Source organism: Glycine soja, chromosome 2 (genome assembly GCF_004193775.1).
Source record: "Glycine soja cultivar W05 chromosome 2, ASM419377v2, whole genome shotgun sequence".
Classification (NCBI taxonomy): domain Eukaryota; kingdom Viridiplantae; phylum Streptophyta; class Magnoliopsida; order Fabales; family Fabaceae; genus Glycine; species Glycine soja.
The window spans coordinates 25,289,213-25,361,301 of NC_041003.1; the positions used below are offsets into that span (position 1 = coordinate 25,289,213).

At 36.8% G+C, this 72,089-nt stretch overlaps 3 protein-coding genes across 10 annotated transcripts; all 3 read left to right on the top strand.

Moving 5' to 3' along the window:
• Window positions 1-22,806: 22,806 nt before the first annotated feature.
• LOC114391548 (transcriptional corepressor LEUNIG_HOMOLOG-like) lies at window positions 22,807-48,266 on the top strand. 8 transcript variants are annotated; one of them, XM_028352543.1, is made up of 19 exons: window positions 22,807-23,154; window positions 23,284-23,339; window positions 23,483-23,580; window positions 23,765-23,874; window positions 24,024-24,304; window positions 24,394-24,469; window positions 24,570-24,684; window positions 28,860-28,909; window positions 29,001-29,273; window positions 29,812-29,886; window positions 30,027-30,254; window positions 38,428-38,575; window positions 38,655-38,764; window positions 41,593-41,598; window positions 42,121-42,270; window positions 45,813-45,968; window positions 46,049-46,165; window positions 46,268-46,465; window positions 47,919-48,266. In XM_028352543.1, exons 2-19 carry the CDS (start codon window positions 23,308-23,310, stop codon window positions 48,063-48,065), a joined length of 2,370 nt encoding a protein of 789 aa, XP_028208344.1. In that variant the 5' UTR covers window positions 22,807-23,154; window positions 23,284-23,307; the 3' UTR covers window positions 48,066-48,266. The 8 variants fall into 8 exon arrangements, with proteins under 8 accessions (XP_028208344.1, XP_028208351.1, XP_028208346.1 ...); XM_028352550.1 differs by having other exon boundaries at window positions 38,434-38,575; XM_028352545.1 differs by having other exon boundaries at window positions 24,573-24,684.
• Window positions 48,267-48,388: 122 nt separating this feature from the next.
• LOC114391593 lies at window positions 48,389-50,531 on the top strand. Its single transcript, XM_028352585.1, has 3 exons — window positions 48,389-49,216; window positions 49,674-49,802; window positions 49,883-50,531. Exons 1-3 carry the CDS (start codon window positions 49,172-49,174, stop codon window positions 50,162-50,164), a joined length of 456 nt encoding a protein of 151 aa, XP_028208386.1. The 5' UTR covers window positions 48,389-49,171; the 3' UTR covers window positions 50,165-50,531.
• On the top strand, window positions 50,529-52,703 carry LOC114391584. The gene is made up of 4 exons (XM_028352576.1): window positions 50,529-51,056; window positions 51,152-52,096; window positions 52,172-52,363; window positions 52,450-52,703. The coding sequence occupies exons 2-4, from the start codon at window positions 51,773-51,775 to the stop codon at window positions 52,495-52,497; spliced, it is 564 nt and encodes a 187-aa protein (XP_028208377.1). The 5' UTR covers window positions 50,529-51,056; window positions 51,152-51,772; the 3' UTR covers window positions 52,498-52,703.
• The last annotated feature ends 19,386 nt before the right edge of the window (window positions 52,704-72,089 follow it).

Below are 72,089 nucleotides of genomic sequence, written 5' to 3' on the forward strand. Positions count from 1 at the left end.
GTTAGCACTGCCACACTTCTTGGGCTTGAGGTTATTCCTTAAGTAAAGGAGTTATTGGATGAGGGTTTTGTTCCTAAGAGCTTAAATCCTTCTGCTTTGTTAGTGCCCAAAATAGGTATTAATAGGCACCAAATCCCTAAAATAAGTGATATGATGAATGTGTTGAGTGTTACAACCCTATTTTGTAAAATCAGTCATGCACCCAACAGCTTCATGATTCATGTACATAGGGACTCATTAGGTAGGTTTGTTCTTATTTTTGGTTTTAATACAAACTTAGGTGCTCATATGGGACATCTTAGGTCTGTCGTACTTTTTTGTAGGAATAATCAACATGAAAATACGGAAAAAAGGTACTTTTTGTTGCATTACTTTCCTTAATTTTTTAAATAGTGATCAAGAGGTTCCCATGGATCCTAAGAGAATAAAGGTCATTCCTGATTGGCCCACTCCACCAAGTATAAGGAAAATCTAGGGCTATCATGACTAAATAAACTTTTACAAAAGGTTTGTCCCATATTTTTCTATACTTGTAGCACCACTCATTGAGTTGGTGAGGAACCATGTTCCCTCATGGGAAGATGTCCATGAAAAGGGTTTTCAAACCTTACCCTACTCTAACATACCCAACACCACTAATACATATGTTTTTATTCTTTTTACAGGTGTCGAGGGAAGGAGCCCAGAGAATGAAGAACCTCGGGATTTGAGGTCAAATCCATTCCAAGGTGGAGGGGATGATGCAATCCTACCCCCCAAGGGTATTGGATAGAAGACTCCAAGAGGATTGGGCTAGAGCTGCTAAAGAAGGCCCTAGGGTTCTCATAAACCTCAGGGTAGATTTCTGAGCCCATTGGCCGAGGTTGGGTTCACTCTTCTTTGTAAATATTAGAACAGGTTTTTCCTTCTTTTAGGCCTTGCATTTTGGCCATTCTAGTAGTATAGGGTTTTAGCCTTGTATTTCAGGGCATTTTGAGTAGTCTTTGTAGTAGAGACTTTTTTTATATTTTCATGTATTTTGGCATGGGGTGAACTTAGCTATCATAGGGGGTGTCTAGCTAAGCTCTAGCTTCTCATCTCAAGCAGGTGAGCTTAGCTATTAGAGAGGTGTGTGTAGCTAAGCTCTAGCTTCTTTAGGAATCTTCTCAAGGAAGCTTCTCAAGGAGGTGAGCTTAGTTATTAGAGGGGTCTGTGTAGCTAAGCTCTAGCTTCTCAAGGAAGTTTTCTCAAAGAAGCTTCTCAAGGAAGTTTTCTCAAGAAAGCTTCTCAAGGAAGCTACCTAGTCTGTAAATAGAAGCATGTGTAACACTTGTTGTAACTTTGATGAATGAAAGTCTTATGAGACATATTTCCAAGTTCCACTTCTCTCCCTCTTCTATTCCTTCAATTTCGTGCTCCCCCCTTCTCTCTTTCTTTTCCTCCATTAAAGCATCCTCTTTAAGCTTCTTATCCAAGGCACATTCTTGGTGGTGAAGCTCCTTCTTCCATGGCTTATTCCCTAGTGGATGGTGCCTCCCCTCTCCACTTCTCCTTTGCCTTCCGCTGCATCTCCATGGTGGAAAATTACCATTGAAGGACCTCATTGAAGCTCAAAGATCCAGCCTCCATAGAAGCTCCACAAGCAAGCTTCCATCACGCTTTTTTACTTAACTGCAAGTAAACCAGAAATTATGCTTAGTGTTTGCTTGTGTGTAAGGTATCAAGCTAATCCTAAAGAATCTCACTTAACAAATGTTAAAAGGATCATTAAGTACTTTCAGGGCACAACCAATGTTAGTTTGTCGTATCCCAAAGGTACCTCCTTAAATCCAATTGGCTTTTCAGATTTTGATTTTACAGGATGCAAGCTAGATAGGAAAAGCACAAGTGGGACGTACCATCTCTTTGGAAGCTCACTTGTATCTTGGAACTGCAAGAAAGAAGCGTATGTAGCATTATCCACTACAAAAGCAGAATATATTGCAGCTAGAAGTTGTTCTACTCAAAGTCTCTAGATGAAACAACAACTAGAAGACTTTAGAGTAATCCTTGATCACATTCCCTTGAAATGTGAAAACACACGTGGTATTAATTTGTCTAAAAATTATGTCATGCATTCTAGAACCAAACATATTGGGATTAGACATCATTTTCTTAGAGATCATGTATCAAAGGGTGATTGATGCATTGAGTTTGTTGATAATGAGCATCAATTAGCTAACATCTTTACTAAACCTCTTGCTAGAGATAGGTTGCTCTTTATTAGGAATGAACTAGGTATCTAGTTGGATCTAGTATTGAATGATTTTATGCTCCAGCACGTGTAGCTTGATATATATGCTCTCTATGTCTGTCATTTTTTTTCTTGAATGTCTTTGTATGTTGATATGTGATTGCGTATCTTTTTCTAGAAATACATGTTTACCCTGTCATTTTGTGTTTTTCATTGGTTTTATTGATTACTCTCTTGTGTTAATCGATTACATAGTGTTGATGTATGTGTCTCAATTTTTGAAACTTTATGTTTTAATCGATTACCCCATGTATTAATCAATTATTGTACATGTTTTTGTGCTTCTATAGTTTAAGGTTTTCTATTATGATCGATTACTGCATCATATTAACTGATTACATGTTTTGGCTTTCAACTTTTTTTTGGTTTTGTGTTCTGTGGTAATCGATTACGACTTTGTTTTAATTTATTACAAGCTATGGTTTGTGGCTTCTTTTGTCTATGTTCTATTTTAATTGATTATCTTACATCTTAATCGATTACAAAGGCCTCAGGGGGAGTTTTTCTATCATATTTAATCTATTACACCTGCATTTTAATCGATTACTTATAAAAGCTTTTGGTTTTTGGTGAAAACAATTAATCGATTACCATGTAACTTTAATCGATTACTTGGGTGTTTTTGTGTGTTGTAATATGTTACATCTCTTTGTCTTCACCTCGTCAACCACTATTATTACTACATTTACTTCCGCCACCCACCTCAGCCAACTAAAATGCCTCAGCCTCTCTTTATAAGCCAACCTTACCCTATCCACAAATCACACCAACACCTCTTCTAAACCTCCTGTTACCACCCTTCTCTGAATCCAAATATCTTATGCTCTCAAACCCTCTATCTCCTCTTCAAGATGACAAACAATCCTTTAAGAGCAAATAATATGGAAAAAAATTCCAAGAAGAAGCAAGGAGAATGTTCATAGGATGTTATCAACCGTTTGGACTTGGAATGGTTCTCTCAACAATGGTTCAACTTCCCCAATCTACTGGAAGTACAAGGACTGTCAAAGTTTGTGTAGGTAAAATGAACATTTTATACAAAGCCAGTCAAGGTTTTCTACACTTGCGCACATGCTAACCTTGAAGGTAACCTCTTCTCTACTGTTAATGGAGTAGATATGATCATTAATGTTGTTGTGTGGAAGGAAGTAGTCAATCTAGACATGGGTGGAGTCCGCAAGTTTGATGAAATGCCTGATGGGTACAACAAAATGTAGAACTATAAGGGAATGCTTCTTGACCCTATTAGGAACTTGAGGAATCACTTAGGAGTTAGTGGATTGACTGCAAAGGATAGAATGTTAGTATACCTCATCACCTACATTCTCACACCTAGGTCAAGCAATCATGCTCAAGTAACGGATGATGATCTACGGATAGTTTATGGTATGGAATCAGGCATCAAGATGAACTAGGTACTGCTGATTAAAGACATTATGATGAAGTGTCATCACCTGGTGGATTATAAATTCCTTTATGGTGTGCTTGCCTCAAGATTCATTAACAACTTCAATGTTGATGTCTCTATTAAGATTGTTGACTTTACCAAAGCCTCTAGTGAGATTACCAAAAGGCATCTCAAGAAGCTTGGAATGAGGTTTGTTGATCATGAATGGATAATGGGTGGAGTGCCTTGATAAGTGTCATATTTTAGTTATTTTTTGGATTAAAATGTTAGCACTTATCTCTTAACTGTAATAGTTTTCTTATAAAACTTCCTTTAAATCTAGTTGTTTTATTTATTGTACATTTATTAATGTTTTTGTTTAAATATTGAAGCTTCATCCATGCATTCCTTATATTTTGATGGTTGTTTGTTAGATCCAGAACCATGCTAAGATTGAAGGGCAAAAGGGTCATGTTTGCAATATTTTAGAGTACCATTTGCCCAGTCTAGCAACTAACTCGCATGGACTAGTGAAGTTTCTTCAAACTTATGTAAGCAACTCACCTGGATGAGTACAACTCGTCTGGGCGAGTGAATGCCTTCAGCCTTAAGCAACCAACTTGCCTGGGCGAGTTGGTCTGGCACCTCTTGGTTCAATTTCTATAAAATCCATGCAAACCAAAGGAGAAAGAGAGCAAAGGCACTGCAGAAATAGAGGAAGAAGCTCAAATCTAGGAGAGAGAAAGGAGAAAGGAAGTGGCGTTGGGCTATAGATTTGTGACCGTGGATCGCATCCTTCATCATTTCTCCTTTTGATCTTGTGCTCTATACAATGATCAGCTAGTTTCTCTAAAGGATTGGATGTAATCTTCATACCCTTATGTATCTCTTTTGATATTTTATATATGTATGAATCTTTTCTGCTCATTACTAGTGATTTCATTTTGTTTGTAATGCTTGATTGTATTTGATCACTAGTTTTAAGAAATTGAATTTTAAGTTTGACTGGAAAGTACTCTTAGAATTTGAGTTGAATGAATTTACTCTTTATGTTACGTTGCTAAGAATAAAGCATAACATTTTGATTGCAAATAGTATGAGATTATGATTGTAATGTTGGAATATTTATTTCATATGTGAGGAATCGATATACGGTTAACATTCTTAGGATTCTTGAGTACAAGGGATTGATTCGGGGTAATTTAATGTGTGCATTATTGATGCTAAAAAATGATTCATATATGTTAATCTTATTAGGATACTGGGGTATGAACAATGAAATCCAATCCTTCATCTTTCTTGAATTAATTTAATTTGTTTTAATTTTTTCCATAATTTTACGTATTTCTGACGCACTAATTTTGTTATTTTCATTATTTATGCTATTTGATTACTTTTTATTTTCGTTATTTCCGTTAAACCCATGATATTTCAATTAATTTTGTACATAACTATTGAACTGCTTACTTTTATCTGGAGAAATTGAGTAACTCAAGTCCTTGTGGAGACTATCTCTTTTATAAAATATGTAATCTATGACGACATTGGTACGCTTGCCAATAGTCTAACAAGCCTGTAGCTAGAAACATTGAAGGGATGGAAGAAGATGCTAAAGATGAAGCTCCACAAGGCCTGCACATCAATGGAGTCCTTTTGAGTCCCTTATGATTCAGAAGATGGATGCTATGTTTCACCTCCATCAAGAGCACTCAGCTGAAGTTCATAGTTCTTTGGAGAATATAACTACCCGACTAGAAAACATTGAGACTAGGTTGACCCTTAGAAACCTCCTAAATTTTGATGAGGATGAAGCTTAATTGTGTTTTTAGTGTTTGTTTCTATTGTTTGATTGTCCTTTCTTTTTGTTTTTAATCTTGTTTTTATTTCTCTAGTCAAATATTATGATGTTTGATTAAGTATTTATGTTTTCTTATAATGGTTGTATTGATTAAGTTGTAATGGTTATTCTATGAATGAAATGATATGATATTTTCCCTGTTCACATCATACTTTGTCTGTTTTTTTTTTTAGCTATGACTTTTTGGCCTTGTTGTTCCAAAAGGGGGAGAAATATTGCATTAGGAAGTAGTAGTACATTGGTAACTTACTCTACTCTATGATGATGATGAGATATGACTTGACACTTCTCTTAGTGTTCAGAAACTTTCAGGTTGCTTTTTCAAGAGAAGTCTCTACTCTCAAGACTCTCCAAATGCACTCAAATAACAACTCAAGTTTGGCATCATCAAAGCCAAAAAGGGGGAGATTGTTAGAGATAGGGGAGCAACATTAAGATTAAGCTTTTGAGCTTGAAGAAGTCTTGTCTTTTTACATGCCCAACTCTTTGAGTGGTATTTGTATTGATTGTTGAGATCTTAGTCTTTATCTTTCCATATGTACATCATGCATCATCATGTAGAGGTAGGAAGATTGTTTCTAAAGTTAGAAACTGATGGAAGCTTGCTTGAGAAGCTTCTATGGAGGCTGGATCTTTGAGCTTCAATAAGGTCCTTCAATGATGATTTTCAGCCATGGAGTTGCAGCGAAAGATAAAGGAGAAGAGGTGAGAGGAGGTGTCATCAACTAGAGAATAAGCCATGGAAGGAGAAGCTTCACTACCAAGAGAGTGTCTTGGATAAGAAGCTTAGAGAGGAAGCTTCAATGGAGGAAGAGAATGAGAGAGATGGGGGTGTAGGAATTCAAGGAAATTAGGGAGAGAAATTAAACTTTGAAGTGTGTCTCACAAGTTTCTCATTCATCAAAGTTATGGCAAGTGTTACACATGTTTCTATTTATAGACTAGCATATGGGAAGCTTCCTTGAGAAGCAAGGAAGGTAGCTTCTTGGGAAGCTAGAGGAAGAAAGCTTCCTTCAGAAGCTAGGGTAGGGCTACTCACACTCCTTCAATAGCTAAGTTCACCCCATGCCAAAATACATGAACATACAATGGGAAGCTTTCTTGAGAAGAAGCAAGAAAGGTAGCTTCCTTGCGAAGCAAGGAAAAAAGCTTCCTTAAGAAGCTAGAGGGGGGCTACTCAGACCCCTCCAATAGCTAAGCTCACCCCCATGCCAAAATACATGAAAATACAATGGGAAGCTTCCTTAAGAAGCAAGGAAGGTAGCTTCCATGGGAAACAAGGAAGAAAGCTTCCTTGAGAAGCTAGAGGGGGGTTACTCACACCCCTCCAATAGTTAAGCTCACCACATGCCAAAATACATGAAAATACAAAAAAAATCCCTACCTCAAAGACTACTCAAAATGTTGTGAAATACAAGGCTAAAACCCTATACTACTAGGGTACTCTTAACTTGTAGGGTAGGGTGTCCTTAATTTGTAGGGTACCCTACAAACCTAAAATGGCCAAAATACAAGGCCCAAAACAAGGAAAACATATTCTAATATTTACAAAGAAAAGTGGACCCAACCTTGGCCCATGGGCTCAGAAATCTATCCTAAGGTTCATGAGAACCCTAGGGCCTTCTTCAGCAGCTCTAGCCCAATCCTCTTGGAGTCTCTTGCTCATGGCTCTGGTGAATGGTCCCTTCCTAGGGAGGATTGCATCATTCCCTCCCCCTTGAAGAAGATTTGACCTCAAATCTGTTGGTTCCTCCTCCTTAGTATCAGCTTCACCTGTAAAAGGAATTAAATCATAAATGTTAAAAGTGTTGTTGACTCCATACTCTTCTGGGAGGTCCAACCTATATGCATTGTTATTGACCCTCTCCAAGACCTGAAAAGGTCCATTACCTCTAGGACTAAGCTTGGATTTCCTCTTAGTAGGGAATCTATCCTTCCTAAGATAGAGCCAAACCCAGTGCCCTTCATTAAGAACTAGCTCCTTTCTCCCTCTATTGCCTTTACTTCCATACACAATTGTTTGGTTCCTAACCCTCTCATGCAACTTCTTTACAAACTCTGACCTAGATTGTCATTCTTTATGTATAAAACAAGTGTCAAGTGGGAGGGGAATTAGGTCTAAGGGAGCTAGATGATTGAACCCATAGACAACCTCAAAAGGGGATTGCTTGGTGGTTCTATGAACCCCCACTGTTGTAGGAAAATTCTACATGAGGAAGATACTCATCCCAAGACTTTCATAAGGGCCCTTAAAAGGGTGGATGGAGACCTATTCACTACCTCTGTTTGCCCATCAGTTTATGGATGGCAAGTAGTAGTGAAAAGAAGCTTAGTTCCTAGCTTAGCCCATAAGGTTTTCCAGAAGTAGCTAAGGAACTTAGTATCTCTACCAACTACAAATCCTAAGAAAACTATATTATCTATACAAAAGGTACACTTCTCTATATTGGCATAGAGTGTTTTTCCTAAGAACTGAAAGAACTTGCCTTAGATATCCTAAGTAATCATCTAGGCTCCTACTGTAAACTAAAATATCATCAAAATAAACAACTACAAATCTACCTATGAAATCCCTTAAGACATGTAAGAGTACAAATATCATCATACTTTATCTTGTTATTGCATAATACTTTCGCTTATCTTAAGTTCTTTGGAACCCTAGCTTTTACCTTTTGCGAACCCCCAACAAGAAAGAACCACAGCTTAGGAACCGACATGAGTCATTTTCATCTAGTGTTAATAGTGAGGGTACTAGTCATAAGGACCCTTTATCTAGAATATTAGATGAGTTGAGTTCCCTCAAGTTATGGAAAGAAAAACTAGAAAGAAAAGAAAAAAGAAAAGGGAGGGTAGAAATAAGTCAAAATGAGAGGGAACAAATAAGGGAAGAAGAGAGAAGGAAAATACTAAGAGTTAAGAAAAGAAAAACATGCCTCCTATAGTAGTCATGACTCCTGCAAGAGCCTAAGTGAAGAACTTAGTGACTATTATGGAGGAAGGCATATATCACATCCTAGACCTCACTCCCATAGGAGAAAAAAGGAATGAAAGTCTCAAGAGGCTAACATTAACCTCTCATACTTCCATGGGAAGGACAATGTAGAGGCTTATTTAGATGGAAAATGAAGGTTGAGCAACTTTTTGCTTGCCATCATACAAGTGAAGAAAGAAAGGTTCCTTTGGCTACCCTTAGCTTCCAAGGGTATGCCCTCTATTGGTGGACTTCCCTTGTTAGGGAAAGAAGGATTCATGGGGATCCTCCAATAGAGTATCGGAAAGACTTGAAAAGTGCCCTTAGAAATAGGCACATCTTCTCCTATTATGAAAGGGAGCTTATGGACAAGCTCCAAAGGCTTAGACAAGGTAGTATGAGTGTTGAAGAGTATAGGAAACAAATGGAACTACTCCTTTTGAGAGCTGGGCTTAGGGAGGAGGAAAGAAAAAGTATTGCTAGGTTCCCTAGTGGACTTAATATGGAAGTGAGGGACAAGGTTGAGCTCCTTCCATATAGGGACCTAGATGACCTAGTCCAACTTTGCATAAGGGTAGAGCAATAACTTAAAAGGAAGCCTACTTCAAAATCTTATGGCTCTCACTCTTATCCAGAGAAAGACCAAGGTCAAGGCATCTTATGGGTTGCACCTCCTAAGCCCAAAGATGATAAGGGAAAGAATAGAAAAAGAAAAAAAGAACAACCTTTAATGGTTAAGGAGGAGTGTAATGAGGTAAGTGTCTCCTCCAAGAGATTAGCTAAGAAGGAAAGTCATTTTGCAATAAAGACAAACATTAAAGAAACTTCCCTTCCTAAACAACCTCCACATCTTCTCCTTTGTAAAAGGACACTTGTTAGCACCACCATACCTCTTGAGCTTGAGGTTATTCCTCAGGTAAAGATGTTGTTGGATGAGGGTTTGGTTCGTAAGATCTTAAATCCTTGTGCTTTGTTGGTGCCCAAAATAGGTATTATGAGGCACCAAATCCCTATGATAGGTGGTATGGTGAATGTGTTGAGTGGTGCAACCCTCTTTTGTAAAATCACCCACGCATCCAACATCTTCATGATTCGTATACATAGGGACTCATTAGGTAGGTTTGCTATTATTTTTGGTTTCAATACAAACCTAGGTGCTCATATGGGACACCTTAAGTTTGTTGTACTTTTTGGTAGGAGTAATCAACATGAAAATACAGAAAAATGTATGTTTTATTGCATTATTTTCCTTAATTTTTTAAATAGTGATCAAGGGGTTCCCACGGATCCTAAGAGAATAGAGGTCATTCCTGAGTAGCCCACTCCACCAAGTATAAGGACAATTTGGGGCTTCCATGACTAAACAAAATTTTACAAAAGTTTTGTCCCATATTTTTCTATACTTGTAGCACCACTCTTTGAGTTGGTGAGAAACCATGTTCTCTCATGGGAAAATGCCTAGGAAAGGGGATTTTAGACCTCACCCTACTCTAAAATACCCAACACCACTAATATATATGTTTTTATTCTTTTTACAAGTGTTGAGGGAAGAAGCCTAGAGTTTCAAGAACTTCTAGATTTGAGGTCAAATCCTTTTCAAGGGGGAGGGGATGATGCAATCCTACCCCCCAAGGGCATTGGATAGAAGACTCCAAGAAAATTGGACCAGAGATGCAGGAGAAGGCCCTAGGGTTCTCATGATCCTTAGGGTAGATTTTGAGCCCATGGGCTAAGTATAAGCCCACTTATCTTTGTAAATATTAGAATAAGTTTTCCTTCTTTTGGGCCATGTATTTTGGTCATTTTAGGTTTGTAGGGTACCCTACAAATTAAGGGTACAAGTTAAGGGTACCCTAGTAGTATAAGGTTTTAGCCTTGTATTTCAGGGCATTTTAAGTTGGGACTTTTTTTTTATTTCCATGTATTTTGGGGGGTGAACTTAGCTATTGGAGGGGTGTGTGTTCCCATGGGGGTGAGCTATTGGACGGGTGTAACACTTGCTCCCCAAGGAAGCTTCTTAGGGAAGCTTCTCAAGGAAGCTTTGTTCCTTCATGTATTTTGGCATGCGGGTGAGCTTAGCTATTGGATGGGTGTAACACTAGCTTCTCAAGGAAGCTATCTAGGCTATAAATAGAAGCATGTGTAAGACTTGTGGTAACTTTGATGAATGAGAGTCTTGTGAGACACACTTCAAAGTTTAACTTCTCTCCCTATCTTTCTTTCATTCCCATGCTGCTTTTTCTCTCTCTCTCTCATTTTCTTTCTCCACTGAAGCTTCCTCTATAAGCTTATTATCCAAGACACTCTCTTGGTGGTGAAGCTTCTTCTTCCATGGCTTATTCCCTAGCGAATGGCGCCTCGTCTCACCTCTTCTCCTTTATCTTCCACTGCAACTCCATGGTTGAAAATCACCATTGAAGGACCTCATTGAAGCTCAAAGATCCAACCTCAATAGAAGCTTCTCAAGCAAACTTCCATCACACTTGGTTATTTTTTTTCTAATTTTTTTCCAGATGTCTAGAAAATTCAGTAAAAATTTCAGCTCAAAATTTGCAGTGACTAATTCCTAGTAATTTTTACAAGTTCGTATGTTCAGGTTACCAGCACCAGCGATTTCAAACTTCGAATTTTTTAAGCATGATATATTGATTGCCTTAGGTTTACTTTCAACTTCCCTATGTATGTTTAACTCACTAGGCCTGTTTACCACAACTTTAGGAGTTCAACATTCACTTAGGATTAAAATATCAGCCAGCAATTCAATCACCAAAACTCAAATTCACAATAGATACAATCATAAGGAAACCTAAAAGTTCAAGGAAAGGCTCACAATCAAAGACTCTCTAAGAATTATGCATGAACATGTAAAGGACTAATTAACATGTAAGATTTGACTTAAATCAAATAATAGGCTAAAAAATTTTCATACACTCATGAACAAATGAGTTAGACAAAGAAACAAGAAAAATAAAATTCAGCACAACATAAGGAATCTTATGTGACAAGTTTAATGACTAGACATGACTTCTATGAAAAAACTACAATAGGTGAACATGTTACTCTAGATTTTTGAGGTTTTTTTTGTTTACTTTAATGTTTTTGTAAGAATTTTATGGTTTGCGTTTCATCCATAAAAGAATACCAATACAAAACTCAAAGGAACCTAAACTCAACATACTTCATGGTTCAAGAACAAGAACAAGAAATTTGAACCAGAGAAAAATCAAATCTAACTTCTATAGCAAGTTTAATTGGTGGAAATTCTAAAAAATCATGTTAACAACATTCATCACAAGACATGTGAGGAGATACATGGAGAAAAATGAAGAAACAACAATGGAGGAGAAGGTAAAGCTGAAAATTAATGGAGGTTTAAGGAGAGCCTACTTGAAGCTCTTGTGCTCTTATACCACTTGATGGAAGCTTGCTTGAGAAGCGTCATCCACTAGAGAATAAGCCATGGAAGGAGAAGCTTCACCACCAAGAGAGTGCCTTGGATAAGAAGCTTATAGAGGAAGCTTCAATGGAGAAAGAGAATGAGAGAGAGGGGGCATGGGAATTGAAGGAAATTAGGGAGAGAAGTTGAACTTTGAAGTGTGTCTCACAAGTTTCTCATTCATCAAAGTTATGACAAGTGTTACACATGTTTCTATTTATAGCCTAGCACATGGGAAGCTTCCTTGAGAAGCAAGGAAGGTAGCTTCTTGGGAAGCTAGAGGGAGAAAGCTTCCTTGATAAGCTAGAGGGGGGCTACTCACACCCTTCCAATAGCTAAGCTCACCCCATGCCAAAATACATGAAAATACAATGGAAAGTTTCCTTGAGACGCAAGAAAGGTAGCTTCCTTGAGAAGCTAGAGGGGGGCTACTCACACCTCTCCAATAGCTAAGCTTACCCACATGCCAAAATACATGAAAATACAATGGGAAGCTTCCTTGGGAAGCAAGGAAGAAAGTTTCCTTGAGAAGCGTTAGAAAGTATTGAAAAAAAAACTTTTAGAAAGATGAAGAGAAATGAGTTAGAAAGTTCTGTAGAAAAGCGTTAAAAGATTGTTGAAGGATGATGATTTAAGATAGATTGAAAGATTCATGTCATGGTCACATATTTATAATCTCTTGATGACTCAAGTTAAAGTTTGTGACTCTTGGCAATTTCTTTAAAACTAGTCACCTTTTAAAAAGTGTGACTCTTTTGAAAACTAGTCACTTAAAAAGTTGTGACTTTTGAAAAAATCTTCAGAAATAAGTCACTTGAAGAATTGTGACTTTTGGAAATTTATCATTAAGGTGTAATCGATTACCATTAAGGTGTAATCGATTACACATCAATAGATGTGACTCCTCAGTTTAAATTTTGAAAATCAAAATGTTTAGAAGCTCTGGTAATCGATTACATGTATTGTGTAATCGATTACACAAGTTTAAAATGATTTAAAAATGTTTAAACACAAGTTGTGACTCTTGAAATTTGAAATCTAACATTTTACAACACTGGTAATCGATTACTACCTTCTGGTAATCAATTACCAGAGAGTAAAACTCTTTGGTAATGATTTTGTGAAAACTTCTTGTGCTACTCAATATTTTGGAAAACTTTTTTAGTACTTATCTTGATTGAGTCTTCTCTTGATTCTTGAATCTTGGGTCTTGAATCTTGATCTTGATTATTCATGAATCTTGATTCTTGAAACTTGATTCTTGAATTCTTGAATCTTGATTCTTGAAACTTGATTCTTGAATCTTTAGAATTTGCTTAGCTCTCTTGATTCTTTGGCATCATCAAAATAACCTTGGAAGGCATTGCTTCCACAATCTCTCCCTTTTTTATGATGACAATCCTGAAATCAAGAGAATGCATACAAGTTTTGTTCTACCATTCACTCATCCCTTTCTCCCCCTTTCTTTTTGAATTTATGCTTAATTTTAAAGCTTTAAAAAACATATTATCTTGATTTCTAAAATACCCATTTTCTCTCCCCATTTGGCAACATCAAAAAGGCCAAAGTGCGTAAAACATACATAATTTAAAACATACACAAAGCATACTTTGTAAAACAAACATAAAAGATTCTAAAACATACATGAAGCAAGACATGAATAAACCAAATTAAAATGCAAACCACATAGTCATATATCACAATCCATAAATATTTAGTCATACTAAGCAAATATTAAAAATACTAAGTGTTCAAATGTCATAAGCATATAGCCAAATACAAGGCTTTAGAAACAAAATATAATAATAATAATAAAATCTAAACTGATGGTGGTGGTGGAGGTAAATCAAGGCAGTCGCGAATGATGGTGACATCTTCTTTAACCTTTGTGATCCTTGAGTCCATTGCATCGAATCACATGTCCACTTGTTGTTCCAAAGCATCAAACCTTTCAGCAACATAGGTTTGGAGTCCATCGAACCTGTCCAAAATACTTTGAAGGAGAGAAGAGTCCCCTTCAACTGGTAATTGTCCTTCATCATCATTTGGTTGAGCACCCTTTTTTACCCAAGAGCCATCACGCTCTTTGCGGTAACCAAAGGACGCAACCATAGCAGCACCGATCAAGAAAGATATCTTGATTGGAATATATGGTTCAGAATCAAGAGGGATGTTAAAATGTTGAAGGAAAAGAGTGACTAAATGTGGATATGATAAAGGAGCATTTAATCACAATGACTTATGCATGCGATACTGGACTAAATGTGCCCAATCAATTTGTCGGCCGGTATGAAAGGCCCACATGACTATAAGATCTTCTTCAGAAACCTGTGCAAGGTTTAAAGATCTTGGGAGTAAGATATGAACAATAAGATAGTGAAGGATGCGGCTTTCAAGAGCCAATGAACTGGCAAGCAGTCTTCCGGTCATATCCGCTTGGTTAGTGCAAACCAACCGGCAAGCATCATGCATGGAAAAATCAAATTTCCAATCATCATCTAGTGTACCTTCAAATGGTACACCTTCGCTAGTCAAATGAGTCAAATCATAGAAAAAGGATTGGTCAATGACCATCTTTATCCCATAAACTTCTGAAATCAATGTACTTTCTTGAATTTCAAGATTAGAATAAAAAGCTTTTACCAATTCAGAATACACAGGCAATTTTAGAGACATAAAGGGAATGAGATTGGAGTTTTGAAATGCTTGAATGCATTCGAAACTCTCATCAGAAAAGAAATCCATATCTATGAACTTAGGGTCTATGATAGAATGAGAGGAGAAGAGGTTTGTGTACCGTATACGTTGTTCTTCCGATGAGAACAATGAGGAGGAGGAAATGGAGGAAGGAATTGGAGTATTCTGAACCTCGGAATGTCGTTGGCTTCTACTCAAAGAACTTTTGTGCTTTTTTTATGGTTCCGCCATTTGAGAGACTTATTTGAAATTTCAATCGGTTGAAATAAAAGAGAATGAAAAAAGATGAATTTTGGGCTTTGTGGGAAGTGATTTGGATAAGAAATGAGTGAGTTATGGTAGAAATACGAATTGGGAACGAGGGTTTCGCAAGAGAAATGGAGGTTTCTGATTTCTGATTTTGAAATCTGAATTTGTAGGAGCAGGGACGCATTGTAATCGATTACAACATTTGGTAATCGATTACACTCTTCTTGACTTGCTGTAATCGATTACAATATTGTAGTAATCGATTACCAGAGAGCTTTCTAGAAAAACTAAGTGCTGAATGAATTCTTAGAGTGAAAGGATTTGAAAAAGGGTCAAAATATTTTATATCTAAAAACTCTTACATGAAAATAAATATATATAACATAATAGATTTAAAAAAAACTTTATGAATGACTTTTAAGCAAGTAATTCACATATCATACAAAAAATCATGCAAGAATCATATGTACTATCAACTATTTGTTTTAATAATAAACTTCATGCTTCAAGAAAGAAAATAACTCAATCAAGACAAAAAAAAATTGTTAGTCATCATATAAACAAGTTAATTGAAAGAAAAATTTCAATCAACTAAATTTAAAAGAGAATGGTTTTGATGTTACCTTTTTCATGATTCAAGTGCTTAGATCTTTGAAGATGGAAGTCAGCCTTTTGTTTTTCTTACTTAAACTTCTTGAGAGATGTTTTCATCACTTTCATAGTCCTTAGATAGAAGGTTGATCTCCTTCTCCGAACCATCGGATGAGTCATTGTCATCCCAAGCAATATATGCCTTCTTGGATCTTCTTTCTTTATAGCTTTTCTTCTCATTCTTTTCGGGCCATGACTCATTTGAGGGACAATTTGCTTTTATGTGACCGGGTTGATTACACGTATAGCATTTAAGTGTAGGAGAAACTTCTTGGGATCTCTTCCCATTGTTGAAGTTATGGCTTCTCTCCATTCTTCTATTTTTGACAAATTTATGAAACTTCTTCACAAAGAGTGAGAAGTCCTCTTCATCATCAGATTCTTCTTCTTCTTCTTCTTCTTCTTGCATTGAGGAGGAGGCTTTGAGTGTTATGCTTCTTTTCCTTTTGTCGATCTCTTCATTTTGGTTGAGACGTTGGAGTTCCATTTCATGTTCCTGCAATTTGCCAAACAAAGTGGCAAGAGACATAGAGGAAAGATTTTTACTTTCAGAAATTGCAGTTACCTTGGGTTGTCATTCCCTACTTAAACATCTTAAAACTTTATTAATTAAATCTTCATTAGGGAAGATTTTTCCTAAGGAGGCAAGATGATTGACTATGTGTGTGAATCTTTTCTGCATACTTTGGATGTTCTCATTAGGGTTCATCCTAAATAATTCATATTCATGTGTAAGGGTATTGACTCTAGATCTTTTCACATCAGTGGTGCCTTCATGTGTAAGTTGGAGAGTATCCCACATCTCTTTTGCATTTGAACAGTTTGACACTCTAAAATATTCATCTATTCCTAGGGCAGAAGTGATGATGTTTTTGGCTTTAAGATTATATTGGATTCTTCTTCTATCCTCTTTAGTCCATTTATCTCTAGGTTTTTGTGTTGTTGTGCTAGTGCTTGCATCTACTATGGTGGGTATGTAAGGTCCTATTTCTATTGCTTCCCAAATGTTTAAATCTATGGCTTCAATAAAGATTTGCATTCGGGTTTTCCAACAGTGGTAACCCTCGCCATTAAAGATAGGTGGCCTATGGATGGAGTTTCCTTCAGGAAATAGAGAATTTGAGGAGGCCATGAATCTTGAAGTTGTGAAACTTTTCTCAAGATACCTGCTCTGATACCACTTGTTGGATCAACTGGCCTCAGAATAATTAAGAAGGGGGGTTGAATTAATTATGAACGTGTCTTGACTAATTAAAAATCTATCCTTCTTAATGTTACTAGATTCAATTAGGCTATTACTACTAAGTTAAGAAAGTAAAGAACAGAAATAGAAACTTAACCAAAAGTAAAAGCGATAATTAAAAGTACACAGCGGAAATTAAAGAGTGTAGGAAAAAAGAAGACAAACACAAGATTTATACTGGTTCGGCCACAAACCGTGCCTACATCCAGTCCCCAAGCAACCTGTGGTTCTTGAGATTTCTTTCAACCTTGTAAAATCCTTTACAAGCCAAAGAGCCACAAGGGATGTACCCTCACCTTGTAAAATCCTTTTACAAACTAATTTCTTGCAACCAGATTTGCTACAACCACGTTTGTTTAAACAAATGAACAAAATATGATCCATTAATATTATAAACATGATAGAAAAAATAAATATGAAAAAAATGTGAAACAAATAACTATGTACATGAAATTAATATTTTAAGAAGTTCTAACACTAGTAGTCCTAACACTTGGAGTCCCAATACTCACATTATTTAAAGTCAAACCAAATAATTCTAAAAATTTAAGCACAACCCTATTAGCACAAAAATTAATTGATATTTTATACAAATATAAAAAATGGAATAAGATATTACACACCTGATTCAATCTTTTTCCATTTCATTTATTTCAACTTGCAAGTCATTAACATTTTACTTAGTAGATCTAAGCCAATTTTGGGGACAAATGAGAGCTTCAACAGTAGTAGAACTCATGGAACTATGAAATGAATATAGAATTCTACCCCTTGTACTAAATGCAACTCAGATGATACAGTAGATACAGGAATAACCAATATATCTCTAGCCATATAGGAAAGAATATAATATTTGCATGCTTTCAATTTCCACCAATTCAAAATGTCAAACTCAGCATGGTCGTCTTCAACATCATCCTCCAAATACCTATCTAACTCATTTTTTTGCACTTTGCCCTGTTTTTTATTCATTTTCATTCTAAATTCATCATCCTAATCATCACCTTTATCACCTTTGTCATCATTATGTTGTGAGGCCATGTTTGAAGTCAATATGCTAGAATTGGATGAATTGCTACTAGAATGAGAAATAAGATGCTCTAGTACATATTGTTGAATCAATTTGTGAATGAGGTTTTTCAATTTTTTTCATCATGTCCATGCTCTTCTCAACACCATACATACAATTAAAACAAAATTGAATGTACTCACATTTATAACGAGGATCATGAAAAATAGCAACAAGCAAAAGGTAGTTAATTCCACCACTTTCCCAATATTTGTTAAACTTTAACTGCATATTTGATGTCATCCTTTGTATCACTAAGTCATCACTATGCCTCCACTTATTTAGTGATTTTTGAATACTAATAAGCTTCTTATAAAAAGTGTTAGTACTAACATGCAATGACCCAAAAAAAGAAAGAGTTGCACCATAGAAAGTCTTCAAAAAGCTAATAAAAATACAAGGATGTTGCCAATCAATCTCTTTGGGACATCCTTCCCCTTCACTAGATATAAGATTTAACACATATGCAGCCTCAACATACTCATAGCGATACAATGCATGGTCATACTTTTCAGCAACATCTAACATCAAATAAGTAGAGTTCCACCTAGTTGGTACATAAAGTATTTACATGGCCTTAGTGGATACACTTACTTCTTCAACACACCTCTTAAAACTTGCAAATCTACTTGGAGAAGCCTTCACAAACTTACATGCAACTCTTATTTTTCTAATGGATAGGTCAATTTCTTTCAATCCATCACAAACAATTAAATTCAAAATATGAGCAAAACATCGCATATGCATGAACTCTCCATTCATCAAAGTATGCTCATTCCAAACACTTAATGCTCTAACTAAATATGAAATAGTCAAGTTATTAGCGCACTTGCATTATCCACTGTTACACAACAAACTTTTGAAATCTCCCATTCTTTTAAACAATTTTCTAGGGTTATCCTTATGGTTTCATCTTTGTGGTAAAAAATCAAACAAAATTTCAATATTTTTTATTCAGCTCCCACCCTTCATCAATGTAATGAGCTGTCATACACATGTAATCATATTTTGAATTGGCGTCCAAATATTCGTAGTAAGTGAAACCATTTGTTTATTTGCAGACAACACATGCTTCAACTTCTCCTTTTCATTATTAATCACATGAATGCAATATCTACCAATAGTGACACGAGAAGGAATTTTAGATTTAGGTTGAGCATCTTCCATGAATTTCCTAAACCCTTCATTTTCAAAAAACTTAAAGGCAAGTTCATCAATGATTATCATCTTTGCAAGTGCTATTAGAGTCTACTCTTGATTAAAATCAACAAGTTTCATACTAACTTTATTAGGATCATTCTCACTATCACTTCCAAAAACAATTGTCTTTTACTTTTTATCAACATGCCCGTGTGGATTTTTCTTACATTGTTGGAACACACATTGTCATACCCTAATTTCGTCTGGGGACCATTGTTTGTCGGCATGCAACCTTCATTTGACCACTTCAAAATGTTTAATACCCATTGTCGTGGAATCCGTAAAGTTTCGGGACGTTTCGGAAAGAAAACAACAAAAAAAACAAAATAGGGGTGAACTTATCAAACACGAGGGGTGTGCTCAAGAAACTTCATCTAGAACACTCTCGAAGGTGGGGTGAACTAATCAATTGGGGGGGCGTGCTCAGGAAACTTAATCAGTGAGCAACCCTGGAGGAGGGGTGAACTTATCAATTAAAGGGTGCGCTAAAGAAACTAAAGCAACCCCAGGGCGGGGTGCACTTATCATACATGGGGGGGGTGCACTCAGAAGACTTCATCTAGAACACTTTGGAAGGTAGGGGTGAACTAACCAGTTGGGGGTGTGCTCAAGAAACTTAATCAGTAAGTAACCTTGGAGGGGAGTGAACTTATCAATTGGGGGTGCACTTAGGAATCTTCCTCAAGAAACCTCCTTTCTCCTATAAATAGGGGAAGGGGGCTGAGTTTAAGGGTCCAACATTTTTTGCAATAAGCTTTCACTTGAAATTAGTGAGGGGAAGAAGAAAGAAGGAGAAAATCCAAGCTGAGGTGCTTTCGTAACGCTTTTGAGACATTTTTGTGATCGATTCCGTGGACGTTCTTCGCCGTTCTTCACCATTCTTCGTTCGTTCTTCCTTCGTTCTTCAATCAGTAAGTTTTCAAATTTGAATCTTTCAATTAATTCTATGCACCTTTAGCGGTCCATTCTTGTTTTGTATGCTTTCATTTTTATTTCGCTTACTTTCGGTATTCTTTTCTTCCGCTTTTAACGAGCTTTCTACCGTTTATTTAAGTTGTTATCTCGCCAAATAATTGATAAAATGAATTTCAACCGATCATTTGTGTTGTAATCTTTTTAATCACTGTTAAAATCAAATCCAACCGATCGTTCATGTTTTAACCTCGGTTAAATCAAAAAAGGCAAAAATAATAATAAAATAATCAAAATATCTTTGAAAAAATATAATAAAATAATTAAAATATCTTTGAATAAAATAATAAAAAAAAATCAATCGGACATTTTTCTTTGAAAGTTTCCTTGAATGAATTGATTAATAACCAAAGAGAAATTAAAGCTAAAATCAACTAACAAACCAAGCTTTGTCCGTAAAAGTCACTTAAAATCGTTTTAAGGTCCAACGCCTTAAATGGTCCTCTTTGCTTTTATCGGTTAACATGGACCGTTCAAAAGCATAAAATCAACACATAACTTTACCGCTTTTGGTAAGAACTACGTAGATCCGAGTTCTTCACCACAAATCGAGGATACGTAGGAGCAAAAACCCCGCTTTTGTCGACCACCCCTTTTCAAACAAACCAAGAGATCGTTAATGGTCCAATGCCTTAATGTTTCTCTTCTTTCACAACCAAGAGATCGCTAATGGTCCAATGCCTTAACGTTTCTCTCCTTTCAAAAAACCAAGAGATTGTTAATGGTCCAACACCTTAACGTTTCTCTCCTTTCAAAAACAAGAGATCGTTAATGGTCCAACGCCTTAACATTTCTCTCCTTTCAAAATCAAAAGATCGTTTAATGGTCCAACGCCTTAAATGATCTTTGTTCAATTAAAATCTATCTTTCAAAAAAAGATAAAAACAACTTAACCAACATTGAGTTCTGAAAGAACTACGTAGGTCTGATTTCCTCATCGCAATTGAGGATACGTAGGAGCGAGGGAAACACCCTTGTCGACCACAAAAAGATAAAAAATACAAAAGGCCCATAAAAAAATAAAACATAAAAAGGGAAAATAAAACAAATTGAAGACATGATATTGCACATTTGATTAAAGGTTGTTGTCCTTTGTGATGGACGTGTGGGGTGCTAATAGTTTTCCCATGCGTAAAAATAACTCCCGAACCTCGCACACTTAAAGTTCGTAGACCACACGTTTCGGTTTTTTCGACGTTTTCCTCGAATAAACGTTGGTGACGACTCCACGCATTTTCCTCCCATGAAAGACGCACCTGTGAGCCTCACGTCGCCCTCCCGTCGAAGGGTAGGTCGCGACACACATGTCTTCTCAAGTTAAAGGTTCCATAAATAGAACTAGTTGCTGCATATGATGCATTACTTATTCTTCTCTATTCCATCCCTTTTCAACCATGAAGCTTGGAGGGGTTTCTCATTTTGCCATTAACTGAACTCTATTAAAACTCGCTCAAATAATTATATGACGAAGCATGAAAAATGGTTTGTTGTGAAGTGAAGGGATTGTTACCTGTTGGTTGAGAAACAAAGCGACACAACACAACAGAACACAGGTTCTCCCTTCAATTCGGGTTTGGATGATTTTTATAACTATTCAAAAATTAGGTTAAATTCAAATTTTAGCCCTATATAAGAAAAAAGAGTTTTTGATTTTATCCAAACTAGAAAATATTTTAAAACTAGTTCTTGTTATATATACAAAAATAGGATAATAATTAGACCAATTGTATGAGTTATTTTTTAACGAAAGTATTTTTATTTAAAAAAAATCTTCAACTAAAGTTTTTAATGGATTTTTCTTATCTCTTTTAAGTTATTCTTTCCATTTTTTAAAATTTTGATTATTTTTTAAAATTTTTAATCAATTGTTAAAATTAATCTTATATCACAATATAAATTATTTATCATAAATTTTAATTATATAAAAAAATATTTTCACAACTTGTTCTTGCCTTTGTGTAGTGACGATGTTGATTTATCCTCCTACTTATTAAATTGTCACTATTTTATTTTTTTATGAAGAAATAATGCATTTTCTTTGATTGTCTAGTTATTTTTTTAGTTTTTAATATATATATATATATATAATATTATAAAATTTATATTTTAATTACGGATTCACGGATCGGTTCAACGGGTCATCACATCTATAAATCTAAACTCGTAATCTAATTTGTATATGTATAAACAATCTTGATTGGTTCAATTTAATTTTAACCCAAATACATAAATGATTTAATTGAATCAGTTCAGGTTTATAGAGAATCCATGAGCACTCCCACTTGAGTGCTAATCTAATTTATTCAATTTTTCTTAATGATCTATTGTTTTTCAGATGCGATCACAAAAAATTCATTGACTATAGAAGAGTTTAAAATATTGTTTAGATTTTCTCCAATTTAATTTTCAAATGACATATCATGGATAAATTTTAATCTTTCCCGTTTTTTCCTGTTATTAATTATCTTTTTTCTCTTTGTTAACTGTCACTATCTAATGAGAGATAAATGAAAACGTTGGAGTCGCATCTCATGAGATCATGCATCATACATGTTAATACTTCACACTTCAAAGTGAATGGGAACCACCACCTTTCAATATCATCCGTCCACGTGTCATATAAGTTATCAACGGTCGATACGAAATATCAGAAGTCGCTCGCTCTAGATTTGCTAAGCTGTGTATTAATCAATACTCCAGTACGGAAAAGCTAGGTACGCCCGAACCTCCATCCCAGCTTCGGTTTTTATTACCGAGCCTCAGCTTCGAAGCTTCATTCATTATTCAAACTTTCATCTTTCACCATAACTAACAACACAATTGAAAAGCTTGTTGGAACCAGTTCATAATAATAATAATAATAATACTTCAGAAAACTCAACTAGTCCTCATTGTCACTGCGTCACGAACCCTAATTCCTTTTCTTCTTCTTCTCTTCCCTTACTCTCATCCTCGATTCAGTGGCAGAGGTGACGGAATTCACGTGATTTCCATGAGTGGCTCCGTTTTCCTTGAATCGAACACCACGTCTGTTCACGGTTCGCGGTTTCCGAAATTGAGCTCGATTCCTCGTCAGTGGTGATCGTCAGTGCATGCATCCTCGGATTGGTAATGTGCGAGCTTGATCCATCTATTTGCGGCGTTTTGAGGTCGGTTTCTTCACGATTCACGTGCATTCTGTTACTTTTCAGTTTTTGTGATTCGGTTAATTTTGTCTTTGCTTGTTGTTTGGAGGCTTTGTTGAATTTGTTTGTTTGATGTATTATGAAATTTGACAGTTAATTTTGCCTGACTGGGAAATCATGGCGCAGAGTAATTGGGAAGCAGATAAGATGTGAGTGAAGTAGTTTATGTTTGATGGAGCCAATGGAGTTGATTTATCCGTGCAACTAATTGCATTTAATGGTTATTGTTTTTTTATTTTGAGTTCTTACTATTTATATCGTGTTTTTTTTTTCCTTTCTGTTTTTCTGCTAGGCTTGATGTTTATATTTATGATTATTTGGTGAAGAAAAAGTTGCATAACACTGCTAAAGCATTCATGACAGAAGGGAAGGTTTCTCCTGATCCAGTAGGTGAGAGATAATTAATGTGGCAGTTTAATGCTCTAGGTTACTTTTTTTTTTCTTCCTTATTTTGTTGTTTTTGGAATACCCTGATTCTAACGGTTTTGTAAATGTTTGTGTTCATCTCCTGGGTGGGGAGATTTTTGAGGTAGTTATACTGCAACTGATTAAAGTTAACACTCTACAATTGCAGCAATTGATGCTCCTGGAGGTTTTCTTTTTGAGTGGTGGTCTGTTTTCTGGGATATTTTTATTGCGAGGACAAATGAGAAACATTCTGAGACTGCTGCTGCATATTTAGAGGTACCTACCTTTTCTTCCTTTGGTTTTGGTACCAGATAATCATCCATGAGCCTTCACTTATAGCTTAAGTTTTCACCTAATTTAGAGTTTATTGATAATATTTATTAACAGTAAGAGTAATTGTCTTCCCTTTTTTTGATGACTTGCAGGCACAACAGATTAAAGCAAAAGAACAACAGCAACTGCAAATGCAGCAGTTGCAATTAATGCGTCAAGCTCAAATGCAAAGGAGGGATTCTAATCATCCTCCCCTTGGAGGTCCTGTAAATGCTATCACTGCAGAAGGAGTGCTTGGGCAATCTACTGCCAGTGCTTTGGCTGCAAAAATGTATGAGGAGAGGATGAAGCACTCCAACCCCATGGATACAGAGACATCCCAACCACTTTTAGATGCTAGAATGGCTCTTTTGAAATCAACAAATCATCCTGGGTAATATCATTGGTAACTTTTATTTAATTTAACTTGAAATATAGTAATCTTATTCATGTTTATAAATTTTGTGCCTTTTTCCCAAACAGTCAGATGGTTCAAGGAAATTCAGGAAGTGTGACGGCAACTTTGCAGCAAATCCAGGCTCGAACTCAGCAAACACCTGTATGTGCTACTGCTCAGTCTTCATCTGAATTTGCTTCTTTCTTTCCTTCGTTTCTTCTCTATATAGATTATGATGCCGATTTCTATTTTTTTTCCTCAGCAGGATATCAAACCTGAAGTCAACATGGGTACCATGCAGAGATCCTTGCCTATGGATCCTTCATCAATTTACGGGCAGGGAGGAATGCAGTCAAAGCCTGGAATTGCAAATGCAGGTGTAAAATCAGTACAGGGGAAAAATCAATTTAAAGATGAGATGAATTTAAAATAAATTTGAATTCCACCATTTTATATCATGTAAAACAGGCAACAAAACATGGTACTTCTTGAAAATAATTGTATTTCACTAGGAATGATTGATTACAAGGAAAATGTATTAATAGGGATTTAGGTCAATAGTTGTAAACTAATTTAGGTCTAACAATCAGGGGAGATATTCTCCTTTAATTGGTAGCTCTTAGAATATGGGTTTGGGCCTAACTCAACCCCAAAAGTTAGCTCATAGGGTGAGGGTTGCCCCCACTTATATACTTTATCTTGGCATTTTCTCTAGCCGATGTCAGACTTGGGTTTTTCCCAATAGCAGCGAACTTAAAAAGGAAAGAATATAGATGAAATCCTAAAAAGGATATTCTCCTAGCTGTATTAAGCAGACTCAATTGATATCAGATGTATCTTTTTAATGCCGGAAATTTGGAATAAATCTCCCGAAATCTGGAATAAGTCTCCTTAAATAAAGATCTTGTTTCAAACACTTCCCCTCGAGCTGGGTGATAGATGTCTATCATACCTAGATTGGATCTGATGTTTTCATGAGTGGGCCTTGGAAGTGCTTTGGTAAAAATGTTTGCAGTTTTGATGCAAGAGGGTACATGATCAAAACTGATGACTCCATTGTCAATCTCCTTTTTTATTTTTAATGAAATGTCAGTCAATTTTCACATGTTTAGTTATGTCCTGATGAACTGCGTTCTTGATGATTCTTATGGAAGCTTTATCACATAGAACTCTCATAGTGTAGTTTGTAGAAATATTGAGTTCTTCAAGCATCCTTTTTAGCTACATTCCTTCGTAAATATAATGTGTCTTTGCCCTAAATTCGGCTTCAGCACCACTCTGTGCTACCACGTATTGTTTCTTCTCCGTGTGACCATATTTTCCCACACAAATGAACAATAACTCGTAGTTGGCTTTCGGATTGATAGCCTTCATATGAAATTCACTAGTGTCTGTCATGTAAGAAGTTGTACTGCCATGTGGTTAAATTGGGATTTGATCCCCCTGCTTTTGCCTCTACCTTCTCTATTCATGATTTCTTCTGCCACCTCACATTTGTTTCCCAATCATCCCCTATAATGACTATATCATCAACATAAACTATAAACAAGGTGAACTCGCATCTGAAGAGTGTTTACATAGGGTGGTCCATTTGACATTGTATGAACCCGTCCTTTTTTGACAACTCAAGTCAATCTATCAAACAATGCTCAAGGGGATTGCTTGAGACATGTAAAGGACTTACAAATCTTGCACACCTTGCCTAAAGTTTTGGATGATTCAAGCCCTGGTGAATTTTCAACCCATCCTCTAATTCACCACGAAAGGAGGTCTTAATGTTTAGTTGGTAAAGCAGCAAATCCAGATTTGCAGCCAAAGATAGTATGACTGTACTGAGTTAAGTTTGGTTACTTGTGCCTCTTGAATATCTCTATGCATTTGGATGCAGTTAAGAGAGGTAACAAAGGTTTTGTAGCCCTATGAATTGTGATAGTTTTCCATAAGACACATTTTTCAATAGGGTGCTGAGTGCAATATCTCAACCCCTTCCTCAAGGCAATGGGCATATCAACATCAATCAGTTTTGAATTAAAAGGATCAACTTCAAATAAGGTACAGGGATACCTGGGTGTGTTTCAAGAAGCTCTAGGGTCTGGTCAGTCTCTTTGACTTTGCTTTGGAGTTGTATCAAATTCTAACCCCTTCCGAGTTTTTTTGTCTCTTTGAGTAAACATGAGGTTTTTTGATTTCTTGTGCACCAGGAGAATCTGAATCTGGTTCACTTGGTTCAGCCATTTGGATTTCAACTAGAGCAGTAGGGGCTACTGGAGCATTGGTAGGTGGTGCTACTTGTTCAGTGGTAGGTTCTGAGTTAGTCTTGATTGTCTCCATCTCTCCAATTTCCAAAAGTTGGGATTCTTCTTGTGCTATTGTTTTCTTCCCCTGAATTGCAACTTTGGGATAATAGGGCTGGGTTTCAAAGAATATCACATCCATTGTGTGATAGAATTTTCTGGTTGAAGGTGAATAGCATTCTTTTTGGTGTGGTGAATACCCTAGGAAGATGCATTTTATGGATTTGGGATCCAATTTGCTGCAGTGAGGCTGGTGATTATGTATAAAAGTTGAACATTCAAACACTGTAGGAAGGATTGAAGTGAAAAACCGGGTGGTTGGTAGAAAGCACAACTTCTTCCCAAAATTGGGATGGCACACTTGTGGGCAACATGAGTGATCTTTTGACCTCCAATAGATGTCAGTTTTTTCTTTCAGCAGTCTCGTTTTGTTGAGGTATCTACACACAAACTTTGATGTATGATTCCATGCTTTTGGCAATAAGATTTTAGAACAGAGTTTTAGTACTCTCGACCATTGTTAGTCCAAAATACCTGAATGCTAGTCTGAAATTGTGTTTGCACCATGTTGTGAAAGTTTTCAAATATTCTTCCCACTTCTGATGTTTCTTTCATGAAAAATACACGTGACTCTTGTATGATCATCAATGAAGGCGACAAACCATCTATAGCCTGTTATTATGTTACTGATTCTTGAGGGTCCCTAGACATCAATATGGATTAAGGAAAAAGGTTTATATGGTTGAGCAGGATAATATCTTCGAGCATGTTTAGCCATTTGACATACTTCCATGGGAAACTTCTATGATTTTTATTAAATAATGAGGGAAGCTTCTTTTCCAAATACATGAAACTAGGATGGCTCAGTCTTGCCAAAACATAATAGAATTTTCCTTTCCTTTACTTACATAAGCTACTGCATAAGTATTAATTTTTGGATTTACTCTTGGAGTCATCAAACTGAGGGAGGTAGAGTCCAGCACATTCCAAAGCCTGAAATTCACACAAATTATGTAGTAACTTAGTAATACAGTTGAGATCCTTTGTCAGTCTGCTTATGATTGAAAATTACAATCTAGTTAGGAACATACAGAAGAGATCCTTTGAGTAAACAACAGAACCTTTACCAAGAAATCTTGACTGTGGCTGCCATGGGTGTTCAGTGGGGTACAAGGCTGGTGATAGAAAACAGAAAACAAAATCACAAAACATCTAAAACCTGTTTCAGTTTTTTGGTTTTAAAAACCGAAAATTAAAAATAGATTTTGTAAACAGTTTTGAAAAATTGAGTAATCAAACAAGTTTTTAAAATTTTTAATTTTAGAAAGCTAAAGCTGTTTTTAAAAACAACAATCAAACAGGCCATATTCTCCTAGCACTACAAAACAGAATCATCTTCAATGCTGGAAATCTGGAATAAATGAATGTCTTGAAATCTGGAATAAATCTCCTAAAATGAAGATCCTGTCGCCAACTGTACCATTGCTTCAAATGTTCGAGTTAACTTGAAGACTCTTACAAGTTCGTGAGTCTAGGTAGAAAAAATGAGTTAACTAGTTGTCAGCCTCTTTTTTGGTTAAAGTTGGGTGAACTCGTTAAACTGCTGTATCACATGAACTCTCGAGTCAGGAAGTGAGTTAATGAGTTTGAAATCAAATGTAATTTTTGGCCCCCAATGGCCCTACAATAACAGAGTTTTATGTTGCTCATGCATATTTGAAGCCAATGTTAATGTAACATATTACTAGGGCTCAAATGAATTGAAGAAATTAACTCTGTTTTGAAATGTTTTCAGTAGGAAGTAATGTTTTTATAAATTTATGTATGATTTGGTCATTTGTGTATTTTGATATTATTTAATACTAATATACCATTACACTATTTATTGTAATTTGCTACTTTGCTCTATTATGGAAGTTGAAATGTTGAATTATTGTTGTGTTAAGAGTATCATGTTATGCATATATGTCCATTAATAGGTTTTTTTTAATATTTTGGTGAACTTGTAATCTTAGGATTTTATGAGTTGAGTCTACGGAAGCTCCACCAATTTGCATAGACATTTGAGTTTGACAACCTTGTATGGTAGTTTAGTTTAGTATGGCTTTTCACAGTTTGGGGTTAATGCATTGGTTTGTTTTACATCTTCAAGATCATTTTCTTATTTCAATTTTTATAAGCTTCATGTGATTAATATGCATTTTCTTTGGCTGATCATATTGCTTGGTTTCAATATTCTCTTTCTTCTCCTTTTTCAGGATTGAATCCGGGAGTTGGTAGTCTCACATTGAAAGGATGGCCTCTAACTGTAAGTTCTGCTACGAGCCTTGAATTCACTTTTTGTTTACATATCTAGCAGTATATCTGATCCACTTTAAATGAACTGTAATATGATCTAGGGCATTGATCAAATTCGTCCTGGTTTTGGAGCACCAGTTCAGAAGCCTCTCCTTCAGAGTGCAAATCAGTTTCAGCTTTTGCCGCAGCAACAACAACAACAGATCCTTGCACAGGTTCGGGCACAAGGAAATATTGGCAATTCACCTGCTTATGGAGATATGGATCCACAACGATTAAGGGGATTAGCTAGGGGAAGTTTGAATGCTAAAGACGGTCTATCAATTGCAAATGATGGATCAATAGGCTCTCCAATTCAATCTACTTCATCTAAGGTAACATTATATGCGTGACTTCATGTTACATGAATGTGTTAAAGCTAGAACTTTTTACATGATTTAAATCAATGAGTGTACTCTGTGCTTATTGTCTGGAGCATTAAAAGGTCTTGCTGTGTTTATGGATGATCTGTAGGTTATGTCTTCATATGAACAACTAGTCAACTATCCACCGAATTGATTAAATTATATTACTTTTTCATGAGATTGTCTTTTCTACTCTCCCCTAAAGAATGATACTTGTCACTCTTGATGTTAAAAGATGTTTAAGCACACATTAAAGTACAAGATTTTTGGTGGAGGATGTAGAACTGATCCTAGTTTTTGTTTTTCTGATATGCTCTAGCCACGTGAAAAGTTAAAGAAATTTCTATTAAGGAACCCATAATTGTTACAATTACAATTACAATATTTTAGCTTGTTTCTCCACCTTATAGGAAATTTTGTTGATAAAAGTTTAATATAAGATCCATTTTGGCTTTATAACAATTCATTTCTTCTTTGTTAATATGATTATTTTGTATTTTTTATGAAGATCAACATGGCACAGATCCAACAATCCACTTCCCAGCAACAACAAGATCCTTTGCATCCACAACAATTGGTGCAGGTTTGGCATTTTATGTTTAATTAAGATGATATACATTTTGGATACTTTTACTTTTTTCTTTTGCCAAAGTTATGTAGGCTAGCAGTTTTCGTTTAAATGCTTCTCTTGCATGTAATGATCATTTGCCTACTATGTTTTAGAATAACCGGAAAAGGAAGGGGCCTACATCTTCAGGACCTGCCAACAGTACTGGTACCGGAAATACACTTGGCCCTTCTAATTCTCAGCCATCAACTCCATCCACTCATACTCCCGGTGATGGAGTTGCTATGACGGGTAACTTGCAGAATGTAGCTGGTATATCCAAAGGTTTGATCATGTATGGTACTGATGGAGTGGGCTGTCTTGCATCTTCAACAAATCAGCTGGTAAATCAAATTGATAATTTTATAACTTGTATTATGTGAGAAACATATAATCTACTTGCATACTTTGCTTCCAAATAAAACATTTGTTGAAAAAACAATATAGTATTGATTTTTAAACTAATTATTAATTATTAAAGTACTCTTATGAGACTACAGGTATTGTTCCAATTTTGGCTAATGATTTGTTACTCAGAATATTTTCTTAGTAATTAAGTTAGAACAGCTTGAGAATGCTTCACAGTTGATGGTAAAGATCCTTGAATTATATAATAGTGATGTTATTTAATAACTCCTAAGTCTCCTATGATTCCTATATGGTGTATTTTGAACCACATATTTATTGTGTATGCTGCAGTTGCTATCATTCATTCTCAGAACATGAATTATAATAAATATATTACTATTTTTGGTAAATGTGTGTGATATTCTTGATTTGGCAATGAATACAAGACTTAAAAACTTCTGCATTTATCATTATTTTTTTTAGTCCCTATATCATCTGCTGAATCTTCTTAAGTTACAGATGATAATTAGTTCTTGAATGTTGATAATTGTAGATGATTGCAGAAATTAGACAGAATCATTCGATTCTGATTGTACAGCTATAATTAGGATTTGCTATTATTTCTTTCCTTTCTTAGTTACAACAATTATAGGGATTTTGGTTCCTGATTTTTAGCTCTAAATTAGTGTACAGAATCAGTCTTGTAACCCTATTTATACACACCATTGTACCTTTTTCTCGGGTGACCCCAAACAACCAGAAAAGGGGGATCCCAACCTTCAAAAATGGCAACTGGAAAACAGTTTGGTGATGTTGTGACTTCTCAATACCATGACAAATGCAATTGGGGAGAACTTCATGAACTTCATGTATTATTAATCATGATAATACTCTCCTATAATTGCAGAGGACTGGGCAGGGGGATTAAATGGGCTGCTATTAGAAAGCTCAACCTAAAGCATAAGGTGGATCTTGTGTGTATACAGGAAACAAAGAAGGAGAACTTTAACAAGCTTATCTGCCAGGCCATATGGGGGGATTCTAATGTCTCTTGGGACAGTGTTCCCTCAGTCCACACATCTGGTGGCCTGCTTTGCATGTGGAACAACTCAGTTTTTGAGGTGGACAGGAGGGTGAAAGGCAGAAATTTCTTAATGCTTGTAGGGAGATGGACTAAGGATAATTAGAGGCTGTTCATTGTCAATGTATATGCCCCATGTGACCTTGCTGGGAAGAGAGCTATGTGGGAAAAGTTGAGGCAGTTAAGACTCTTAAGAGCTTCTAACCCTGAGGGTTTATGGTGTTTCCTTGGGGATTTCAATAGCATTAGAAGTCAGGAAGAAAGAATAGGCTCATCTCAAAGGATTGTGGGCACATATGACATTTCTGGTTTCAATGATTGGATATCTGACATGGAACTCCAGGAAATTAAAAGCTTTGGTAGCAGGTTTACTTGGTTTAGGCCCAATGGATCTGTGAAGAGTAGACTTGACAGGTGTCTGGTTTCAGAATAGTGGCTATCTCATTGGCCTGATTCTTCACAGCATGTAATCCAAAGGGATTTTTCAGACCACTGCCCAATTATTTTGAAAACAGATATGGTGGACTGGGGTCCTAAGCCCTTTAGGGTGATGGATTGGTGACTCAAACACAAAGAGTATCAAAGAATGGTGAATCCCTTTTGAGACAGAAATCAAGGGCTAAGTGGCTCAAGGAAGGTGACAGTAATACAGCTTATTTCCACAAAACCATAAATTTCAGAAGAAATCATAATGCAATCCAAGGAATCTTCATTGAAGGTGTATGGGTTCAGCAACCTAAACTGGTCAAGGATGAAGCTGTTAAATTTTTTGCTAGTAGATTCACTGAGGAGAATTTCTCCAAACCTACTTTGGATGGGGTTCAATTCAAAATGATTACTCACAGTCAAAGTGAGGAGCTGATTGCCCCTTTTTCAGACCAAGAACTCAAAGAAGCTATGTGGAGCTGTGGAGGAGACAAATGCCCTGGGCTAGATGGATTCAATTTTAATTTTATCAAGGAATTTTGGGGGGTGTTAAAACCAGAATTCAGGAGATTTGTGGATGAATTCCATGTTCATGGTAGCTTTCCTAAAGGCAGCAATGCATCTTTTTTGGCCCTAATTCCTAAAGCAAATCGTCCTCAGTCATTTAATGACTATAGACCCATTTCCATCATAGGCTGTATGTATAAAATAATAGCCAAACTATTGGCAAATAGACTGAGGATAGTGGTGCCTGGCCTCATTGATGAAAGACAATCAACTTTCATAAAGGATAGACACATCCTTGATGGAACTTTGATTCTCAATGAGGTAGTTGAGGAAGCTAAAAGGAGTAAGAAGCCAGTCTTTGTGTTCAAGGTGGACTTTGAAAAGGCTTATGATTCTGTTTCATGGTCTTTTCTGGATTACATGTTGGATAGGCTGGGTTTCTGCCGTCGATGGAGAAAATGGATCACTGTTTGTCTGCAATCAGCCACCATATCAATCATAGTAAATGGCAGCCCTACAAAGGAATTTGCTCCCACTAGAGGCTTGAGACAAGGGGATCCTCTAGCCCCTTTGCTTTTTAATATAGTGGCAGAAGGTTTGACTGGAATGATGAGGGTAGCAACAACCAAAAGTCTGTACAGAAGTTACATGGTAGGGAAGCAAAATGAGCCTGTAAACATTCTGCAGCATGCAGATGATACAGTGTTTGTGGGTGAAGCTTCATGGGACAATGTAATTGTGTTGAAGGCCATGCTTAGGGGTTTTGAAATGGCGTCTGGACTGAAGATTAATTTTGCAAAAAGTCAAGTTGGGATTTTTGGAGATGAGAATAATTGGGTTCATGATGCAGCCCAATTTTTGAATTGCAGCCATATGGAGACCCCTTTCTACTATTTGGGCATCCCCATTGGGGCTAAGTCTTCAAGCTGCTTGGTGTGGGAACCTCTGATCAGCAAATATGAAGCTAAACTATCTAAATGGAATCAGAAAATTCTATCAATGGCTGGGAAGGTTACCCTGATCAACTCTGTTTTAACTGCCCTACCCATATATCTTTTATCTTTTTTCAAGATTCCACAAAGAGTAGTTCTCAAATTGGTGTCCTTGCAAAGGAATTTTTTGTGGGGGGGTTCTCAAGAGCATAAGAAAATTCCTTGGGTGAAGTGGGATGTGATTTGTCTTCCCAAGGAGGATGGGGAACTTGGGATCAAGGATATTTCTAGATTTAATGCAGCCTTGATGGGTAGATGGATCTGGGCCTTATCCTCTAACCAGAATCAGCTGTGGGCCAGAATCTTAATATCCAAATATGGAGGTTGGTCAGATCTCAGTAATGGTAGAGACAAAGCTTGGGATTCCCAATGGTGGAGGGACCTCCGAAAGTTAAATCAGCAGCCTGAGTTCAGCTCTATTCACCAACAGATGGTATGAAAGGTAGGGGTTGGGGATAAAATTAAATTCTGGAAAGATAAATGGCTGGGGGTTGATTCTAATCTTGAACAGCAGTATAATCAGCTGTTCCTGATTAGTGGACAGCAGAATAGTACCATCTCGACCATGGGAAGCTTCTCTCAGGGCCACTGGTGTTGGGATTTAAAGTGGAGGAGGAATTTATTTGACCATGAACAAGATATAGTTGTGGCTTTTATGGAAGCAATTAATACTACACAAATCCAGCCTCATCTACAGGATATCATGGTGTGGAAAGCTGATCCTTCTGGTGTGTACTCCACTAAGTCAGCTTACAGACTATTAATGACCAATAACAGACAAATTCCAGAGGCCAACATCTTCAAGACAATTTGGAAGCTGAATATCCCCCCAAGGGCTGCAGTTTTCTCTTGGAGACTTATCAAAGATAGATTGCCCACTAGATATAACCTCCTTAGAAGAAATGTGCCCATTCAGGAAAATGAATGTCCTCTCTGTGGGTATTACCAAGAGGAGGCTGGCCACTTGTTTTTCAATTGCAAATTGACCAGAGGACTATGGTGGGAATCCATGAGGTGGAACCAGATGGTAGGACCACTTTCAGCTTCTCCAGCAACTCACTTTGCCCAATTTCTTGATGACTTTGGAGCAGGGAAAAATCATACTCGATGGTGTGGATGGTGGATTGCACTAACCAGCTCCATATGGCAGCATAGGAATTTATTCATATTTCAGGGCAATCACTTTGAACCTTCCAAAGTGATGGAAGATGCTTTATTCCTAGCATGGCCATGGTTAAAGACCAGAGAGAAAAAGTTTAGTACTTCTTTCAACCACTGGTCTTCCAACCTTGTGGAATATTTTGGTTAATATGGGTTGAACATATCTATCCTATGTGGTGGGGTCAGTGTTGGGTTTTCTCAAATCTTGTTTTGGAGGGTGTCACAATAGGTGTCTTGTACTTATGTATATGTTACCAGCAGTACCTCTGGTGCTGCTGTGTTTCTGATTAATAATATATATTTTCTGCCTTCCAAAAAAAAAGGAGATATGGGATGCGGTGAAGGAGACATACTCAAATATTGACAACACTTCTGCCATATTTGAGATCAAGAGCCTGCTCCATGACCCGCGACAGGGAGAAAAATTGGTCACTGAATTTTTCAACACCTTGAGTAGATACTGGCGGCAATTGGATACCTACGAAGAAATAGAATGGAATTGTCCAGAAGACAAGAAGAAATACAGAGAGCTGGTGGAAAAGGACATTATCTACAAATTTCTGTTGGGGCTTAATAGGGACCTTGATGAAGTATGTGGAAGAGTACTTGGAACCAAACCACTTCCAAAATTATGAGAAGTATTCTCAGAAGTAAGAAGAGAAGAGAGCAGAAGAAAATTTATGCTGGGGAACATTGCGCCAGCCCCATACATTGAAAACTCAGCATTGGCAGCAAGAGGGAATCAGACCCGTCCACTACAAAAGAAGAACCGCCCCTGGTGTGATCATTGCAGGAAACTAGGCCACACCAAGGAAACCTGCTGGGACATCCATGGTAAACCACCAGATGCAAAGTCATTCCGGAATAAGGAAACCAGAGGCAACACAACTTATAACACTTCTAAAGAAGGAGAGGTAAGTTCTGGTCCAAGTCCCTTCAGCAGGAAACAAATGGAAGCCCTGCAGAAACTTCTCCAACAAACCTTGTTGAGCACAGGGAAACCTACTAGTACAGCAAAAGTAGCCCAGAAAGGTAATTTTTCACATGCTTTAAACACCTCTAAAGGGAAAAGAAAATCCTGGATTGTAGACTCTGGAGCTTCAGATCACATGACTGGAGACATAACTGTTTTTGACAACTATTCTCCATGTTATGATCACTCTACAGTTCGGATAGCAGATGGTACACTCTCAAAAGTTGTTGGTAAAGGTTCAGTTGTGATTTCAGAAGATATCATTCTAAATTCAGTACTTTATGTACCCAAACTTGACTGCAACTTGCTGTCCATCAGCAAATTGTCAAACGATTTGAACTGTGTCACTAAATTTTCCCCTAATGTGTGTGTTTTTCAGATTTTGGGGTCGGGGAAGACGATTGGCAGTGCTGAAGAATGTGATGGGCTCTATCTCCTTCAGGTTAAAGATTCCAATAAGAAACCCAAAGCTAATTCATGTGATTGGCAGTCCTTATTTCAACACCCCTCACACAGTCCTTCAGACCACCTACCCAACCAGCAAAATCGTCACTTCAATTCCCTTGAAAGTGTTTGGCTGTTCAGCTTTTGTTCACAACCTAGACCGGCATCGTAGTAAACTTGATCCCAAGTCCATCAAAACATGATACTCACCTCACCAAAAGGGGTATAAGTGCTACTCTCCCACAACCAGAAAATTCTATCATACAATGGATGTGACATTTTTCGAGCATCAGCCTTACTATCCCAAAGTTGGCATTCAGGGGGAGAAGATGCCAGTTTTGACTGACATGACAAAATTCCTACTTTTAGACTCAAAATAGGATGAGATGGTTGCACCTTTGGAGACTGCAGAAACTGCTCCCGCAGAACCGGAGATTGAAGAAATTGTATCAGCGGTACCAACAGAAACTGCTTCTACGGAACCAGAAGAAGCTCAATCAAGGAGTCAAGACCAAAACTGGAGGGTTTACGTTAGAAAAAGGAGAAACCAGAAGGTCATATAGCTAATCACAGTTCCAATGCAGAGCCATGAATCTGACCAGGCTCCTGAAAATGAAATTCCCATAGGTAACTCTGTTCCCATCTCTGAATCCATTCATCCTAATACAAGTAACTTGGATATGCCTATTGCCTTGAGAAAAGGGGTGAGAACCTGCACTCAACACCCCATTGAAAAATATATGTCCCATGGAAAATTATCACAGGGATACAAGGCTTTTGTAGCATTGCTTGATAGCACTCACGTCCCTAGAAACATTCAGGAAGCTTTCCAACATCCTGAATGGACTGCAACAGTGAATGAGGAGCTTTAAGCATTGGCAAAGAATAACACTGGGAGATCACTACTCTACCTAAAGGAAAGAGACCAGTTGGAAGCAAGTGGATTTTTACTATCAAGTACAATTTTGATGGTAGTATAAACTGGTACAAAGTTAGGTTAGTGGAAAAAGGATTCACCCAATCTTATGGGGTGGACTATGAAGAAACCTTTGCACAGTAGCTAAACTCAACTCAGTTCGGGTTATTTTGTCCTTGGCAGCAAACCTGAATTGGCCCTTGCACCAGCTAGATATCAAAAATGCCTTCCTAATCGCCGAGTTGGAAGAGGAAGTGTACATGCAGATTCCTTCAGGTTGTGAAGCAGCCAGCACCTCAAATAAGGTATGCAAACTCCAGAAGTCATTGTATGGTCTTAAGCAATCTTCGAGAACTTGGTTTGAGAGGTTGACCCGAGTTGACAAGAAAGAAGGGTTCACCCAATGTCATTCAGATCACACAATGTTTGTTAAACACTCATTGGAAGGGAAGATAACACTATTTATCGTCTATGTGGATGACATTGTAATCACGGGAGACGACCATAACCAAATCGATCACTTGAAGAGTTTTCTGGTTAGAGAATTTGAGGTAAAAAATTTGGGGCAACTTAAGTACTTTCTAGGGATGGAAGTGGCTCGAACAAAGCATGGGATCTATATGTCTCAAAGGAAGTACACCCTAGATCTACTTCAAGAAACAGGGATGCTTGGGTGCAAGGCAGCCAACACCTCTATAGAACCAGCCAACCAGAATAGCTCCGAAGATGATAGTCCTCCAACTGATAAAACCAGGTACCAAAGTCTTGTTGGAAAATTAATCTACTTGACACATACCAGGTCGGACATTGGTTTTGCAGTAAGTATGGCAAGTCGCCATATGTCAAATCTACAGATGTTCATGAGAAAGCTGTGAGGAGAATCCTACAATACCTCAAAGGTACCCCAGGCAGAGGTCTCTACTTCAAGAAAAACTCAGACAAGGGCATTGAAGTATATACAGACTCGGATTGGGCAGGTTTTGCATCTGACAGGAAATTAACTACTGGTTATTGCACCTTTGGGTGGGGGAACCTGGTAACTTGGAGGAGCAAGAAGCAGTCTGTGGTAGCCAGGAGTAGTGCAGAAGCCGAACTAAGAGCCATGGCACATGGCATTTGTGAAGGAATTTGGCTGAAGAGGATGTTGGAAGAAATCAGGATTCCCACTAACTCTACAATGAAGATACTCTGTGACAACAGAGCTTCCATAAGCATGGCCAAAAATCTAGTTCACCGTGATCGAACAAAACATGTAGAGATTGATAGACACTTCATTAAGGAAAAAATTGACCAAGACATTATAGCTGTTACCCATGTTTCATCATGTAACCAAACAGCAGACATCCTAACTAAAGCTCTTCCAAGACGCTCATACGAGGACATTAGAACCAGTCTGGGAATGATAGATATCTATCACCCAAATTGAGGGGGAGTGTAGATGATTGCGGAAATTAGACAGAATCATGTGATTGTACAGTTATAATTAGGATTTGCTATTATTTCTTTCCTTTCTTAGTTACAACAATTATAGGGATCTTGGTTCCTGATTTTTAGCTCTAAATTAGTGTACAAAATCAGTCTTGTAACCCTATCTATACACACCATTGTACCTTTTTCAAACAATAGAAAATTACAGTTCATTCTTCTATAATAATTTATATCCTTTTAGTTGCAGGATGACATGGAACATTTTGGAGATGTTGGCTCCTTAGAGGACAATGTGGAATCATTTCTCTCACAGGATGATGGTGATGGAAGGGACTTGTTTGGCACGTTGAAACGGAACCCTTCTGAGCATGCTACAGATGCTTCAAAAGGTAATCTAATGTTCTTATGGATCTTTAAATTTTAACCATTCCATTGACCAGGTTGCTGGCTATATTGCTTCCACTTCAGGCTTTTCCTTTGATGAAGTTGGTTCTATACGCAAAAGCAACAGCAAAGTTGTTTGCTGTCATTTCTCTTCAGATGGGAAATTATTAGCTAGTGCTGGACATGACAAGAAGGTAGAATGGATTTTGTTCTTTAGCTCAATAGCTTTAAAGAAGATAGAAACTAGTTATAAGACATTAACAGAACCATTTATATATCTGCTAGTGAAATGTAAATTAAAGATCTTCCTTTTTTCCCTTATAAAAAGTTAACAAGATTAATCACTTATTTTAAATTATTTGATGCGTTTCAAATTTTGAATACACACGAATAAGCTGCAGTTAGTGATTCCATATTGATGTGATAACTGCCTGCTCCTATTAGGCATTTATTCATCCTTGTCATTTTTATTATTTTCTTTCAACTTCATGTTTTGCCTTGATACAAGGCTTATTCGCTTTATCTGATTAGGTCGTACCACATGTGAAATCTTATATTACGGGCATATCATGTCATTTTAACAGGCATGGTGTCCCATTCCATTGGAGAAAAACACAATGTTTACTCTTCTCAGCATCATATAACTGTTGGGATAAGAGCCAACATTTATCAGTTAAGACTGAATAACACCCTTCAATTAAGTTGTAAGCAAAATATGAAAAGCCTAAGTATCCATGTGTCTTTCCTTTGTTTGGTCCCATATACTGAATGTCAAGAATCAATACTAAGAGCATAAGCAGCCTCTAATGCAATACATTCTTCCTTATGCTGTAATTAGACATATATTTAGAAGAATAGGGTACATAATGATTGAATTCTCAACCATTTAGTTATATGGGCATTGCTATCTGATAGAAACATTAATAAGTGGGGAAAAGTGTATAGTAGGAGGTAGGAGTAGGGCAGTTAGGTACAGCTAACTGATTAATTAGTTAGTAGAGTATAAAAGGGAATGGGGAGAATTAGTTAAGGGGATATATCGAGTAAGTAGGAGGGTGGTGAGGTCTCAAACTCACTGTGTAAGCTGTTAGGTGTTGGAAGCACCAATCATAATCGAAATTCATTCATTACCTGAACCAGTTCTATCATTATCATATTAATTCTGATGAATGGTTGTTTTGTACTGAATATAGAGCATCTATTAGCTGACTATTACTCCTTCTGAGTTGAATAAATTAGTCTGTCTCAAGAAAACCTTGAAAAACAATTTTAAGTTTTTTTTTGGTTTTGTCTTGTCTTTTATACACAGGTTTCTATATAATGAAAATTTGTTCCCCTTAGTAAGATGCTATATTCAATGAGAAAAGATAGCTTTATGCATTTGTGGTCTTATTCCGGGGGTTCTTCAGGTTTAAATCCACAATGAGAAAGATTTTGAAGAAGAAAAATAAAAAGAAATAATATACCCAATTGATTTGGTGAACTTATCATATTGTTGGCTGAATTAATAATTGGCTTAAATATGTTTTTGATCCATGATATATATCTGAATTTTGCGTTTGATACCTGATAAATTTTTCCTTCTCATCTACTCCCTAATATTTGAAAAATTTTGTTTTAGATCCCTACCGTCAGTTAAGTGATGACGTGTCCATTAAATATTTCATAACGCGATTTGTGGGGGCTAAAAAACTGTCAGTATTTGTTTCAAATTTAAATTTTCTGGCGGTTAAAAGCCACCAAAATCAATTAAAGTAAAAAATAAATAAATCAAATATTGAGAAGTGGGGGCCCACCGCGGATTGACACTGGCGGAGACACAAAGGGCGCGAGAGTGGTTGAAGGCAGTGGTGTGGAGGAGGAGGTGGTCGTGGAAGAGGAGGGAGAGTGAGAGGACCTTCTCAATGTTTGATTTATTTATTTATACTTTAATTGATTTTGGTGGTTTTTAACCACCAGAAAATGTAAATTTAATTTTGAAACAAATACAAGTTGTTTTTGAATCGCCACAAATCATGTTCTTAAATATTTAATGGACATGTCAAACAAAATTTTTCAAATATGAGAGAGTAGATGCGAAGGAAAAATTTATCAGGGATCAAACGGAAAATTTGGGTATATATGAGAGATCAAATACATATTTAAGCCTTGATAATTTATTCAAATAAAGAATCTGGCCATTTGACCACATTGATAGAATACCCATGATATCTGATTCAATCAATATCCGATAATTTCCTTTAACTAAAACTGTTCTATACCAAAACAATGGTCTTGTAAATTGGTTTTAGAGATTAGGATGGAAATATTTATAGGAAGTTTAATATGTTTGTTTGTCCTTGCAAATATAGCAAATTTTGATCATAGTCCTCCAAAAAGATATTTAGTTGGTTTTGGTCCTTATCTGTTTTAAAAGTTTTGAAAATGGTCCCTATTGCTATTTATTGATGACATGACATGTCACTTCACATGATCTCAGAATGCTTACTGATGTGGCATGTCTAGATACATGTCACATCATCATTAAATAATGATAAAACCATTTAAAATAATTAAATTTATGAGGACCGAAACCTACAGAATTCTTTTTAAGGACTTAAACCCACATTTACCATAATAACATGAACTAAAAACATATTAAAAACCTTTATAGAATTTTACAGATAAAGTTGAGTGTGTGATACATTCCTCCCCCCATTGTGAACTGACCCTTATTTGTGTTAAAGATATGGATGCTCATCCTATTGTTTGTCTTTTTTTTTTTATCGGCAAAAATATATATATATTTCATTATGTAAATAGTGATGAAGTACCAGAGGTACTTTGTACATAGATAGGAACCCATAGATATGGTTCCTTAGAAAAAACTAATACAGTTTAATTAGGAACCATATTATGGCTAATACATATGCTAAAGTCCCAATAAAAATCTACCCTCTAGTGATACAAAAAGCCTTGTCGAATATGACTTGACCAGTGGTTGAAGTTAATTGTGAAATCTTTCTCAAAATTTGTAAACCAGGTCCAGGTTAGTAACATTGCATCCTCCATCAGCTTGTTTCCATTGAAGCTTTCATTTGAAAATACAATTCTATTGCGCATTTGCCAAATGGACCATACCACAGCCACCCACCAGCATTGCCATCTCTTAACCCTTATGCCAGCCACCTGGACAAATGAATGTTGAAGGAAGTGGCAGCGAGGGTTTAAAGGAAGAGCACTGCTAATATTCATCCACGACAAAGTTTCCCACCAAATAGGCTGAATTTTAGTGCAGTGAATGAATAAATGAGATGCCTCCTCCGCGTTGCCACAAAAAGGACATAAGAACTCCATAATCTGCACTTGCCTCCTCTGTAAATTTTTCTTTGTTGGCAATCTATCTTTAAACAATCTCCACGCAAATACTGCATATTTTTTGGGAATCCTCAACTTCCAAATCTCTGCAAAACCTTCCTCCTTGCTTCCAGCTGCTCCCCCCTCCCATAAAAACTGATATGCATTATGTGTAGAATATATACCTGATTGGTGACCTATTGTTTGTTATTAGGTTGTTCTGTGGAACATGGAGACATTGCAAACAGAAAGCACTCCGGAGGAACACAGTCTTATTATTACTGATGTTCGCTTCAGACCAAATTCAACTCAGCTGGCAACATCTTCGTTTGATACAACTGTGCGGCTGTGGGATGCTGCAGATGTAAATTCCTTTTTACTTGTTATTCTCTTTTGACTGTTAATGCAGACCTTTCCTTGTATGTCCTTGGTATGAGACTAACATCTGCTTTCTATTAAATGTAATCCCCTATCCACGGGGATTATAATTTTTGTTACTGTGAAAATATAGTAATATAGTAATTTTGAAAAATGAAAGAACCCACTTACTCCACAAATAAGTGTAAGTAAGTCTCGAATAGTTACTTTGCTTAATATGGTTTTTTTTAAAAGATAGAATGTGAATCTTTTGATATTATCTTGATTATCACTTATACCAAGAACATTCGTAGGTATCTAATCTTATAACCGACATTTAATTATATTTTATTTTTAGATAGTATCTATTAAAATGAAGTTAATTGATAAAGTATCAAACAAGTTTTTAACTTTCTTTTTGAAGTTTTATACACTTGATCCACTTAAAACTCAATTAATAATTGGATTTATCCAATTCATTTTCGATAAAATGTTTAAGTGGAAGTTTAATAATACTCTTGGAATAAGTACATCCCCTCCCTTGTGATCATTATATGATATCCTTATATTGTATTCAATATGTAATTTTGTTAATGGAGTCCTTGGTGTACTTCACAGTTTTCAACATATGTTCTCTATTCTCTGCCTCTTTCTCAACAGTTACTAACATGATATCATTTTATGTCATGTAAAGGGTAGTTTATTTTCAGGTTTCCTAGTAGTCAACTAAAAGAGATTGTATTCGTCTTGATTTTAATTATTTGTCTATGGTGGCCTAGCTCCAACAGATTCATAGAAAAATATAATTCATTAGTTATTGTGTCCAAAATTAAGGACCTTGATCCTATTTACCAGTAGTTAAACTATTAAAATATTTTGCACATTTATAAATAGGTAGTTGACTGTAATTATGGTGACTACTAAAGATTCTTAAGAATGAGTTTAAGTCTAACTCAACCCCAAAAGCTAGCTCATGAGGCAAGGGTTGTCTCTCACTTATATATTCTATCTTGACTTTATTTTTAGCCAATGTGGGACTTGGATTTTTCCCAATAGTGATTAACTTGTTGGTTGATTATAATCATACTATAAATAACTAAATAGCTAAAATATGTTTTAGGTCCCTGAAAAATTAACAAATTTTGTTTTGGATCCTTAAGAATTTTTTTTTTTGCGTTGAGTCTTTAATAAAACAAAAATTGTCTTTAGTCCTTGAGACTTTTTTAGTTCTTGATAAATTAGTGGATTTTGTTTCGGGTCCCTAATAAATTTTGTTCATTTGTTATTAGTCCCTATCAAGTAATTTTCAAAGGGATTAATACAAAATGAACAAAATTTATTAGGGACTAAAATCTAAATTCGTTATTTAACCCAGGACTGAAACTAAATATCAAGGACTAAAAATATTTTCTTTTATTAGGGACTCAAAACAAAATTCACTAATTTATCAGGGGCCTAAAACATATTTTAGCCTAACTAAATAAGAGATATTGTGCAAGCCAAGATGCAAAGATGTTAGATTTCATCTTTAAACTAATTGACATTAAGTGAAGTTGCTCAATAGATATATAAGTTGCATCCCAAGAATTGAGGGAGGCAATGTGGGATGTTCCAACATCCTCTTCCATAGATGCTTGCTAGAATAGGAAATTAGGCGATTTACCAAGATAGATTGTAGGCTTTAATACCATATTAGATTTCATCTTAAAACCAATTAGTATTAAGTGAAGTTGTCCAACAGATATATAAGTTGCACACCAAGAATTGAGGTAGACGATGTGGGACCTTCCAACGACAGCTTTCACTAAAACCTCTATTTCTTGACCAATGATTAGTAAACTTGGAAATTTGGTAATAGAGAAGCCCTAGTGTTTTTGGAAAGTTATATTTTGGAAGTTGGAGCTCTTCTTTGGCTTAGTCTTGTGCTTGCCACCTATGAAGCACGGACACGGGGATACGGCTAAAATAGAGAGCATAGGACATAGGGACACAATATATATATATATATATATATATATATATATATATATATATATATATATATAGATAGATAGATAGATAGATAGAGAGAGAGAGAGAGAGAGAGAGAGAGAGAGAGAGAGAGACTTCTTATCTGCAGACCTATCATTCTTACTTCTTATCTGTTTGTTTGATCCCGCACTAAACTTCTTATATATATATATGATTTATATAAAATATGATCAACATGACAAAAAACTAAATATGATCAAACATGACAATAAGATTTATATATTCATACAATAATAAGTCTTAAAATAAAGTACTAACAGGCGTGATATTCCACTATTCAAAAAATCTAAGAGAAACCAATATAATAAAGAACCTCACAAAAATAGGAAATGGTAAATCTATCTAATCCCTTCCCCTTCCTCGGTCATCATCATTGAAAAATTCAGCTTCTAACTCTAGTTCATTGAAAAATGAACGGCATGTCCCTTTTATTATCATAAATTCATATCAACATGCATTCATACCATCATAATAAAAATGATGCTAATAACAACCTCAACTATCATATATTAAACTGACTATACTATAAAGAAAAATTATCATTACTTATTCAGGGTAAGGAACCCAAGTTACCCATTACCCAATGCACATAAAAAACAGGGGAAGGAACCCTTTGCACATGGACACGGGTTCAAACTTCGAACCCAACGCACATAGAAACCTGGTGCGTCTATGTGAGTTGCAACGGCATGGTTCAACCTGGTGTGACGAACTGGTGCAGTCGTGTGACTGTGCAAGTTGCAACAGCATGGTTCAACCTGGTGTGACGAACTGGTGCAGTGGTGCAACTGTGCGAGTCATGTGACGGCATGGTCTGGTGCAAGGTCTGCGAGACTGCGACTACATTGCGAATTGTGCAACTACGGTGCAAGTTGTGATCTGCTTGCGAGACAGTGGACAGCACCGACGACGGCACTGGTGAAGGACAGTGGACGGAAGCTGGTTGGAGTTCAAACGGCACCGGTGGATCGTGGTTTCGTAAACGAGAAGGCAGAAGCACATTGAAAACTGAGCAGTTGAAATGTGCGTTGCAATTTTGTTGTTAAATGAAATTTCAAACGAAAAAAAAGGAAGAGGCGAGTCCGCTAGGCCGTGTCCGAAAAGTGGGCCATGTCGGACACCGCGTCTCTGTCGTGTCCACGTCAGAAATGCCTCCGACACACTGAAGTGGCAGTCTATTGGCGTGTCTGTGCTTCACAGGTTGCCACTTTTCCAAAAGATTTAAGTTTGAACCCCTAGTCCAAACTTATAGTAGGATCTGGTTTGATTATTGTTATTGTTGTATGTTGGGGTGTCCTTTAGAAGTTTTAATTTTTACGCCAAGGATAAATCTTTTTATGAAAGGCATGTGTTGCTCTTTATGAAATATATTGTTTTTATTTTTAAAGTTTTATCATTTGGTGGAGTCTACATGAAATTAGTTATTAAATCTTATGGCCCTTTCACTGTAAACAATAGTATATTTTAAGTGGTTGTTTACATGCTACCGTGACTTACCTTTGACTATTACTTTTGCAGCCAACCTTCCCTTTACATACATATAGTGGTCATACTTCACATGTGGTGTCCCTTGATTTCCACCCAAAGAAAACTGAGCTTTTCTGTTCTTGTGACAATAACAATGAGATTCGCTTCTGGAGTATTAGTCAATATTCTTCCACACGTATTTTTAAGGTCACTTCCAAAATTTACTACCAAGATATTATGAATTAGGCTTATTCTCAATTCTGAACCATATTAAATTAATCAAGCAGGGAGGATCTACACAGGTGAGGTTTCAGCCAAGGCTTGGTCACCTTCTGGCTGCAGCAAGTGGCAGTGTTGTGTCTCTCTTTGATGTTGAGACTGACAGGCAGATACACACATTACAGGTGTAAACAAGGGCACCAAGCTAAATAAATCTAAAGAAAATAATAATTCCCTATTTTTTCATTATAATATCTTGTAATAATTATAATTTGATGTATTTTTAGGGACATTCTGCAGAGGTACGCTGTGTCTGTTGGGATACAAATGGAGATTACTTGGCATCTGTGAGTCAAGAATCTGTCAAAGTGTGGTCACTTGCCTCTGGGGAATGCATTCATGAACTTACTTCCAGTGGAAACATGTTCCATTCTTGTGTTTTTCACCCAAGCTACTCCACTCTCTTGGTTATCGGAGGATACCAGGTATATTTGTGTACTATGCTGTATGTTTTTCCTTTTCGCTCTTTTTATTGTTTTATTTGCTTATATATATATATATATTTGTTTTCTTTACAACAATCTTTGTGTGTTTACTATAGTAGGGCAACAGTGTAAATATAATAGTACCACTTGTACTTATTTTATTATTATAATACATGTTACTTTGCTGATAAAAAAAAATGTAGGATACAGGGGTAATTTTTTTTGGGGTTATCAAGCTGTGAGAACTAAACTGAAGGGAATTAAACTTTGTTAAGTTTGTGAAAGGAGAGGATATATGAAAGAAACTTGACTACATCACTAAATAAAACTTGTTGGAGATAAAACAGTATAGGTTAAACTTTTCACTTGGTCCCGACTGTTGTCTCTATTTTAAGTTCTAGTCTGTACAAGGAAATTGTTGTATGTTTTAGTTGCTACACAGTTTTTTGAGGTAGTTTATCCCTGTCAGAAAGATTTTGTAACGGTTCTACATTCTCTGGTGTTAGCAATTGGACCAAAAGCTTAACGTAAACATACAGTTTTCTCGTTTAAGAACTGAAACTTAACATGAGGACAACTATAGGGATCAAAGGATCAAATGAATAGTTTAGCCAAACAAATAAAACCCATTCTTTTTTTCCCGCTTAACAGCCCCCTTTATGGATGCTAGAGTTTCTAATGAATCACATGACACTAGTCCTATGTCGGAGTTGATCTTTGTCCCCTTTAAGAAGTTGAATTAAAGGCAGCATTGTCAAAGTGCCTACGATTCAAGCAGACCGGACTCATGTGGGAGGACATTCATGTTGCTTTTATCTATCCACTGGTTTTTTGAGAGTTCGTTATCACTGCAGTATGCATAAACTCCGGCCACTGATAACACTATTTAGTGATAACTTAGAAGTTAGAAGCAGGAGAGAAAGAAATACAGGCCTTGGTAGAAATCTCTCTCGCTCTCCTCTAAAGATCTTTCATACTCATCTTGATGTTTTCACTCTCCCTATTATGACCAAATCCCTCCCTTGCTTTTCATAGTACAATACAAGCACACTGCAGTGGGCAGTTACATCATGTCATACCCTTCCACAATACCTACATAAATTAAATCCTTGCGTATAGTAGTTTCCTTTGGCAACTAGGCTGATACAACTAGTGTTATCAATGGCAGATGGTGGAAGACCACAATTCCACCGTATAAACATTGTAATTTTAGGCGAAGAAACTTATCTTTGTTTTGTATACATTACCCTGATTACAAAATAAATGCAAAAATAGAAAAAACAAAGAAGAATCAAATCAGATCTAACTCTCTTAGAATAAAGGAGGGTAAAACTTTCAATTTTAACTACCTAAATCTTCTAGCATCCTTATTTAAAACTTATTGGAACATGTTTTGCAATATATCACATGATTGAAAATATTTTTTTTCATTTGATTCATTCATATTTTGCAGTCATTGGAATTATGGAACATGGCTGAGAATAAATGTATGACAGTGTCAGCAGCTCACGAGTGTGTGATATCTGCTCTAGCACATTCACCCGTGACAAGGATGGTTGCTTCTGCCAGTCATGACAAATCTGTAAAGATCTGGAAATAAAATTGATTATTTTATGATTTAAACAAACATATAAGATGTGCTACATGTTATATTTTCAAGGTATAACAACATAAAAAAACAAGGTTGAATGGATGGGTCAAGAGACGTATCTCCACCCTCTCCTAATCTTCTTATTTATCTATTTGCTACCCTCTCCTAATCTTCTTATTTATCTATTTACTACGGAGAAATTTAAATCAATACTTGGTTGCTAGTCATATATTGTGCAATTGAGGGTTTGTTATTGTTGTTGTTATCCACTTGTCTTTCAATTTTATTTATTTGTCATATTAAAAATGAACATTAATCCAAATTATTGATATATAATTAATATCATTAATTAAATTAAACATATAAATCACTTAAAATTTACATACTCTTGTCATTAATCTTTCATTTTACCACGGAAGACAATAATTATGATATCATTAATTTTATATCATATGATTAATTATAATAAAATTTTTAAAGAAGAGTAGAAGAAAAAAAAGGTTAAAAAAAAGCTAAAATTTAGATAGTTGTCAAAGTTTATTACCAAATTATCAACTTTTAGTTAAACCTACTTTTGAACCAAATTAAAAATAATTTTGGGTGGTTCTATTTAAAGGGGTGACACAAATACAGATTAACATTTCCAATGAGATAATGGTAACTTGACAAGTGGATATAAAGGTATAGTTCATGTAAAGATAGTAGATAATGCAATTTTATAAAAAATGCAGACTTTGTGTGCAGAAGTTGTACACAATATTGGCGCGAATATAGTAGTTGGGGATGCAGATTTGGTAAAAACACATAAAAAGCAAGTGTAAATGGCTCTCACAAAGATTGCTGTAAAGCAACTCATGTTGAATTATTTGTTGGGAGATGCTAGGTGCACCCAGCATTATTGCTGGTGCACTCAATATTTTATAAAAATGCTAAAACTGTCCTTGCACCTTCTTTTTCCTTTAAAAAACTTTTTTTATTTTTTAAAAACGACATAGTGCTTCTTTCTCCATTTTTGCGCATCTTCTCCTTCGTTTTCTCTCTTTGGTGCGTAGTTCTTCACCATATTTTCTTCGTTTCCTTGCGATAGGTTAGGTTCGGTGAAGGTGAAGGTGCTAATGTTCATTGTTGTGATGGTTGGTTCGTCAGCAGTGGCAAACGAGGTACGTATTTGTGCTAGGTGTACATTCTGGTGGACCGTAAATCGTACGGATTAAGTTGATCCGTAAGGTTGATACGGATCAAGTTGATCTGTATGTTATTTTTTACTGATACAGATCAAGTTGATTCGTAAAAGCCTTACGGATCAAGTTGATCTGTAAAAGCCTTATGGATCAACTTGATTCGTAAGGCTATACGGATTTTGAAATTTTTACCTTTATTTAAGTTTAATTTTTTTTAATTATTACTTTGTTTGTATTGTCATTTTTCATTTGAATTGTTTATACTTGTAAAATGATATCGGGTTTTTGCATTTTACTAATGATGAGTTATTGTGACTAACAGTAAAAGATTAGGTGTAAATAGTGCAGTTACTAATCATGAGTTATTATGTATAGTTTTGTATGTTATGTCTAGTGTGTTGTATGTCTGTATTGAAATTTTTGATTTATTGTTAAGATGGACGAAAATCAGTGGATGTATGAAAGTATAATGTCTAAAGAAGTGGATATGAATTATCAAAATGAAGAAGAATGTGGTGCGAATGAACCACGTGTTGGTTGTTCCATTGCGCTCAATACTTCTCAGGTAATAATGTTCATGATTGTGAGTGATTTAATAAAATGAATATGTTGTAGAAAATTGAAATTATCTGGATTGCTTTGTAGGTGTTTGACAACCGAGAGGATGTTTTGCGGTGGGCTCGATCCGTTCTTCATGAAAACGGATTTGTGGTGGTGATTATAAGGTCTGACACAAACACTGGTAGTAGAGGAAGGACTTCGTTTGTGTTAATTGACTGTGAAAGGAGTGACGAGTATAGGTGTAGGAAGAAAGAATTTGTTAGAAGAGATACTAGAACTAGGAAATGTGGGTGTCCCTTCAAGCTTCATGGCAAGCCAATAGTTGGAGGACAAGGTTGGATGGTGAAATTGATGTGGGATTCATAATCATGAATTGGCCAAGTCATCAGTTGGACATCCATATATTGGGTGATTGACTAAAGCTGAAAATACACTTATTGTTGATATGATGAAGTCAATGGTGAAACCAAGAAACATTTTGCTAACTCTGAAGGAACACAATGCCAATAGTTGTACGACCATCAAAAGAACATACAATGCAAGAAGTCCATACCGTTCTTCCATAAGAAGAAGTGATACTGAAATGCAACATCTCATTAAGCTTCTTGAACGGAATCAGTATATTCATTTGCATAGATTAAAGGATGAAAACGTGGTTCGTGATATCTTTTGGTGTCACCATGATGCAGTGAAGTTAGTCAACACATGTAATTTGGTGTTTTTGATAGACAGTACCTACAAAACAAACAGGTACAGGCTTCCACTGCTTGATTTTGTTGGGGTGACACCAACTGGGATGACATTCTCTGCCGATTTTGCATATCTGGAGGGTGAACGTCTTAATAATGTGGTTTGAGCTTTAGAACGCTTCCGAGGTATATTTTTAAGACGTGATGTCCTCCCTAGAGTTATTGTGATTGATAGAGACCTAGCATTGATGAATGCAGTGAAAACTGTATTTCCTGAGTGTACAAATTATTTGTGTAGCTTTCACATAAACAAGAATGTGAAGGCCAAATGTAAATCATTAATTGGTCAAAGAAATGCTTGGGAGTATGTCATGGATGCCTGGGGAACTCTTGTTGATTGTCCTTCAGAGCAGCAGTTTGATGAGTGCCTGAAGAAGTTTGAAATGGTTTGTTCACCTTGGCCAATGTTTGTTGACTATGTCAAGGAAACATGGATAATCACACAAGGAAAAATTTGTTTCCGCCTGGACGAATAAGGTGATGCACTTAGGAAACACAACAACAAACAGGTATGAAATTGTTCAATTATTTCTATTAACGTTGATGAATTGATGGAATTCTATTGTTGTATCTTTTTATTGTTATTTGTGTATTTGAAATGTAGGATTGAACCTGCTCACTGGGCTTTAAAAAGAGTGTTACAGAATAGCCTTGGAGACTTATGCAGTGTCTGGGATGCCATGAACAACATGATGACGCTACAACACACGAAAATTAAAGCATCATTTGAAACAAGTACACATGTCGTTGGACATGTCTTCAAATTAAAGCATCAAGGTATGCTTTAAATCAGATTGCTGTTGAATTTGAGCGTGTTCACTATGCTGGCAAGAATCCTTCCACTTGTGGTTGTGTCATGAGAAGCACACTCGGTCTTCCTTGTGCTTGTGAGCTATCCAAGTATGTCGTTGGTTGCATCCCATTGGATTCAATCCATATGTTCTGGAGGTGACTCAGTTTTTCAGACCAAGGGTTATCTGAGCCTGAAGTGAGCATCAAGGAAAAAATGGAAACAATATCCAAAAGATTTGAAGAACTTGATGTTTGTGGTAAGTTTACTCTAAAGACTAAACTTCAGGAAATTGCATACCCTGATCAAAATTCGATGTGTCCTCCTCCAGCAAAGGTTAACACAAAAGGTGCATCGAAGAAACCAATGAACAGAAACCCAAGGTCAACAAAACACGATCCATCTTACTGAGAGTATGTAGATGCTTTTGATTCTATGCAAAATAGTAATTCGCTAGTGAGGCGTAGTGCATCATCTTCTGAGAAGCCCAATCCAAGAAAGATCATGCCTATGTTGGATCAATTTCAGCCATTTATCCACGACTTCATTCATAACATTGTTGATGCCAAAACTGATGGAAACTGTGGATATCGGTTGGTTGTCGGTTTATTAGGTATGGGTGAAGACTCATGGTCGTTGGTCTGCACCCATCTACTTAAAGAACTTGGAAAATTCTCAAATGAGTATATGAAGCTCTTTGGTGGCAAGGAGAGATTTGAGGAATTAAGGATCTCACTACTTGTTGATGGGTTAACCAAGGTATATAATTTATGTTTTTGATTTTTAAGACTTAACTTTAAAATTAAGTTTGATGTGTATATTTGTTTCATTCAGGTGACTAAGGATAAATGGATGGATATAACCGACGTGAGATATGTCATTGCATCAATGTATAATGTAATCCTTGTATCCTTGTCTCAACAACAAAGCATGACGTTCTTTCCTCTTAGAAGTCAACCGCTGCCAGATTCTTCAGTGCATCGCATAATTTGTATCGGTCATGTGTATGACAATCATTTTGTTCAGGTATATTCTAGATATAAAGTGTTTTTTTATATTTATGCAATGAGCTGTGTACGATTGATTTAATATTTTTTTTGCATGTACAACAGGTTTATTTAAAAGACTGTTGTCGTTTACCGCTTGTAGCATTATTATGATCTAGCAATTGTCATCCTCAAGCGAAGCAGTGGCCAACTCCATATATTAGTAGAATGCAACATTACAAAAGCTTCATGATGTTCAAAAGAGACTATGTTGACATAAATGATGATTGAACATGTACCTTTTAACCACTGATCGTTTTGAATTTGAATTTCACATTAGAGTTATGTGTCTTTGTATATTTGTTCCATTAACAAAAAAATTATTACTTAATTCTTGCGTTAAGAAAAAAAATTAATTGGTGCAACTAAAATAAAGTACGCATGTATGATAAATCGTTTTCTGAGTTAACAATACATTGTGAAATGCATGCGTGTTAACATAAAGCGTGACATGACATTGTAAGGCTTGACTATTCATTCAGATTTGATGCAAGATAAAGCATGTCACGTCATCGGTGTAGTTGATAACACAGACAGAAACCATGTGCATGCGTATGTATTTATTTTAAAAAAATGAAGCAATGATACTGAAACTCATCTATATATATGACACTGTCGAACATTGTAAACAATCACACATTCTATCCTAACCCAACTCTTAGAACAAAGTATGACATTCTTGGGAGAAACAAGCAGTCAAACAATTGTGAACTCAACATTAGGTTTTATTTTTCCAAATGGATCCATTATTCACAACGACAGTGGTGTTTATTTTCAAACTTCCACTCTAGTACCCATTAGTGTACCTAATGACTGTGATTTTCAAACGTTAAAAACCATAATACACAATACCCTTTAGCTAACCGACAAACAATATTTGGATGAAATTTACTATTGACAGCCATTCACAGATATAAGTAACCATCTTCGCTTTCAATGTATGCAATTGAAAAATGATGATGATGTTAACACAATGTTAATGTGTAATCATCAATTTTCATGTGTTGGTCTGATTGAGTTATTATACACCATTGGTAGAACACCAGATGATATATTAAACTTACTTGAAACAACTATGACCCCTACTCATGATGCCCTGCTATATTACAATGGGAGGTGGAACATGCCATGCCAAAATGAGTTTGTTGGTTACTCGTTCACAGGAAAAAATCCCAAAAAGTTTGACATTTCTTTCGGATGTACCATGGATGAACTAAAGGATTTGATTAAGCAAGTTGTGCCTCATGGGATTCCCCCTTATGGTATCCATGAAACACAAATGGTAAGGCGATTGTTTTTTCGACAACCAAGGCACTATGAGTATTCAGATCAAATTATCAAATTCGAAATAATTGAACTGAAAACCAATGATGATGTGCTGAAGGTGTTAGCGCAGTCTAACTACTGGAAAAAATTTGGGCCAACAGAATTTTTAGTTGTTTTTAGTAAATATGTTATGGAAATGGAAGACGACTTGTTCTTGTCGCAAAATTAGCATGACTTAGTTGTAGTATTTGATGCAAATTTTATTTCTTTCCACTATGTTGAAGTTAATGTAATGTTTGAATTCATGTCCATTATCGTATGATGATTATTTTATGTTCAAGGTTTACCTAAATTAACAAATTCGTTAAATTAAAATGATAACAGTGGGACCAGAAAATAAATTTGCTGGTAAATAAAAAAGTATAGAAAGATAAAAAAACAAAAAGAGTAAATATAAAATAAAAAAATAACTCCCTTTCTATGAACTACATAAAAAACATAGAGATTAAATAAAAAATAAAAAACAAAGAGACTAAATAATAAATAAAAAAAAATCTATGATCATACTACTTGTATGAAAGTATAGGGACTGTAAAAGGATAGGTAAGGACAAAACCTTGCAGATTTTTTAAATTGGCAAGGCATTGGTTTTCGGTGGTGTTGGCACTATAAAAGGAATCCAACTTTTTTTCTTATTTATAATAATTTAAAGGTCAATTAAATTGTTATTCATTTAACTAAAAATACTAATGAAAAATTTAAAAATATAAAAATTATGGAACTAAAAATTTAATTATAAAAATGCGATTTATTATAATTTTAAAAAATTATTTGAATTATTATGGTGTGATGACATAGAATCAATATTTGAGGACCATGACCAATCAAAAAATTATTTACAAACTAAAATCCATTTGAAAAATTTTAAATACTCAAAAGTTAGTTAATTCTTATTTTTTATATTAATTTATTTATGTAAATAGATTCAAATTATTAATTTTATTTTATGTCTCTTTTGTTTATCTAATTAAAATATAGCATGTGATTAAAAAAATATTATCCTAATGGATTTATGATAATAAAGTTAAAGTATTTGTTTTTTTAACAACATAAGAAAATAAAATTAAAATTATAAAAGAAATCAAATTAAATGCTAGTATATTTATAAAAATATGTAAGCTTTAATATTGAATGATATTTTGGTAATGTTAGATGACCGTGACTGAATTATAAAATTTGTTTGACAGATAAAATATAAAAATTGAATTAAATTATAAATAAATAATGAATATTTAAAAAGTATATAAATAAATTAAAATTCTAAAATAGGTAGTTTGCTTCAAAATAGTTTTTAGTAAGAGAATAAGAAAAAAAAATTCTAAATTAGTTACATCCATATCGTATAATTTTAAATTAGTTTTGAGTTGTTTGCTTCAATTTTAAATGACATTCGTACTATTTCAACGAATTTCGAATGAATTTGGAATCAAGTAATTTAAAAATAACATTTAAACGTTAACACTAATATTATAAACAAAAATAACTTTAAATATACAAAATGTTCAGTCAAAAACAAAAATGTTTTCAAGTACAAGAAAAGTATATACATCATATGATAATATCAAATATGTAAAGAAACTATGGCTGATCCGTGTGCCGCCTACGTTAAGACCTCACATACACAATGCGGTCTTTTGTGACACCCCTGACAATCCTGAGGCATTGTTCGATGACCTCATGTGTCGATGTGCCTGGCGTGACTACCCATAGGTTGAGATGACACTCCAACCTCTCAACGATCGCATAACAAGCCTCCTGTTAAATAGAAAACAAAAAAATTAGAAAAATTAGTATTAAAAAATTGACGTAAATGATATTTCATACATCTAACCAAATAGTAACACTTACCACTGCATGTTTGGGCTCGTCCACATCAGACCTACCAGGTGTCGATGTTGCAGTTGGCTCCGGGACCTGAGGTATATGTGGCTCTAGCACCTGAGGGATATGTCTGGGCTGCGTAGCAGGTGAATCTCGCAGAGGATATAATGTCTGTGCCACAGTCATGAATGGATGAGAAATGTGCTGTACAACTTTGGAAAGTGTTGTTTTCACCTTCTCGCTAAGCCAATATGGTGGCTTAGCGAGCGTCCGCTAAGCGCAACACTCCTGGGCTAAGCGCGAGGAAGAATCCAAAAGAAGATGAGTTGTACAGGTTCGCTAAGCGCACTGCTTCATCTCACTAAGCGCACCGCTTCAGTTCATCCGCTAAGCAAGAAAGGTGCGCTAATCCAAAAATCACTAACGTGCGCTAAGCGGTCCATACGTGCGCTAAGCGCACGAGCACGAACAAGGCCACCTATTTAAGCCTGAAATAAGATTTTGTGAAGAGAGTTTGGACTGGGATTCAGAGCTTTGCATGTCTAGGGTTTCTAGAGAGAGAAAGGTCCAAGTTCGAAAGAGTTTTGAGAGATTTTGCTGTGTGAAGATCTGCAGAGACCAGAGCTTGAAGCAGGAGCCGGTTTGAGAGCTTGAGATGAGTTTGTGAATGATTGTGAGATCCAAGAGGTGAAGGAGACATCCTCACCACTTGTATTTTTGTAATCTTTCATCTTGTTATTCTCTTTGTTGTTAAGAAGGCTTCCTGGTATGGAAAGCTAAATCCTCTGTTGGATCTTCCCTGTAGGTACCTGACGTAAATATACTTCTATCTATTTAATGATGTTTTGTGTGTTCTCTGTGCTATCTGCTTTTCATTCTAGTATGCCTTTACCTTGATCACGTAGATGCATGCTTTGTTAGGGTCATTCAAGAGTGGAAACTGGTCTGACTCTAAAGTCCTTGATAGTGCAGGGTTTAGTTGTCGTGCTTTCACAAGGAATCAGGGTCCGATAAATTAGTTGAGTATGTGTGTCTTAATGCGGTATTGGTTGAGTTTAGTCTTACAAGAGGAATCTGCGGACGATGCTTGATCAGGATTAGGCTAAAGTATCATGAGGAATCGGGGTTTAGTATCTCAGGAGACACCATAAGAACACATGAGCATTGTTAGATAGAGAATATCTTTTTAGCATCAGGTACCTATTAGGAAGACCAACGTGTTCTCTACTTGTTTTTACACATCATTTCTCTCACGTGATTTTCTTTCTTTTTGCATAGATAGTTTATACACCTGTTCATATTCACACTTACATTTACACCAAACACTTATTTGCTTAAATAGCTTACCAAATAACACAAGTTCCCCGAGTGTTCGATACTTGATTCTTACCGTTTTATACTACTTGTGCAATTCGGTGCACTTGCCGGAAGCCGAACACACATCTCACCTGCTGGCGCAAGATGGTCTGAGTGGTGCATCCACCTGTCGTCTATCTCATCAAATGACACCAATGAATTGGCAGGCGGAGTAAGAATACTCTAGACATATCCAAACTAGCGCATGACCCTCTCTGGTCGGTATCTGACAGCAACGGGCCACCAACGAAGCTGACCTGAAAAGCATGAAATCAAATCAAACTCCCGGACCCGTCAGTGCTCCCCATATGGCATCCAACAAACATCAGGATTCCTGAGTCGATCCAAGTGTTGCTTGTACGTCTCTATAGATATGCTCTTCACAGTCTTCTTCGTAGCAATCCACCGACATGCACGTGGTGAAGCCTCGTCGTAGTCCGGATCAACATTGCACTCCACAACTTACGAAAAGTGCTCATATATCCAACACTACAGAGGTTACATGAAAATCATACAAATTTCAAATGAACGTCTAAAATATCATAATTAAAACATTATTGTTAATTAACTTATGAAAAACATGTTAATTACCTGTAACAGGGTGATGTACCTAGCAAGCTGCCGGCTGGTGCTGATACAAGCATCATTCAGGTGATCGTACATATGCACCAGGGTAGCAGCTCCCCATGCATACCTCCCAGTCTGACTGAGGTCACGCAGAGTGTCCAAGAACAGAACATGAACATGGGTTGCACTCTTTTTTAGCAAAAAGAGTGCAACCCAGAAGATGAAGAAGATGCGCACGAGCTACAACTGTCCAATGTCCAGCCTGACATCTACGGTGATACATATCTTGTAGCCAAGATAGGTGTACGTATGGTCCATGACAATGTCCTGTCTCGGCCTTGGCTGCCTCTGGTGAGACCAGTAGTAAGTCGACCAACATCAGCATTGCCTCGTCGACATGCAGAGGCTGGAAGGTATGGAAGTCACCAATGATGGGCAGATGAAGAAGAGACGCCACGTCGTCTAGCATGATGGTAACCTCCCCTACAGGAAGATGGAAACTACTAGTCTCTCGGTGCCACCTCTCCACAAATGAGGATATAAGTCCTCGATCGCCAGTGTCTATTGCACACGTGATCAAAGGAATTAGTCCTGTCCCAACAACTAGCCCCTCAATGGCAGGGATTGGCCTACCTAATTTCTGCACCTTCCTCCCATGGGAGGATAACTTCAATTCAGGACGCTCCTGAATTGAAGTATAAAGGAACAGACAATTGATTAACATAATATTCTAAAGGAACACAAATTTCATTTCAATAATAACACATACTTAACAAATAAATTTAATTGAAAATTATAAATACCTCTCCCGTCCATACGCTGGCTGCAACATGCTCAGCATACTCGGTAAGCACGGATGGGTCGGTCGGTCCACCTGGAAATCCCTCAGGCTCATCTGCAGCAGCCTCTGCACTGGTGTCTGCACCAGTGTCCTATATGTCAGCATCTAGCATCGACTCAACGGCAGCTACCACAGGGTCAGCTGTAGGTACCACAAGCGAGTCTGTAGGTACCACTGGCTCATCCTTGGCAACAGGGACAGGTCCCCGTTGCCTGCGTGCCGATGCGGTAGGCCTTCGTCGCTGTGGAGCATCATTAGAATCATCACGATCCCTTCTCCCCAGACCTCTAACAATAACCCGACCTAAGACAAGACCTGAGCCTCTAGTCCCAACCATGATCTGCAAATGTCTACCACAAATTCCATCACTAAACCACACAAATTCACGAGTTAAGCCTACCTACTTAATCATTCTAATTGAAGCCTGTTTGTGTAACTCGTTAAATGGACTAATTTCATCATCAAGTTCAATGTTTGAAAACTACTAGCAACATTGCCACCAAACACCACTTGGAGCAAGGATCTAAACATGCTCTTCAACAAATCCACAAACAAATTAATGGAATTTGAGTAATATATTAGAGTTGGGAAATGCTTATCTTTCATTACTTGTTTACACAGACAACAACAATGGTAAAGAAACACCATAGAACCTTTACAGGGAAAAACATTAGACCTTATCATGACATCTCTAATTCAGGGAAGATCAGAGATGAAGATATCCTAGGTGCAAAAAAAACAAAACTACTAAATTAGGAATGTCTACCTGATTATTTATGAAAAAGGTTGTTAAACTCATTGTAATGTGAATATGAATAGAAAAGGAAAGTTAGACAGCTACATTAAAGATGGATGCTCACTCAGATTTGTTTGCTGCTATTGGACTTGTAGATATGCATTCTAAGTGTGAAATGATGGATGATGCGAGAAGAGCTTATGATTCGATGTGTATTCTAAGTGTGAAGGTCATCACTTAGATGCAGTCTCACTTTTTTCTAATATGTTTAGTAAAGATATAGATTTCAACCAAACTACTTTGTCAAGGGTTCTCAAATCTGTGGCTAGCTTGCAGGCAATTAAGGTGTGTAAGCAGATTCATATAATTTCCATCAAAGTTGGAATTTATTCAGATTTCTATGTAATATACAGTCTTGTTGACAAGTTTGGAAAATGTAACCATATAGATGAAGCTTCGAAAACATTTGAAGATTGCACTTGGGAAGATTTGGTGGCTTACACATCCATGATAAGAACATATTCTCAATATGGGGATGGGGAGGAGGCTTTAAAGCTATATTTAGAAATGCAAGATGCAGATATCAATCCCGATCCATTTATCTGCAGTTCCCTTTTAAATGCTTGTGCAAATTTGTCTACCTATGAGCAAGGGAAACAATTACATGTCCATGCCATCACCTTTGGAAATTAAACGAACCTATAAAACGAGCAGTGGAGCTAGTAAACTCATTTCCATTTGACGCTGATGGCTTTGTTTGGGGGCACTTCTTGGAGCTGCGAGAATCCATAAAAATATAGACCTCGGCCAGAAAGCTGCCAAGATGCTTTTTGATCTTGAGCCAGAGAAATCTGGTATCCATCTTCTCCTTGCAAACATCTATGCCTTCACAAGGATGTGGGGAAATGTTGCTAAGGTTAGAAAGTTTATGAAAGATAAGATAGCAAGGTGAAGAAGGAGCCTGGAATGAGTTGTGATGCAATCCTATCTCGCAAGGGCATTAGATAGAAGACTCCAAGTAGATTGGGCCAGAGATGCAAGAGAAGCCCTAGGGTTCTCATGAGTCTTAGGGCAGATTTTGGGCCCATAGGCTAAGTATGAGCCCACTTATCTTTGTACATATTAGACTAAGGTTTCATTATTTTTGGGCCTTGCATTTAGGGCTCCATAATGTAGGTAGGATACACTTGAAATGTAGGATTTTTTAGCCCTTGTATTTTAGGGCACCTAGACTAGTTTTTGTATTAGGGGTAGTTTTGTAATTTCACATGTATTGAGTGAATATTTGATGTGTGCGTTGGTAAATAAATTTAATTGAATTGGGAGAAGCCCAATCCAATTAAATTTTAGAGAGGGAGGTGAGCATTTGCTTGCTACACCCCATTGCCACATCATATAGTCACACTTTGTGCATGTCCTTCATGCTTTACATGCCTCATGACACCTAAGCACACTTAGTAGAGAATCTTGAACTTGATCTTGGATTAGTGGGCTGAACCATAGCTAAAATTCACTAATCATAATTAGTGAAATTTTGGCTCCAAAATTTGGCTCCACAAATTCAATTTCAAATTCAAGTAAAATTTGAATAGAAATTCAAATTTCCCTCCAATTTTGTGTGACACTTAGGCTATAAATAGAGGCTATGTGTGTGCATTTTTTCAACTTTGATCATTTGAGAATTAAACTTCAAAGTTCAAACTTCTTTAGAGGCACTAAATTTTGTGCTCTTCTCTTCCTCTCCCTTCATTCATCTTCTTCTACCTTCAAGCTCTTATCCATGGCTTCCTATGGTGGTGAGCTTCTTCTAGACTCATATTCTATTTAAAGTGGCGTCTCCATTCATGTTTCCCCTTCTCTATTCCGCTGCAATCAGACCTAAAGAAGCAAAGGGATCCATTGATGAAGAAGATCCAAGGTCTACAAGCTCCACATGCAGCTACATCAAGTTGGATTCAGATCAAAGACAAGGTATATACACTTTCTTTGGGTGACCTTCTAAGTAAAGCTGGATATAGTTCCATTGTGGACATCGAAATACACAATGTGGACAAAAGTGAAAAGGAGAAGCTCTTATATCTACGAATTTGTGTTGATTGCCACACCTTTTTCAAATTCGTATGTGAAATTGTTTCAAGGGAAATTATTGTCAGAGATATTAATAGATTCCATCATTTTAAGGCCATACTAACTTAGTAAACTAAAATATCTAAAACCAATATCAACTAGTTCAAAGAATTCAAACATAATACAATTAAAATCCTCAACAAATACACTAAACAATCATCAGTATCCCGAAACCATCAACAATAACCCTACATCCTAATAACAAACATTTTTAAAAACAAAAAATACTCATCTACACTTTTTTATATATTTAAAATAAGGTACATACGAATCAAGTTGATCTGCATGCTTCTTACGGATCAAGTTGATCCGCAAGAAGCATGCGGATCAACTTGATCTGCAAGAAGCTTATGGATCAAGTTGATCCACATGCTTCTTGCGGATCAAGTTAATCCGCATGAAGCTTGCAGATCAACTTGATCCGTATTCAGCTTCAATCAATCCTACAAATTGCGGAGCATCTACAACCTACACGGATCATGTACATCCCTACCTTATGACTACTGCGGATCAAGTATAAGGCATACGCGGATCAACTAAATGAATGCACGGATCAACTAAAATGCGGATCAACTATTTTCTAAACACTACACAACACCACCAACAATGGAAACACAAACGACAGGGATGGAGAAGAGAGCTTACCTTGACAATGTCGACGAGCAGAAGAAGAAGAAGAAGAAGAAGAAGAAGAAGAAGAAGAAGAAGAAGACACCAACAGACGTGCCGTAGAGGAAGAAGAGGTCGCTAAAGAACGGAGCTGCTGAAGACCAAAACAGAGCTGAAGAAGAATGCGTGAAGAAGAAAAGGCTGCTGGGTGCACACGATCTCAGAAGAAGGAGTCGCAGAAGAAGAGTAGCGAAAGAAGAAAAGGCTGCTAAAACTTTTTAAAAAACATGTTGGGGTATTTTTGACTTTTACTATTAAGTGCTGGGTGCACCAGCAATAATGCTGGGTGCACCAGCAATAATGTTGGGTGCACCTAGCATCAGCCTTATTTGTTTGGTCAATTCTTTTCGTTGCATGGCTATTTTGGGTGGTCATATTATACGTAATTAGTTGGTGTTTCGTTGGGATGAATAGCAACAAGGGTGTTGCTAGGTGCACCTAACACTATTACTGGTGCACCCAACAATTTTACTGAATGGACAAAAATGTCCTTGCTTTAATTTAAATAAAAAGGCGCACCCACCCAGCACCCCACTACGCTTCTTCCGCTTCTTCTTCCTCGTTTCCACTGGTTGGTGTCCCGTGCTTGTGGCGCATCTTCTTCTTCGTTTGTGCGGCCATTTCCACTTGCATTTGCTTGCATCTTCTCCGGCGTTGAGGTTAGTTTCCTTTTCTTACCCGTTAATGGACTTTTTTGGTGATTATTGTTGTAGGGTAGATGAACTAGAGCTTAGAGGACGTCGGAATCTATGGAATAGCATTAGGGTTCACATATACGAATCTACTTCATCCGTATGTGTTATTGAATTTGTGGCCTTCATACGGATGAAGTTCTTCCGTAAGTGTAACTTCATCCGTATGACACATATGAAAGAAGTAACACTTACGGAAGAAGTTCTTCCGTATGATGCTGTGAAATTCTTTTTGGTTTAATTTTCTTAATTTTTCTTATAAATTTAGTTGTAGGTTTTAGGTTAAGGTTTAGGTTAGTTGTAAGATCATTAAATAATAGAGTCAATATATTATTAATTTGAAAATAAAATGTTTGTAGTCTTGGTTGGAAATATGTTTCATGGAAGTGTGTGTGATGACCATGGCACTAAGTGTTATTAGCTGTTTGAGTTCTGAGTTTTCATCATAGATTGAATTACCAATATTGCCCATTTTATTTTTCTATATTTTAGATTTGGTCCATTGTCATTTATTCTTTCCAAAAGCTTGTATTTTTAAGTGGATTTTTATTGTACATATTTGATAATATCAAGTACTATTTGGTATTAATTTCATCCTCGCCTTTATAGATTCTAGCAAAACCAAATTATGATATTTTTGGATTCATCTCTGCATCTAGGAAGACATTGCTTGCCTTCAAATCTATATGTATAATTTTTAATTTGGAATCTCTATGAAGATAGAGTAAGCCACGAGCAACTCCTTCAATTATATCAACCAAAATTTGATAACTTGGTAACTAGAATCATACCGATTCAGTTTGCTTGTGAAATGCCTCCAGTCTTGACTTAAGAACAGCTGCAGTGTCATCCTTGCACTGGATAAGTGGTTCACCAGTAACCTGAGGAAAAAAAATTCGACAATGGAAGTGTTTAGGGCTAGTGCTTAAGCTGACATAACAAAGTTTGTGGCATGTCCTAACCTTTAAAATTGGGCAACCTCCACTTCCCCTAAACTTTCTATTCATCTAAAATGGAAAAGGAGAAAAAGAAAATACTTTTTTTAATAGATTACCAGTACGGCAAGAAATTAAATTGAGCAGTTCCCTAAAATGAAATCCCTGTCCCAATGAAACATCATAACAAAAAAGAGTGGCACCTCATTATATGATTAAAAATGAACTTGGCTTTAACTCAAGGGTAGCCGAAGTCTTATTAGGAGTATTTTCGCCATATTCCTAGCCAACATGGGACACCTTTACATGCCCTCTTACACCCAAAGATTAGACAGGAGCTTTAAGCGTATAAGATTACACATTTGTGAGTGGGAAAACATCTAGACTATTATCCCAAGTCATGTTTAAGCAACTATCATTATGCAGGGTTTAACTAAAGACACAGACTTACATCATCAACACCAAGAACCTTAGGAGGAGCAAATTTTGTATGGTAGGTTCTACACTGTATGTGTGTATCCAGCGACCAGTAATTCTCTCCTCGAGGATTGCATCATCAATTGCAAAATTGAGTACCTTATTAACTTTAACTCCTTGGTTTTGCAGCATCTCATCAAGCTGTAAATAAAGAAAAGACAGATTCAAAAGATGAGCAACATATAAAACAGTGCATATAATGAAGTAATTCTTTTTTTATATATGGACAAGCACAACATTTCTAACAAACAAAAATATACTTAGTGACTCAGATGCCAAAAACAATGTCATACCTTCTGTGCTTGGACCACGGTTCTTGGAAAACCATCAAGAATGAAACCTTTCTGACATGAAGGTTTTTTCATTGCTTCATCTATAATGCTATCGCAACGTGCCCTTCGCGGGCGAGCGAGGGCGAGGCTCACGGGTGCGCTTTCCAAAGGAGGAAAGATACGCGGAGTCACCACCAACGTTTATTTGTGGAAAACGTCGGAAAAACCAAAGGAAACCGGTCAAAATGAAAATTCTAAGTTCGGGAGTTGTATTTACGCTTGAGGAAGGTATTAGCACCTCTTACGTTTGTCTCGAAAGACAACAGCCTATTTTTTAGAATTGTGGAATTGTGTTATCTTAACTTTTATTTCTTTTTATTTTTTGAGGTCGACAAAAGCGGGGCTTTTGCTCCTACGTACCCTCCTTTGGAGAGGAAATCAGACCTACATAGTTCTTTCTTAAGCATGGATCAAGTGATTCTCTTTACTTGAAAGGTGATCATTTTAAGGCGTTGGACCTTAAAAATGATCCTTTTTTACTTAGTAAGAAACTGGAATGATAAACTTCCAAAAACCTATTTTTGTGGACGAGCTTGACTAGGTGAGTTGATTTTAGCCTTAGTTTCACTTTAGTTATTAGTCAATTCAATTAAGAATGAGAAATCCCAAAGAGAAAACGTCCGATTGATCTTTCGCTTTTATTTTACTAAAAGGAATTTTTTGATTATTATATTATTATTTTATCTCTTTTTGATTTCCAACGTGGTTACGGCACGATCGAACGGTCGGAATTCATTTTAACCAAAATTAACGGATGATACAATTCAAATGATCGGTGGAAATTTATTTTATTTTTAGATTAAGCGAGAAATGACTTAAATAAATGGCTTAAGCACGTCAAAAGGGGGTATAAAAAGCAAATGAAAACGAGAATAAAAATACATGAAACAAAATGTGGACCACCACGGGTACATAGAATGAATTGAAAAGCTTGGTTTGAGGTACTTACCCGTTGAAGACTGAAGAAAACGAAGAACGAACGATGAATCTTGAAGAACGGTCGAGAATTTTCGCGTAATTACTCACGGAAACGTTACGGAAGCGCCTCGGCTTGGATTTTCTTCACGGAACTAATTTTCCTCAGCTATTACGAGAGAGAGAGAAGTGCCTAAGGGGCTGAACCCTTTTCTTCTTCACTTCTTCCCCTATTTATAGCAAAATAGGGGAGAAGCTTGCCGCCCAGCTTGCCCAGGCGAGCAAGGTTGCTTCCTCCAGAAGCAACAGCCTTCTGGAGGGCCCAAGTGGGCCTGGTTGCTATTTACACCCCCCTGTTTACTAAATGCACCCCCTTTCTATTTTTTTGTAATTCTTTTTCCGTAACATTATGAAACTTTACGAATTTCGTAACGATACTTATTTTCCTTCCGCAAGGTTACGAATCCTTACGGATTATGCATTTACTCTTTTTCAGCTTTCGAAGAAGTTACGGAAACTCACGGATTGCGCAAAAACACCTCTTTTCGATTTCCGCCACATTACGGAATTTCACGAACCACGCAAGCCTGCTTCCTTTCGATTTCTGAGACGTCTCGGGACTTCATTTATTGCATGTCATCAAGTAATAATCCCCGGACGAAATTAGGGTATGACAAATGCCCACAACCAAGTCATCAGAAACAAGTTCTCCCTGCAAAATTGTAACACAATATCATGTTAGCAATCTCTCAAGGTAAATGCCTCAGTTGAGATTCTATACAAAAAGACCTTACCTTATTCATAGCTTCTTTAGCCTTGACACCAAGAGGGGTTTTAGCTGCTACAGTTGCTTTTAACATAAGCAGTACTCACCTTTTATGATTGGTGACTGGGTGCCTTTCCTAGATCAAGGTGGGCCTGCATTAACATTTTATCAAGTTATACTCCACTTGAATTTCTGAAACTATATTTAACAATTTCAAATATATATTGTAATTTCTTAAAGCAAGAATTTTAAATGACCTAAGTACCTAACCAAGCCAAATAATGAAAATAAACCTATGTCACTAACTTGTCGTTACTTGGAAAATTGGCGCAAGACATATGGAAGCATATCAAATTAAAATAGCAGCCTAAGTGCAGTTATAAGGAACAATACAAATCTAAGAGCTACTCATCAATTAAAACATGAACAATACAAATTTGTGCTCCTAAGCCAATATACAATACCATAACCTTTGTCCTTATTAGGTATGCTATATTCTTTTCACACTCTTATTGAGTACCTCCTCACTTGAATGTGAGAGTAATCTAAAGTAACAACTATATAAAAATACTCCAAATTTGGAGAATTTTAAAATGTTCATGAAGAATGAAAAATGTATGATTTTGTAAGAGCTCATAATTTGGCTAACTTTGTATGTGCTGTCCATACTCTGGGGTTTGTTTTATTCTTTGTAAGATCACATGAATTTGCATATCATGGTTAGAACTAGAGGTTTAGGTCGTGCATTAGGTAGGGTTCTAGATAGAGCCCTGGGTAGATAGGATCATCATCATGGAGATGATGTTCCCCAGCGACGTAGGCCTACTGCATCCGCATGTAGGCAACAGGGACCTGCCCCTGTTGCTTAGGATGTTGCTCAGATGACTGAGGATGTATTTGCACCTGATGCAGAAGATAATTATGTTGATGAAGGAGTAGCTGGTGATGGTACTGAGGGATCAGCTGGTGATGGTGCTGAGGGATCAGTTGCTGATAATGTTGAGCGATTCCCAGGTGGGCCACATGACCCATCAGTGCTGACTTCGTTTGCTGAGCATGTTGCACATAGCATATGGAATGGAGAGGTATTTATAATTTTTAAGTAAAGTTATTTTTTAATTATTTTTTATTGTTGAGTTGTTTGTGATAATTAATTTTTTATATAATGTTATTTGGAATCATCTGTGCTTCAATTCAGGAACGTCGTGAATTGAAGTTGGTCTCCCACGGAAGGAAGGTTGAGAAATTTGGGAGGCCAGCTCCTGAGATTGAAGAGCTAGTCACTGCCATAGGATTAACTCCTTTGATCGCGTGTTCAGTAGACACTGGCGATCGGGGAGTTATATCCGCTTTTATCGAGAGGTGGCACAAGGAGACTAGCAACTTCCATCTTCCAGTTGGAGAGCTGACCATCACACTGGATGATGTGGCGTCACTCCTCCATATTCCGATCATCGGCGCCTTCCACAGTTTCGAGCCTCTACATGTGGATAAGGCAGTCATCATGTGGGTGGAGTTGCTAGAGGTCTTGGGTGAGGAGGCTAGAGCTGAGACTGCATATGTCATGGTGCATATGTACACCTGTTGTGGCTACGAGATATCTATCAGAGGACATGCGAGGCCCGACAGTGGATAGTTGCAGCTCGTGCGTATCTCCTACACTTGGTTGGTTGCACTCTTTTTGCTAACGAGAGTGCAACACATGTTTATGTAGTTCATTTGGATGCTTTTCGCGACTTGGCTCAGAGTGGGAGCTATGCATGGGGAGCTGTTAGTAAGTGAAAATGACTAACTTTTGTGTATAAAACTTATAGAAATTGTATCAAACTCTCCCAATTTATGGTTATTTTGTAGTGTTATAAGTATTTCCTGTTAAGAATAGGTAATAAATACTTAGTATTTTCATTTTGTGTGTTTAATAATCATTTTATCTCAATTTCAGGTTAATTAGGCAAGCTTTGGAAAGTGTTGTTTTCACCTTCTCGCTAAGCCAATATGGGGGCTTAGCGAGCGTCCGCTAAGCGCAACACTCCTGGGCTAAGCACGAGGAAAAATCCAGAAGAAGATGAGTTGTACAGGTTCGCTAAGCGCATTGCTTCATCTCACTAAGCGCACCGCTTCAGTTCATCCGCTAAGCGAGAAAGGTGCGCTAATCCAAAAATCACTAACGTGTGCAAAGCGGTCCATACATGCGCTAAGCGCACGAGCACGAACAAGGCCACCTATTTAAGCCTGAAATAAGATTTTGTGAAGAGAGTTTGGACTGGGATTCAGAGCTTTGCATGTCTAGGGTTTCTAGAGAGAGAAAGGTCCAAGTTCGAAAGAGTTTTGAGAGATTTTGCTGTGTGAAGATCTGCAGAGACCAGAGCTTGATACTCGGTTCTTACCGTTTTATACTACTTGTGCGATCCAGTGCACTTTTCGGAAGCCGAAAAAGTTTTTGGCGCCGTTGCCGGGGAACTTCTTTTTATTTGGGAAGTTAGCTCGTTTTTAAGTGTCTATTCTTTATTTGTTATTCTTTGATTGTTTTTGTGAATATTTGTTCTTAATTCCTTTTTGTCTTTTCTTGTTTAACTGGATAACCGCTGTTTTGTTAGTATTGTATATGCATAGATCTCCCACAGGCAATTTTGTTACTCTGGACTTTGAAATTGAAGCTACATTGTGAAGGAACAGGGCCGAGAGGAGAAGGAAACTTCTACAAGACAGAATAGTTGCATCCATTCTTGAGGAGGAGACTCATTTCTCTGACTTATTATCACCTGATTCACCATCATCATGGGAATCTGTCACTCAATTACCTGAAGCCATTACCATGGCAGAAGAGCATGACCAGAGGATTACCCTTGAGGATTATTCAAGTAGTTCAGTACCACAATTTTTCACCAGCATTGCATGTCCTGAAGTGCAAGCGAACAACATCAACTATCCACATTCTTTAATTCATTTAATACATGGGAACTTATTTCAAGGATTACCTAATGAAGAACCCTATGCACACTTGGCAACGTTCATTGAAATATGTAACACTGTTAAGATTGCCGGTGTACCAGACGAAGCTATTAGGCTCAACCTTTTCTCATTCTCATTGGCAGGAGAATCCAAGAGGTGGCTCCATCTCGGGTTCGAGGCATTTTCTAGCAGATCCCAACGGTCAAAATGTAGAGTTATGTATTAGAAACCTCCAGTAAAATTTTCAAGGCGATCCAACGGTTAACAAATCGAAACGAAGAGAATGTTACTGGGGTATATGAGTAAGGAAAGCTGTGGTATTTGAATGAGTTTTGGGCAAAGTTTTCTGCCTCTACTCTATTTTCTTGGTTTAGGATAGTTTCATGATAAATGAGATCGAATTGTTTGGATATTGTGGAAGCTTGGAGGGGTTGATAGGGACCCGGTGCTGAGAGGAACGAGGATAAAGGCTATGTAGGAGTGCGTGAGCTCAGTTGAAAGGTGGGCAACTGGGGATGGTGTGTTTATGTTTGACTTGTGGAAGTGGGAGAGTTGATTTGCGCCATCGCCCGATCGCCACCTAGTACCACATATGACGGGTACCCCATAATCCACTAAGCTTGATGTGAGGAAGCATGGAAGAGTCAGTCTTCCTACTTTTGTTTGTTGACCGCAAAGTGGTACCTGGAGATATGTCGCGGGGGTCAGGAGACCTTGGGGACGCCAAGTGGGGTGCTATTCCCCAAAACCAAGCTTGACCAATCCCGACCCAACCCGGGCATAGTCAGTCAGTGAGAACCTGCGATGTACCTAAGCAGGCGAGCTCCTGACAGTCAACCAATAAAAGAACAAAGTCCACGAAGCAAGGAGGCTTGTGTGGCGGCTGACCAACCATGTATCTTGGGTTGTATCTGAAATTTAGCCTCTGGTAATCGATTACCATTCGTGGGTAATCGATTATAGGGCTTAAAAATGGAGACAAGATATTAAATGGCCTCTGGTAATCGATTACCAAGGGGGTGTAATCGATTACACAGGGTGATAGGGCACTGGTAATCGATTACCATTTATGTGTAATCGATTACACGGTGTAATTTTAGTTTCCAATGTGTAAAAGCTGTGTAATTCGTGTTTGGGCACTGGTAATCGATTACATACTTTGGTAATTGATTACCAGATAAGAAATCCCTTGAGAAAGACATTCTAACTATGCGTAGCCGTTATGGGACGCATTGTATTGTTACCTGTGTAGTTAGATTTCTCGTGAAAGAGTCTACCCTCTTTCTTTTATCTCTTGTAGATCGCGATGGCAGCGCAGTTGATCCATGATCGGGTTGTGATGGAGTGCCTAGAGGGTGTTTGGGAGACCCTTGAAGGCAATGAGAGGTGCCGATTCAGTGGCACAATTCGACTCACTACTACTTCATTAGTACATCCGGAGGAACCCACACGCACACTTCAGCAGCCTGTGGATTACCTACACCTACTCCATATCGACTAGTGGAGCCAGTTCAAGTGATAGAGGTGTCATCCTCTGAAGAGGATCTTGAAGAAGACCCAGAGGAGTTACCTCTTGAACCTGATATGGACGCCCTTGACTTACCTGAGGATGATGAAGACCCACTCCCTGATGTTGATTACCCAGAGGATATTATGTCAGCATCTGAGGCAGACTCTACAGAGGAGAGTGGCCCTGGAGGGATAGCGAATAGTGATGACTCTTCATCGTAGCAGACGGATCCTTAGACTAGGAGTACATACTCTTTGTGGGTGAGTGTATCTAGTTCAGACTGCTAGGGTTACCCTTTTGATTTTTGGGGTGGGTAGACCTATTGTATAGAAATTTTGATGGTTGTATATATCGTGGCTGAAGCCACCACAGTTGTTACCTTAGCTCTGGATGTCACTATGTTATTTTGCAAACTCCCATATTTTGGACAGTTTTAGATGATGAATGTAATTATGTTTAATCTTGTTATTTGAAAAGGAAGTGTTAACAAACTTTATTGAAAAGAGTTTACCGACCGCATCTTATTATTTTTCACATGATGACCTAAAATGATGGCTGGTATATTTTTCTTTTTGAAAGAACAAAATAGTTTAGAGGTTATGAGTGATCAGAAAGAAATGACTCCGAATAGAGTTGTGAACTAGCCATTCAGGACTCTATAGTGATAATTTTCCTTCTGAATTTAATTACCGTGAAATGAATAACAGTGCGAAAAAAAAGAGAGAGAAAAGAAAAGAAAAAAATTTCCCATGGTTTCTGCTATTTAATTTATTACTATTAAATCCGTCATTATTCAGGGACGCCACAGGAGAATAGGCAGAGGAGACATAGGTGAGACAGATAGCTACTGCCACTCCTGAGCAATCCCTTGAGGCTACTTCGGAGCCTTCTGCACCAGTGATGAACCTACCCTCACCTCAGCCTGTAGTAGACCCCTCCACTCCTCCTCTACAGATGCCAGAGGACCCAACTACACCAGTCCTAGTTGTGGACACTTCTCCTCCAACTACTCCAGTGCTTCAGCTAACAGATGAGGAGGATGGTCCGACAACGGACACACAAGACCAGTCACAGGAATTTTGATTCCTGATGATACTTTTTGCTTTTTGATTTATTATTATTATAATTATGGTTTTAGTACTGTAATTCCCTTTTGTTAGTTTTATTTATGAATCATTGGTTTGCTTATTCTGAAGCATTTTGAACAGTTTAACTTGGTTTTTAATGATATAGCAGTGAAGCATTTTTATTGACTTATGAAAATGGGTGTATGTCTTTATTTTGAATTGAGTGCATGATTTTGATGGAGTTTGTGTTTCTTATCATGAGTTTGAGCAAGTGTGTATGTTAGACAAAGAAAGAACAAAAATGTGAACTTGGAATTAGAATTGTTAGTCAGTAGACAGATTAATTAAGAAAGAAAAGCTTGAACCAAAACCAGTGAGAGTGTGACCTTAAACTGTGAGTGAACGACTAGCTATGAGTAATAATCTTTGCATGAATCTCTGAATTTTAGAATGAAATGTATAAATGAGAACATGACGAAGGCCATGATTGTACATACACAAGCCTTTTGACCAAAAAGCTTACCTTGAATGATTGCATAAATCTAAAAATTAGACTAATTATCTTCAATGTACCTGAACAAAATGATTTCCAAACACGTGACCGACACATATAATGC

What these genes read in the sequence shown, in the direction of transcription:
- LOC114391593 (XM_028352585.1), top strand. Translation starts at nt 49,172, where the DNA reads ATGTTCATTGTTGTGATGGTTGGTTCGTCAGCAGTGGCAAACGAG. An exon ending in CGTCAGCAGTGGCAAACGAG is followed by an intron (nt 49,217 to 49,673) that starts GTACGTATTTGT and finishes TTTATTGTTAAG; the next exon opens with ATGGACGAAAATCAGTGGAT. An exon ending in TTGCGCTCAATACTTCTCAG is followed by an intron (nt 49,803 to 49,882) that starts GTAATAATGTTC and finishes ATTGCTTTGTAG; the next exon opens with GTGTTTGACAACCGAGAGGA.
- LOC114391548 (XM_028352543.1), top strand. Translation starts at nt 23,308, where the DNA reads ATGGCGCAGAGTAATTGGGAAGCAGATAAGAT. An exon ending in AAATCAACAAATCATCCTGG is followed by an intron (nt 24,305 to 24,393) that starts GTAATATCATTG and finishes TTTCCCAAACAG; the next exon opens with TCAGATGGTTCAAGGAAATT. An exon ending in CATCTTCAACAAATCAGCTG is followed by an intron (nt 30,255 to 38,427) that starts GTAAATCAAATT and finishes ATATCCTTTTAG; the next exon opens with TTGCAGGATGACATGGAACA.
- LOC114391584 (XM_028352576.1), top strand. Translation starts at nt 51,773, where the DNA reads ATGCAAAATAGTAATTCGCTAGTGAGGCGTAGTGCATCATCTTCTGAG. An exon ending in TTGTTGATGGGTTAACCAAG is followed by an intron (nt 52,097 to 52,171) that starts GTATATAATTTA and finishes TGTTTCATTCAG; the next exon opens with GTGACTAAGGATAAATGGAT. An exon ending in ATGACAATCATTTTGTTCAG is followed by an intron (nt 52,364 to 52,449) that starts GTATATTCTAGA and finishes CATGTACAACAG; the next exon opens with GTTTATTTAAAAGACTGTTG.